Source organism: Lotus japonicus, chromosome 1, assembly GCF_012489685.1.
Source record: "Lotus japonicus ecotype B-129 chromosome 1, LjGifu_v1.2".
Lineage (NCBI taxonomy): Eukaryota > Viridiplantae > Streptophyta > Magnoliopsida > Fabales > Fabaceae > Lotus > Lotus japonicus.
In genome coordinates, this window is record NC_080041.1 from 129,277,432 (window position 1) to 129,349,520 (window position 72,089).

The 72,089-nt window shown below is 37.4% G+C and overlaps 2 protein-coding genes across 2 annotated transcripts in view; one reads left to right on the forward strand and one right to left on the reverse strand.

Annotated features, from left to right (window-relative positions):
* Nucleotides 1–22,265: 22,265 nt before the first annotated feature.
* Nucleotides 22,266–25,261, forward strand: LOC130730661 (zinc finger protein WIP2). The gene is made up of 2 exons (XM_057582723.1): nt 22,266–23,030; nt 24,430–25,261. The coding sequence occupies exons 1-2, from the start codon at nt 22,443–22,445 to the stop codon at nt 24,865–24,867; spliced, it is 1,026 nt and encodes a 341-aa protein (XP_057438706.1). The 5' UTR covers nt 22,266–22,442; the 3' UTR covers nt 24,868–25,261.
* Nucleotides 25,262–67,835: 42,574 nt separating this feature from the next.
* LOC130732673 (uncharacterized) overlaps nt 67,836–72,089 on the reverse strand; it is a 4,351-nt gene continuing 97 nt past the window's right edge. Inside the window, exons 1-3 of the mRNA XM_057584675.1 lie at nt 71,479–72,089; nt 71,316–71,366; nt 67,836–69,808 (exon numbers count right to left, since the gene is read on the reverse strand). The exon at nt 71,479–72,089 is cut by the window's right edge and continues 97 nt beyond it. Coding sequence (XP_057440658.1) covers nt 69,645–69,808; nt 71,316–71,366; nt 71,479–71,701 — 438 coding nt within the window. The 5' untranslated portion in view covers nt 71,702–72,089 and the 3' untranslated portion in view covers nt 67,836–69,644. The remainder of the gene's footprint in view (nt 69,809–71,315; nt 71,367–71,478) is intronic.

Below are 72,089 nucleotides of genomic sequence, written 5' to 3' on the forward strand. Positions count from 1 at the left end.
ATGTGATAGATGATAAGAGAGAGAGATAGAAACAAAAATAGGTGAAAATGAAGTGTTTAAAAAATGAGGTGTGTATATATCATTGTTGGTTCTTGACCGCTTATGAGATCTAACAATCTTTTCTTCAAAAGGATCGGTCTCTTGACCAGTTCTCGCTTCAACCGGTCAAACTAATCGGTCGACCGATCCGCCGAGAAAGAAGAATGAGTCAAAGAAGCAAAGGAAGGATAAAAGTTCTTCCCCACCAGATAGCGAGGAAGGTGACTCTGTAGAAGGAACAATTTGAGAAACAATAATATAACACAAGAAATGGGGAGTTTGAATTGTGTTATTTTAAAACTTGAGTTTTTAAACAATTATTAATTTTCAAAACGTTTTCACATTCGTTTGGTGCAGCGGATAAGTGCGTAAAGAAATAAATAAAATAACACAAGCAATATATCATGGTTCACCCGTAAACGATGAGGCTACGTCAAGTCTTTAGTTTAACCAAGACTTCACTAAACAAGTATCAAGGACTTCTCCTACACCAAGTATTAGACAAGACTTCTCCCAACCAAGTATTCTGCAGGACTTCTCCTAAACAAGTGTTCGATAGGACTACTCTCAACCAAGTATTCTAAGAACTTCTCCTTTACAAAATATTGTTCAGGACTTCTCCTAAGATCTTTTTCAAGATCGTTTGGCTCTACAAGGTTCTATTCTCACAAGAGGGACGATTGAAAATGCTAAGCACAAGAACTACAAAGTGTTTGAGAGGATTTGACTCTTGTGTATACTTTGAGTTCAGAAATCTAGAGAGATTTGAGGATTTGACTCTTGGGTATTTCTCTGAGACTAAGTAATTAAGGACATCTCTTTCTTGATTGCTTGATGAAGAATAGAAGTTAATTGACGTTCAAACTTGATTTCATACTTCTGAAAATCTTCAAGTCCTCCTTTTATAGCTAAAGAGCTTCTAGGGTTTGTTGATAGCCGTTGGGGCGTGTAAAGCATCTTGAGTTCTAGTCGTTGAATCAAACAATCTTTTCTTCAGGTGCATTAAATGCACTATGTCCTTTTGCTGAGACAAAATACTACAAAGTGTATTTTTCAGTTGGTTGGGAGCATATGCAACATATCGTTCCAGTCCTTTAGTGAGAGAAATAGGAAACTTGATTTTGACAATGTTGTGCTTGTTTCATTGATTAATGTGCTTTGTAGAATATCACGTGATTCTTTGCACCTGACTTTCTCCTCAAGAATCTCAGAGATATCTTCAATTTGAACATGACGCTCTTTCTCTAGACATTATCTTCATTAAGTATAGCCTTCTCTTCTGTAAGACGATTTGGTAGATTTGACAATTCTTTGCTTGTACAATATGCTTTGTAGCTTTGACCTTTCTTCTCTGAAATTGAACGTCTTCTATGCACAGTCTTGTACCTTGGACATCAGACGATGAGAGATGTGTGTCATAAGTGTTGTTTCCTGAAATATAATTCATATGAAATTTTATCCATTACACTTAGGCTTAAAGGGTCCAAAGATCCCTGAGATTACAAAGGGAATCAAATCCAGGACCTAGAAAATTATTTCATCAAATTGGGTCCCTAATTTTTTTTTTAATTCAATTAAGGCCAAATGTTGCCACAGCTCAATTTTGTCCTAGTCACCTTTACCACGTGGCTTTTTTATTTTATTTTTAATAGAAAAATTATAAAACTTTATTTTTTTATTTCCAACTCATATATTAAAGCATAAATAAAAAAATAAAAACTTAATAAAATCTCTAATCAAAATAAAAACCTAATCTAATCAATTTAGCTCCAAATCTAACCTAATCTAAAAAAAATTCAACCCATATTTTTTTTAAACACCTAAACCCAGATTAACATTAACAAAAGGTAAAAAAAAAAACATTCACCATGAACATTCATCTTCTTCCAACCCAGAGAAACTAGAGATCTAGCATCTACTCACATATAACAACAACCCCTACTCACATACAACAACATCACCATGAACATTCATCTTCCATCTCTCTCTCTCTTTCTGAAACTCTGGAGAAGGTTCTCTTTATCCTTCAACAAAGCCACCAGATCTTGCCTCCTCGCGGTAGCTCTCTTCACGGCGACGAGAGCATACCTTCACCGCAGCGCGCCACCATCTCCATCACCACTTTCTTCATCATCTGAAACCCGAGCCTCGCTCCTGATCCAAATCACGGCTGCCGCCACCTCTTCGAAGTCGTGCGCCGCCGTCATCATCTCCTCTTCCTCTGAAACCCACTGCAACCACCGTTCTTTACCCGATCTGAGACATCCAACCACAAAATCGAAGCCTCCTTTCCTTCTCCCCTTCCTCTGGAACCCACAATCACCCCCTTTTCTTTACAAGATCTGTGCTTCCTTGTTATTGATAAAGTGGAATAAATAATTGGGTGATGGTGGTGTGTGGGTTGGAGATGGCGTGAAAAGGTTGGTGATGGTTGTGGGTGGGTTGAAGGTGGGTTCTGGGTGATGGGTTCTGAGTTGGGGGTGTCGTGGAGAGGTTGGTGATGGTTGTGGGTGGGTTGGAGTGGGTTCTGTGTTCTAGTTGGTGGTGGTGGGTTCTGAATTGGTGGTGGCTTAGAGAGTGGTTGGTGATGGTGGTGGGTTCTGTGTTGGTGATAAATTTAGGGTTTTTCAATTTCATTCATATGGATTTGATTTTGTTTAGTTTAGGTTATTGTTTAGATTAGGGATTTATATTTAGATTAGGATTTTATTAAGTTTTTTTTCTGCTTATGTAACTGACTTGGAATTTTAATTTTAATTTTAATTAATTTTTCTAATTAAAAAAATAAAAATAAAAAGCCACGTAGTAACGGTGACTAGGACAAAATTGAGCTGTGGCAACATTTGGCCTTAATTGAATTAAAAAAAAAATTTAGGGACCCAATTTGATGAAATAATTTTCTAGGTCCTGGAACTGATTCCCTTTGTAATCTCAGGGGCATTTGTACCATTTAAGCCTTACACTTATATTCTTAAAAATTGTTATAATTCAAAATATGGTAAACGATGTATTCAGCGTTTGAATTTAACACAATTCATACTCACATCAATTCAATTAATTGCTGATAGGTTTGTTAGAGAACGAAAATTCGTCTAACATCCTTAAGAAACATTGAAAACACTGCAAGAAAACACGCAATTACTGACGACCTTAAACCATTCGTAAAATTTCATTGTAACGTGCTTCCTAAAATAAATCAAAAAAAAATTGTTTCCAATGGCCCAAGGCGTTTCGAGAAATTCAAAACACCGCGAGAAGATAAGTTGGTAGACTTTAAAAAAGTTTGGAAATTAGTTACCGATGACCTAAGCCGTCTGTAATTTAAAAAATTGAAAATTTCGACTGTTGATAATTTAGTGGACTTTTGAAAATGTTATCGTGGGCGCTCAGAAGCTGAAACTGTTGGAACCCTATAAATATGCTTATAAAAGCTGTCGGTAACCTATGAGGATTTGTTTTCCCTCATACTCACACTTCTTATTTTGCTATGGATAGTGACATTTTTCCGCACCAAAATGAGTTAAATTGAAAGTGAGAAATGAGACAACCTTGCAAATGTTGAGTTCTCGTACTTCTACACAGTTCAATCACTACAAATACAAGTTTGATCACTATATATGTAAGTAAAAGCATTAATCATTATCGCACAAATTTAGTACTTCAATTCCATCATTAGGGAATTCTCTAAGTGCTTTCATGCATGAGAGTTAGATCCATTTGGAGGTACCTCTACCACCATTGATACTTGCCGAGCTTTTCTCCGGCTCTTTCACCACCATGCCTTGTCATACATTGGCTTGAGGTATATCCCTTGTACTTTCTGGACGAATAATTAACTCGATCGAACATAATTGTCTCATGTGGATGATACTTGCAAATGTTTGATAATAATAATAATAATAATCATTCTCTTTCACACGTTTCAGCCAGAGCTGTGGGTAGGGTGGGAAGTGGGAGCCAATGCTAGTAATATTTGCAGTACAGTTATTCAAACCTTGATGTAATTTGTCTTTGTAAAATGGTACAGATAACTGAGCAGTGTACCCTACTTTCTTTGGATCTTCTTCTTCCCTCCCTCTTGGATGCTACTCTTAGACCACTGTATTTATACGGGCCAACACATTATTCTTTGGCACCTTCTATCTGTCATAGTAGGGGGGTCAACGAGTGAACAGCATGCATGCCATTAAATGCCTTTCAACATTCAGACCTAAACTTGAAGTTAACACTGCAGGACGGTCTGCTTTTTACTCTTCTGCACAGGACAAACAACAAACATCTGTTACACTATTAAACTGTGATGACAACGTCAACATGCAATAACAGGTCCAAGTGTGCATAGACATTTCAGAGAGATCAGGCAGAGAGAGAACATATCTGTGGGTATTTGTGTGTGAAATTAAGTAAGTATCCCCTCTCTATTTAATTAAACTCATTTCAATTTGGTTATCTTTCCCTCAGCCATTAATTTTAATCGAATCAGTTTTGAAACCCGAATCGATGATTTCCTAGACTCGAAAAAACCAGATGAAACGTGACTTAAACAAAAGTCGGACCATAAAAGGATGAGTCTTATACTAAATTTTCCATGGAAAAAGAATTTCGTGTGATATTAACGTAGGATATTTTAATTCTACATGGTTCCTACCATAATTATGACATCAAAGCAAATGCTTAAAACTATCACCATCTTTATATTGAACTAAAAGAGCAAATTAAAAATGAATGGACACCACATCTTTGACCCTACCTCTTACTTATAAGTGCTTTACTCAACAATTTATTTTTCTTCCAAAGATTTACTCATATTTGGTATACGAACAACCTCCTCCAAAGTGTGAGTCCATCTTAAGCGGAAGCTTATTCAAATACTTGCACCACCGTTGAATTGACTCTTCTCCAACGGGACACTACATTTAGTTATATACTCCCTCCGTTCCTAATTATAAGATCTAGTTTCAAAATTTTCATATTCCTAAATATAAGACCTCTTACAAAAATCTAGAAAAAGGTTTTGTACTCTTCCATATTCACCCCTCACATTAATTATATGTTTTCAATTCCAAAGTTACCACCTACCATTAATTACTACTATTCAAACTAACTATAAATGCAATGATTATTAGTGAGAGAAAATGATAAAGGGTAAATAGGGAAGAATGTATGCATTTTTAAAAAACCAATACACTAATTAGTCACATTAAGTGCTTTCTTAATAAGCGCAATTTTTTGGAATATGTCTTATATTTAGGAACAGATGGAGTATAACATTGTTAGGAAGACACAAGAAGCCGTCATCATGGTCAAACTAACCATCAATTTTGATATCATTGTTGAACGAAATGATATACTTAAAATTACATAATGAGGTATAGGGGAGATTTGACAGGACAATAGATATCTATATGAGTTCATAGGTTGCTTAGCCGACCAGGGTGCGTACACGGACACCAATGGAAGTGTTGGGCGATTATGTATTGGGACTCTTTGTTTCTTGTCCCTGCAATTCTAATAAGTTCACAAGATTTGTATCATCTAAGATACATGTTCTATCCTATAATGCTCTTGTCTTGGCTGGGATTGGGATGCGCACAGTCACTCTGATTAAATTAATACTCACTTTCAATTCTGAGGTTATTGGAGTTTATTTATTAGAAAATACACTAAATAATCTCTGTTTCTGGCTTTAAACCTATGATGGGCCTTGTTTCTTTGACTTTATGTAAATTAATTTCGTTTGTAATGGATTAATGGGGTACCTTGTGCCCACTATCAATTCATTTGGCTTACCAAATAAACTAACAATAGTAAGATACACAATAATAAATTACATGGTGTACATGGCTACATTTAATTTGGTTGCTCCAAAGCCTTTTAATTCAAATGTTTGTGGTGGTGCAAGAGGATGTAAAGAAGGGTATAAGGTTGATTTGGACAAGCAGCTAGCTCAGTGAGTACTGTTCTACGTACAGAATATTTTAATCACCAAACTAAATTTACTTGGCAATTTTATATTCTGCTCTGAAGGACAAAAGACATTATTGAGAAGCATGTGAAAAGAAGACTCTTTGGGCATTTGCCAGTTTATAAATATTTTCTGTTCAAATTACCACTAAGTGGTACTTTTAGAGTATATATGCTTTTGGATCTCCAGCCACTGCATTTAGGAGTGGGCCAACAGGTGCAGTTAACATTCTTAAACCAGTTGTAGGAGGAGAAGCAAAATGCAACAGATGGAAAGGAAGAGCTGGGGTCGTGGATTAATTACGACATTACAGTTCACAATTCATATATAAATGTGCAGAATACACAGTGAAAGAAAGATGTGTGCAGGAAATTAGAGCAGAGAAAAGTCATAACTAATGAGTGATATCCCTGGTTTATGCTGCAGGTGGGATCACTGATACTGTTCAAGATTTGTTTTTTCATGTGAAATCCAATATCCCTTTAAAATAAAGTTTGCCAGCTTATATATACTTGTTATATATTTACTTTTTCATTTTTTTTATAAGCTCTTTTAATTTTACATTAATGGGAGATTCTAGCATACATTAATATATGGGGTGTAATCATAGCTAAGAATTTTTTTAGGATTAGCTAGAAATTAGAGATGACATTCTTTTGTCCTTTAACTATTAGAATTTGAGAAGTTTAACTCTTCCTCAAAAACTAGCGTAGATGTGAATATTGTCTTCTCATATATAAGGTCTATCATGATCAAATCTCAAGGTAATATGAGACTTCTAACACCTCTTGCGCTCAGGACTTGACATCTGAGACGTGAAATTTACAGGATTGGACATCTGCATGTAAGGTGGCTCAAATATGAGAGGTCTCCTTAATAAATGAATCTAGGATAAACTCTGATACTACATCAAAATTTGAGAGACTTATCTCTAATTATCTCAAAACCTAGCTTAGACGTGAGGATTGTATTCTTAATTATATGTCTAGCCAATGTCTACTTCTAAGTTGTAACACAAATATCCTAACATTTTCAAAATTTTTTCTTAATCAAGCAATATAATCGTGCACCTTACATATCAGATTTACAGTACACATTGAATTGAATCAGCTGTAAATAGCTGCCAATGAGCTGTGAAATGAGCCAGGGAAATATACTAGTTATAGTACTTAGGGTGATGATAAAAGAAGTATAAGAATATGGTTAGAGAATTTCAAAAGATGGGAGGAGAGTGAAGATGTAAACTTGCGCCAGAATACAGCGTTTTATTCTCAGAAGGATGGGCTATTTTTGGGTAAATATTCTTGACATTTTTTCTTTGGTTATAAACAATCTTGTCATTGTTATCAATGTTATCATGTACCACTAGTGTTTTATCTGTTTAAATCAAATTACTTGAATGGATTGGTGGCGAGCTGCTTCTCTAAGAAAGAAGACGCGTATGTTTGATTTATGGGATCAATTCTGTCGGGAAAAGGTTAATACTATTCTAGGACTCTTCATGACATAAAAGAAGTTGAGATTCTACAGAACAAGTTATCTTCATTTCTTCACCCATGATATGAATTCTTGATGGTTCTTTGGTTCTAATCCCTTTTCACGTGCTGTATATATCTCACAGAAATAAAGCTTGTATTTATTTTTTAAGTCAAGAAATTTTATTGATAATTGTAGAATAAGTACAAGGTGTACCTAAAAAGAAGAAGATAAAAGTCTCAGGTTTGACATAAAAGTTTGACACAAAAATGTGATATGTAATATATATGTCGGAGTGTTGTATTCACAATTGGCTTAAAACATTTTGGGTAGAGTACCATTCCAACTCATACAAACCCATTATTTTTATCCATAGCCAAGTTTTGGGCCTTGTGGACTTCCCAGTCCAACAAATACAAAAAAAACCAAGCCAATGATAACTTGCCCATTATATCACTTATATTGTTGGGAGGAGTGGGGGTTGATGATAAAATTTGGGTAAGTTGAGACAAGGTGTGTTGGCCGAAGAAGGAGGGTTGTTTAGGAATGAAGAATTGGGGAAGATCAATAAGGCCCTTCGATCTTAACAAGTAGAGGATGTTAAATAACAAGGAAAGCCTATGATGAAGGGTCTTGATTGCAAAACATTGGAATTTGGTCCTTGCAAGTGCCTCAGTATTGTGGAAAGGTCGAAGAAATGTATGCTTCGGGGAGGCGACGCCTTTGCAAGTAGGCGACACCTTGGAAATATCTATGCAACCAACAAGGCACTATAAGAAAAGAAACAGTTAGGGGCGGACATTTTGTGGCAGTTTATGTGTAACCGCCGCAAAATGTAATATTGAGGCGTTTTGTGAGGCTGTTTATCCAGCCGCTGCGGTTTTCTTACAATTAGCGGCGGTTTTATTCAACTGGTGGGGTTTTAAGACATTTGCGACGGTTAAAACAGCCTCCGCAGAATGGGTTAATAATTTTTAAAAAGTAAAAGGGATATGCGAACCCTAACTCATTTACCACTCTCCTCTTCGCGTTTCACGATTCACGTTCAACACTGAAACCGCCTCACAAAGCTCCTAAATATTACACTTTGCGGCAATTTATGCGTAACCGCCGCAAAATGTCCGCCCCTAACTGTTTCTTTTCTTGTATTGGATTAACACCATTTTCTAGTGGGACTTTTCTAATGTAATAGGCAACCAGTTGCCTCTGAGCCTCATACAGTCGAGATTTTCTCTACCATGGAAGTATTGATTTTCGATAACATACGATCAAAACCAAAATGCCATCGACACCCTGACCTCATACGCTAATGAATGAAAACACTACAAACCTCCCCACATTAAGAGAAGATTATTGTTATAAGACATAGTTTTGGGTTAAATATATTTAATTTGTGGTTCCTACAAAATATTAAATTAATGATTTTGGTCCTTCAAATTTTTTTCTTTTGAAATTCACCCCCAAATTTAAAGGATATGTTTCAAAGAAATTATTTTAATTGACAAAAAATAATAATTCGCTATTTTGTAAAATAAAAAACTTATTTCAATTTAGTAATTTTTAACCTAGTAAGGAGCACTTCATTGAATAAGTGATCCAAATCGTGGATTTGAATCTCGTACGTGACAGTCTGGGGAGAGAGACATATCAGACATGTTGGAAATGAAATTAATGAAAATGAATGGGATGATAGTCTACAACCACAAACGCCCAATAACGTTGTTGTACAGAAATTCTGATAGAATTAAGAAGGGACAAATGTTAAGCAGTGTTCGGACATTGATTAATTAAAGTTTCAAAACAGCAAATATAATTTTTTTTTTCAATCGCATTTTTTTTATTACTATGTTTTTGGATTATTAAAACTAACTTTTGGATTTATTAGTGCGATGCTTTTGACCTTTAAATAATGGTAAGAAAATTCTACTTGTTCCGGTCTAAATCCCCGGTTAGGGCTAAGCAATTAGGCAATAAAAGTAGAACAGGGCAAAGTAACAAAATGAGTAAAAAGTATTGGATCCCCCACCGCATGGGCGGTGTCCTCCTTATATATTATGGTGTTTTGACCCGTTCGGGTCATGGGTCGCCTGGCCCAATAGTACAAATTCGGTAAGCCCACATAATACAAAAGTTGTAAGCCCGATAACAGTACACAAGCCCACAAGACACCTAATCTTAAAAGCCATTTTAAGGTGCAGTGTGTCTTTTAAGTAAGCCCACAATACAATACTCAAAGCCCCTTAACATATAAAGTCAATAACGCTAAACTTAGATAACTGTTACATGCAAAAGATAACACATAAAAAAAAGAAACGACATAAGCTTCGCCCTTGTAACAAGTAAAAGACGCTTTGCCTTTTTCAATAAGCACAAAGAAGCTTCGCCCTTGTCGATTATTGAAGTTACTTCACTTGCTCTCTTTTTTAAGACTCTGATTGAGATCTTTTCCCGTCACTTCACCACCATACTCCTGTCATAATCACAAACAAGATATGCAAATATTTTGAAACTTGAAACTATCCATTATACCTCATGATGAAACGGCGCCTGACAGTTTCCCAAAACCCATATCCACTCAGCATTTAATTCCCACTGACATTTCTGTATCAAACGGTACAAAAGTAATAATTATCTAACTCGAACCCTTCACACCCATTCATTTTCAGGAAACGTTTCACAGGTAAAAATTGATGGACCATCAAGAGACACGTCTTGGAACTTACATCCTCCATTACAGGGCGAATCGACGCGCCTGCTCTTCACCCCACTATAAAGCTTGACCCTAAAAGCCTTTTTTTTCTACCATTCTCCATTCTTCTTATTTCTCAGTAACTTTCTCTAAAAAACATTCGCTGCTCTGCCTCAAGTGCTTGAAGAATTTCTGGGAATTTCGCCAGAAACACTTCCCAACTCCTTCCAGGTCTTGTCATCCCTCTCCCTGGTAATCTCTTCCTCCCTTCAACTTTTATTCATCTTTTCTATTTCTCTATCCTGTCCACCCCCATTTCTTTTAAGCCTTTTCCCTGTTTAAACTTAAAATCACTCTATCACTTCTATAAAGATAAATAATTTTCCTTAAACTTAGAGCCTGTTTACCCAACCTACTTCACCACTTACTCACAGAAAACTCCTACCTGACAAACCCCATTTCCTCTTAATTTTCAGGAAGCTTCGCTCTCAAAAATGGTTGCAAAAAATCCTCGTAAATCACCTAAGAAACGTAAAGAACTTCCTGTTGCCGACTCCCTATGGATCTCACGATCAATTGCTACTAGATACAGCGACTTCTGCACTATTCCCAAAGTGATGGATTTGATAACCCAATATAATTTTAGGGCTGATGGTAATGACGCACATTTAGACATAGTCGCCTGCGCCCCTGATGAACCCTGTTGCTTCGGTAAACCTGACCCTAATGGTAAAAATCACACTTACCTCTTTAAAACCCTGTTCCAAGACCTTGAATACAAACTCCCCTTTCCTGACTTTACCTGTTCCAGCTTAACCTTAATGAACATTGCCCCTACCCAACTTTCTGCTAATGGTTGGGCTTACCTTCGAGCCTTTGAATTATTATGCGTCTGCCTAGGCATAATACCAACCTGCAAGAAGTTTTTCTTCTTTTTCGAAACTTCCGGCATGAAGGTAAAGGGCGAATATATTTCACTATCCTCTGCCAGGGGGCGTGGGGTATTCACTCTCTTTAGGAGTAATTTTAAACACTGGAAATCTAAATTTTTCAAATTAAAGGAATCCGAAGAAAGTAAAGATGTTTTCTACTTTGATGATGGAACCCCACGATTCCCTTTCTATTGGACTGATAAGCCCCAACTTATCCACAATGTTCCCGAATCCTCTCTTAGCCCTGATGAAAAATATGAAGTTGATTTCTTGTCCACGATTCACTTGAACCTTTATGATTTCTATGAAGCATTCAAGAAAAGAAACTTAGCCCGTTTTGTTGGTAAGAACATTTTTTCTTCTTAACTTGACTTACCCAAAAGTTTATGCAAAATCCTAACTGATTTTTTTCCTTCTGTATTCTTCAGCCAAGATGTCTCGCCTTTCCGAAGATGACATTCTCCGCTTCCGCCGCGAGCAACAGGCGTTGAAGAAGAAGCAATCCCCTGCTAAGTCCCTGACCGAACCTGAAGGAAGTCACTCTGAAACTGAGAAGAATCCAGCCCAAAAAAGAAGAAAAAGAAATCAGAATTCTGAGAAGTCTGCCGAGAAAATCGCCATACAAACTTCACTGGAAAAATTCGCCACCAAAGGGGCGAATCAGTATGGTTCTTCCAGCACTCCGCCGCCCTCGTGGAAGTACGAACTGAAAGAATTTGAAGACATGACTTCTGAGGAAGTTACTTCCTTATGGGATTCCCGAATCAACTTCAACTCCCTTGTGGAAACAAACCTTGTGTTTGAAGCTGATAAGGAAAAGATAAGAAAAATTGGGCTTCAGGAGGCATGTCAAGCTGTCATGACCAAGAGCTTGGAAATTGCTGCAATTTCCAAAATGATAGAAATTGAGTCCAACGGCTTTGATGGACTTTCTAGCGCTAAAAAACTTGAAGACAAAGAAAAAGAGAATGAGAAATTGAAGTCCACCATGAAGCTGTTAGAAAAATCCAACAAGGCCAACGAGAAGAAAGCCGCAGATCTGGCTTTAGAACTTGAAAAATTGAAAAAGACTCTGGAAGAAGGTGAAGCCTTACTGAAGGCGAAAGAAGAAGAAACACAAAAAATGAAGGAAGAGGCGAACTCCTTGGCCTCAGAAAAACAAATTTTGAACAAGACTGTTGATGATCTCTCTGCCGAAGCGGCATCTTTGAAAACCTCCATTCTTTCCCAACTTGAAGCTGGCTTTAACAAAGCTAAAGAGCAAATCTTGTTCCTAAATCCCGACGTGCCTATCAAGACTGAAGGCGCTGATCCTTATGCTAGGATCATTGAAGGAAAGTTAATCACGCCCAACTTTGATGAGGAAGAAGAAGAACAAGAACAAGAAGAAGAAGAAGAAGAAGAAGACCAAGACAACAACAACAACAACAACAAAGAGGGCGAAGGGGAAAGCAATTGACCCTTCCTGAGAAAAGTTGAAATGATGTTTTGTTCCCGTTGGTCTTATACCAAACGGTTGACTTAGTTTCCTGCTTTTTATTTCCTGCATCTCCCGTTTTTAATTAAATGTATCGCCCCCCTCTAATATTAATGCAACAAAGTTTAAGTTCAAAATCTAAGAATCACCCCTATACTATGCTTTAAAATCACTTATCTTCCTCTAAAATCTCCTATTCCTTCTTAAAAGGTAATAACTCAGTAATCTAACTCGAAAGTTATTGTGTTCTCTAAACTTAAAGTACTGCTCTAACAGTATAAGAATATGAAAATAATGTACTGCGAAAATACCTTTCTTCTGGATTCGTTTATCCACAAAGGCGTTGATCTTAACAAGTTGTCTACCTTATGAAGAAGGCTTTGACAAATTCCTACAAAACTCGAAGCCCTGGGCTTATTCAAAATTTTCTGTTTCAAGAAAAAATTGATTTTTCTTTAACAACTATTCTTTGAATTCATAAGGCCTTTGCATTTTGAAGTGAATCAAAAATAAAAAGATCAGAAGCGCAATTTGTTCTGATATAGAAATTTGCTCGCTTGGAGACTTTGTGCTTAAGTTGGACAAGCTTAATCCAAGTTAAGGCTATGCTTATGAATTCGTGGCCAAACGCTCTAGTTTTAAGAGACTTACTCTTTCTCAATTGTCTGGAATCGCCCAATTGATAGACCTGAGTTGAAAAGTAACTTAAATGCTAACAAAGCACTCAAGAAATTTTTAAAGGTTATGCCTCGTTAAAAACTCTCCCGCCTGGGGTAGAGAAAAGAGTGCATACCTGTTTTTTCATTAACAATTAACGTCATGCCTCGTTAAAAACTCTCCCTAATGGGTAGAGAAAAGAGTGCATGCTACCAAGTCTTAATAGACAAACCACATGTAGTCTTGACACTTAAACAAATACAGAAACCACAAACAACAAACACGACGTAGTCTTTGAACAGAATAAAACACACTGAAACGAAACAAACAGAACACAACTTCAACTGTAGTAATAACGCAAGTGTTGTGCATTCCATGCCCTTGGAACCCTGCGCCCAGATAACTCCTCCAAGTGGTAAGCCCCCTGCCCCAAATCTCTCAGAATTCTATAGGGACCTTCCCAGTTAGGTGTCAGCTTTGAATCGGTTGGACTTTTTGCCTTTCTTCGCAATACCAAATCGCCCACTTTCATACTCCTAGGCACCACTCGTGTATTATAACGCCTTTCTGACCTTTGTTTGACTGCAGCCTCCCTTAAACGGACTTCTGCTTTTACCTCATCTGCCAAGTTCAAGTCCACTAGAACATTTTCCCGATTCTGGTTTTCTTCATATGTAGTCACTCGAAAAGTCATGTCTTGTATCTCCACTGGAATCATTGCATCAACTCCGTAAGCAAGCTTGAAAGGTGTTTCTCCAGTAGTGGATTGGGGTGTTGTGTTGTAAGCCCAAACCACTGTGATCAATTCATCCGCCCATAATCCTTTTGCTTCGCCCAATCTCTTCTTCACGCCATTCAAAATCACCTTGTTTGCTGCTTCAACCTGCCCATTAGATTGCGGGTGTTCAACTGAAGCGAACCTGTTTTCAATTCCCATCTCTGCACAAAAATCTCTGACCTTCCTGCTTGTAAACTGCGTTCCATTATCAGAAACAATGGTTGCTGGCACTCCAAACCTGCAGATTATCTTCTTCCAATAAAATTTTTTAACCTTCTCAGCTGTAATCTTCGCCATTGACTCTGCTTCAATCCACTTTGTGAAATAATCCACCGCCACCAAAACAAACTTGACTTGCGCCCCTGCTGGAGTGAATGGACCCAGAATATCTACGCCCCACATTGCAAATGGCCATGAAGAACTCATTGAACTTAAAACTTCAGGAGGTGCCTTGTGAAGATCAGCAAAAACTTGGCACTTTTCACATTTCTTAACATACTCCATACAATCGCCCTTTAAAGTTGGCCAATAAAATCCTGCCCTCAACACCTTCGAAGCCAAAGATCTTCCTCCTACATGACTGGCACAGACCCCCTCGTGCACCTCAAACATAATCCTTTCTGCATCCTCTTTGCTAACACACCTTAACAACGGTATTCCTACGCCCCTCCTGTAAAGCTGTCCGCCCATCATAGTATAACGACTCGCCTCTCGCATTTGGTCCTTTGAAAACAGAGCTAAATCTGACCCATCCGCTTCCAGGCACATTCGAATTCTATCCATCCAATCTAATGTTGCTCCGCCCGTAACCACCATAACATCATCCTCCTTCACACTTGGACCCTTCAAAGTCTCTTGAATTACAGACTTGTTGTTACCTGGTTTCTTCGTGCTTGCAAGTTTGGATAATATGTCAGCCCTTGTATTTTCTTCCCTCGGAACATGATTTACCTGAAATTTGTCCATCTGCTTCAACAATTCTTGAACCTTTACTAAATACTTAGCCAACTGAACATCCTTCGCCTGATAATCTCCCTTTATCTGATTCGCCACAAGCTGAGAATCAGTTTTTATTACAATACAACGTACATTCATCTCCAAAGAAAGCCTCACCCCAGCTATTATTGCTTCATATTCTGCCTGATTGTTGCTCGCCTTGAAGTCAAACTTAAGAGATTGCTCTATAATTACTCCACCTGGTCCCTCCAAAACTATACCAGCTCCACTTCCTTTCAGATTTGATGACCCATCAACAGATAAGAACCAATCCATTTCTTCTGGTACTTTTTCTTCCGGAGACATCTCATTCACAAAATCTATCAAGCCCTGCGCTTTTATTTGTCCCTTCTTTTCAAATACTATACCAAATTCTGACAATTCGACAGCCCAAGAAACCATACGCCCTGCTAAATCAGGCTTTTGAAGTACTTGGCGTAAGGGAAAGTCAGTTTTGACTTTGATTTGAAAACCTTGAAAATAAGGCCTCAACTTTCGGGCGGTGATAATCAAAGCTAGTGCAGCTTTTTCTATTTTTTGATACCTTATCTCAGCCCCTTGTAAAGCATGGCTCACAAAATATATAATTCTTAACTCCTCTTTACATTCTTGCAATAAGACAGAACTCACAGCATTATCTGATATGGAAATGAAAATTGACAGCGGAATACCTGGAATTGGTTTTGACAATATGGGAGGCTTAGCTAGATGCTCATTTAGAGTTTGGAAAGCCCGCTCGCACTCATCTGTCAATTGAAAAGCTTTGTTCTTCCTCAAACACTGAAAGAATGGAGCCGCCTTACTCCCTGAGCATGGTAAAAATCGTGATAAGGCCGCAATCCTTCCTGTTAACTTCTGTACTTCTTTCACCGATGTTGGGCTCTGCATTTCTAGAATTGCTTTGCACTTATCCGGATTAACTTCAATTCCCCTCCGAGTAATCATAAAGCCTAAAAATTTTCCACTCTGAATTCCAAAAGAGCATTTTTCCGGATTCAAACGCATGTTATGCTTCCTGACTTCTCCAAAAGCCTCAGCCAAATCCGTACAATGACCGCCCATTTCCTCTGACTTGACCACCATATCATCCACATAAATTTCCATGTTACGCCCCACTTGCTTTTCAAAGACTCTGTCCATCAATCGCTGATAAGTTGCTCCTGCATTCTTAAGCCCAAACGGCATGGTTTGATAACAATAATTCGCTTGGTTCGTCATAAATGCTGTTTTCTCTTCATCTGGCGCATACATTCGAATTTGATGATAGCCCGAGTACGCGTCCATCAAACTCAACATTCCAAATCCCGAAGCCCGATCCACCAACTTATCTATGTTCGGCAATGGATATGAATCATTTGGACAATGCTTGTTTAAATCCGTATAATCTGTGCACATTCGCCATTTTCCATTACTCTTCTTGACCATGACAACGTTAGCCAACCAAGTAGGATACTTCACTTCCCTTATAAAACCTGCATCAATTAACTTATTAGTCTCTGTTTTCACCGCCAATGCTTTCTCTTCGCCCATTTTACGCTTCAACTGGGCGATCGGCTTCACTCCAGGGTTCAATGCCAATTTGTGGCAAATGAACTCTGGATCAATTCCTGGAAGATCTTGGGCGCTCCAAGCAAACAAGTCCATGTTCTCAGCTAACAATTGCACCAGTCTGCTTTCCTGAATTGGAGTTAAGTTTACCCCAACCTTCAAATTCCTTTCGCCCACCTTCACTGTCTTTGTTTCCTCTTCTGGAGTCACCTTAAAATCTGAAAAGCCCTCTCTTGGGTTCAAACTAACCTCATCTTGATCAACATCAACTCCAAAAACTCTATGTCCCTCCTTCACTGCTCTTTTTCCCATGTGACCATACTGTTTGAAACTGTCAGAATAACACTTCCTAGCAACCACCTGATCAGCCTTCAAAGTTCCAACTCCGCCCTTATCCAATGGATACTTAACTGTTAAATGTCTTGTTGAAATAATCGCCCCAAGCTTGTTGAGCGATGGTCTTCCAATAAGCACATTATACGGCGATGTACACTGTACCACGAGAAACTTAATGGCAAAGGCTTTCTCATTTTTACCTTCACCAAACACAGTATTTAGCTCCACATATCCTCTAACAAATACCTTCTCACCTGAAAAACCGACTAACGCCCCATCATACGGTAACAGATCAGTTTCCGTAAGCCCTAACTTTTCAAATGCATCGCCATATATCAAATCTGCAGAACTCCCTTGATCTAACAGTACCCTCTCAATTTCGTAATCAGCAACTTTTAACATCACCACAATGGGATCATCTTCATGAGGCTGTACTCCCTCAAAATCTCTAACAGTAAATGTAATATCGGGCTGATTGATTCCCCAGCTTCCCCAATCGTTTGTATAGACAGCATTAATGGAATGAACATACCTTTTCCTTGAAGAATTAGTCATACCTCCTCCTCGAAATCCTCCAAATATAGAATGAATGCGCCCTTTAGTTTCTCCTCCAGCTTGCTTCTTTGGTTCAGACTCTTCAATCTCCTTCCCTGTATCATCACGCTTCGTTGAGGTTCCAGCTCCCTCTGACTCCTTTCGCCCATCCAGTTGACGCATGTAGCCTGCTTTTATTAATGCCTCAATCTCTTTCTTTAGGGTAAAACAATCATCTGTATTGTGTCCCGCGATTCGGTGGTACTCATACCACTTACTCCTGTCCACGTTGCCTGGTGGGCGTTTTGGTTGTTTAGGAAAACGAATTGTGTTCGCCTCCAAACACATGTGCAATGCTTCAGTTAAATTAACCGCGAGTGGGGTCGACTTATCTTGTTGGTTTCTGGTCCACGTCATCGATCCATAACCACGATTTCCATAAGGTTGAGCACGATTTCGAAAATTAGAGCGGTTATCAAAACGACTTGAATTATTGTAACCTCTCTCTCCTTTTGTAACCGATCCGCCCGAACGCTGATCGTTAACCACCGCCTTTTTCGAATCTGACTGCTGTTGTTGGCCAGTTACCGCCGCACTCTTACGGTTTCTCTTTATGCGATCACTTTGCTCCTCCCGAATGAAACCATGTACCCTGCTTCGCAACTCCGCCATTGTCTCCACGGGCTTACGACTCAAACTGCTGTTCAAACTTCCTGATTGAAGACCTAACTCAAAAGCCGCAATGCAAATTTCAGGCATTTTATCCTCCAAATGCACTGACAATTGATTGAAACGCCCCATAAAGGATTGAAGGCTTTCATTATGCCTCTGTTGCAAATTAAACAAGGCTGCTGGAGTCACTTTCTGGGCGCGACTAGTTGAAAATTGGGACAAGAATTTCGCCGATAAATCCATGAACCCTGCAATTGAACGCGGTGGGAGCGTTGTAAACCAAGTCATTGCTGACTTCTTAAGAGTTGAAGGAAGCATTTTACACTTCAGAGCATCTGAAGCGCCCACGATAACCATTTTGGTGTTGAAATACACCAAATGATCCTTAGGGTCAGAATCTCCGTAATAAGAATCAAGAACCAAAGTCTTCAAGTTATCTGGAACGGTTGTGTTTGCAATGTCCTCTGTGAACGGTTGGAAATCTACCACCATCTCTGCCATTCTACGATCGCCCTCATGCAAGCCCCGATCTTGGTTGATCTCAGCAAGTTGAGTTTGCAGTTGTTGATTGTGTTGACGGAGATCAGTTAGATCCGCCATGATCTGTTGCAAAATGTCGGGCGGAACATTTTCATGGTTAACATGATTGTCCCTTCTGTTTGCTCCAGATCGATTCACCATTTTTTAGTGAGTTTGAAGCCTAGGATTGAATTCCTCGGCCCCACGGTGGGCGCCAAGGTTCCGGTCTAAATCCCCGGTTAGGGCTAAGCAATTAGGCAATAAAAGTAGAACAGGGCAAAGTAACAAAATGAGTAAAAAGTATTGGATCCCCCACCGCATGGGCGGTGTCCTCCTTATATATTATGGTGTTTTGACCCGTTCGGGTCATGGGTCGCCTGGCCCAATAGTACAAATTCGGTAAGCCCACATAATACAAAAGTTGTAAGCCCGATAACAGTACACTACTCACAATGATCTTTTATGTCTTTGATCAACCTACAGTACTATAAAACCAATTAACATGTTGTTATTACAAGAAAATGACTTTCTTTTCTGGTCTTCTTTTATAAATGTATAGAAACCGAATACACAGTTTTTTTTTTATTTCAAAAAAAAAAAAGAATACACAGTTTTTATATGCGATGATATGTATTTTCCACAAAAATTTAATTTGAGTATCCAAATGAAATTAACTCTTTGAGCAAAAGATTTTTAAATATCTACTAGATTAGAGACAATAATGTCCAAGTCAATATTTATATCGTGGGCAATTTTGGTGGATCATATAAAAATTAATTAACTTTCGACGAATAATATTTTCACAATTCTAATATTTAGTATACGTTTCACAATATGTTTTTATGTGATAAAATTAATCTACAGACGCTTTAAGTGAACATATTTTTCTTGGTCCACGATTGATAAAGCCCTACATTGTATATAGCGGACGAGTGAATCTCCAAGCGAAGATTTTCAAAAATTCTCTCTACGGTAGATAATCATATTTGAATTGGAAAGTTTTTTTTCGATATTTTCGTTCATATCGTCTAACAAACTCTTTTGTTGCGAATAAAAATGAGTTGTCACGCGCGTAACAATCTCAATTGTTGCTGATATTTTCTTCTCTATCCCTTCTTCCATAACGTGAGCTTAAAGAAGGAATAAATAAGAGGGTCATGTGGATAATGTGGTCATAAATCCATAATAGAGTTCGACCACAATGACCAAATTAATTATCACTTTCATGATAGTTTCATTCATAAAGTTGACATTCTTAACCACACAATGGTGAGTATATCTTGCACACATGAAAACTATCACTATTTATAAGTGTTGACAATTTTTTCGAGATAATGTAAAGATACTTATAGATTACTGACAGTTCATAAAATACTACAAATGTTTACAAGTGGTGAAAAGTTTTTTCAAGAAACTTATAGATTACTAACCGTCAATTCATTGTAAATTTAATTATTTTAATTTAAAATTACTGACGACTTTGAAGTAATAGGTGCCCGACCATCTTTTTTTTTTTCGATCCATCAAGTTACTCACGACCAAGGCCATCAATAATATTGCAGTCATTTTTTCATATCGATTGTTTGGTCTGTCAATAAGTTGGCGATAATTAATTTCACTAAAGGATTGCTTACCGCTAAATTACCAACATGCCTTCGGTAACATATCTTGTTTTTATTCTATTGTATAGAAGATATGTTACCGATGAGTTAATAATTGTCTGTAATAACAAGATTTTACGGTAATTTTCAAGCCGTCAGAATAAAGCTGACAATAATAACATATTTTCTTGTAACATATAAATTAAATTATATACATCAACCAAAAGCCTTTGGAAAATGATTATTTTTTTGGGTTACACTTGCTAATAATCTTGAAAACGAAAATACAAACTGAATGTAATGAATTTTCTCTTACAAGATGTTCGGATGTAATAAATAGGTGAGTGTTGAGCATTTTAAAAGTGAGAGGACGCGTACACATAACCCTTAATGTTTTGGGTAAAAGATGTGGTGTGCTCTTGTTAGCCCAATGTGATAATCCCCCGATTTTATCCTCTTGCGGCCCAAGATGAAGTTTCTTTCCCATGTTCTTCCAGACCTATCCATAACGAGGGGTCCCTGAGTGGTATCAGAGCTAATGGTTAGTGCTATCATCATGAAGGCTCCTTGTGTCGCAAGTCTTCCTAGCAATGGTGGCTAGGCGGTGTGACCCGTTGATGTTGATCCAACGACGGTGCAAGTAGTTGAAGGCTTCCGCTTGAGATGGACTCACACCTGAGGCGGAGATTGTTGGGATGTCAGGTGTGAGTAAGAAGTCTCACATTGGATGATTAGGTGAGTGTTGAACACTTTATAAGTGAGAGGACCCATACACCCAATGTCTTAAGTTTTGAGTAAAAGATGTGGTGTCCAATCCACTTGTGGTGTGCTCTTATTAACCCAATGTGATGATTCATCAGTTTTATCCTCTTGCTACCCAACAAAAGATATAAGACGGGTGGATTTTAACTCATCCACACCTCAGTATATCTTTGGAATAATGTTAACACTATAAGCACACTTACATTAATTTACCTACATGAAGAGAATAGAGAAAATAATCATATAGTAGATGATAATAAGAATAGAATAGAGATAAGAAGAAAATGAGTGAAATGAAATGAAAGAGAAAGCGATGTGATAATATGAATCAAAATCCTTATCTTTTATTTGCTTTACACCTTTTTACTTTTTTTTTCTATCTCTTACTTCTACTTCTATATAGGCCTTATCACATTATTTAGGACTGTACAAAAAATCATTACCGACCGAAATCCGATTTATCCGATAAAACAGTCACCAAAGAAACTGAATAATCTGTAGCCACTAATCGGTCGGTGGCAGGTCTTGGTGTTTGATGTTTTTCACCCGACAAAACCGACTATTTTGACTCGAGTCCGACCGAAACCGACCGATTGACATCTCTTCCTCAAACTCATCTATATGGTTCACAACTTTACATTACCCCCACTACTAACTTTGTTGCCTGACTTGTCTCCTCCCTTAAACTTTTCTCTTCTCTTTAGCAATTATAAATCTGAATGAGTCATTCAATGCTAGTGAGATTTTGTCTAGGAGTTCCTTCATTCAGCTGAGTGAGATCTATCTAAGTAGAGTTTCATTCTATGTCACCGTCATGCATCGTTAAGGCAGAGCCAACTTGATAGTGCATCATCGTTCTTTGTGATTTTTTTTTGGATTCACATCTCGTATGAACCCACCTGACAAAATCGTGATCGTGTAAACCGAACTCGAAAAACTCATAACTACTAATTGAACGGTGGCGGGTTTGGTGTTTGGACACGTTTCAAGGATAAAACCGACTATTTATGTCCGAGTCCGACCAAAACTGACCGATGGACTACCTAACATTACTCATCGTATTTCTTAATTAATTTCTTTATTTTTTCCCATATACCTCTAGCTAGGCGTGAGTGTATTTTGAGTGGGAATGAAAAATAATGTGATTGGATTCCTCCATACTTTGAATTGATTACATCCTAGCTAATTATCAAAGGTTAATTAAAGTGGTCTTGTTTTATATTAAAATTATTAGTTAGTAGTATTGTTAATTTGTTATCTCCGACTTTCCTTTCCTTTACTACTTTCCCCATGTCTGTCTGATACCGCAATCTCTTTCACTCTCTCTTTCTCTCTCTCCACCGTCCACTCCCTTCAGCCATCTTGTACTCTCTCCATCTCTCTATAAAAGCAAACTCAACTAGCCATAAACTGTTCCCACTCTCTCATCATCTTACCTTTTTCATTCTCACCCAGCTAGCCATGGCTGATCCCTACTCCAATTTCTTCTCATCACCTGGTTTCTTCCACTTCAACCCCATCCACCACCACCACCACCATTTCCCATCTCCAAACCCATCTCCACACCACCCTCATGTCCACAACTTTTTCCACCACCACCACCAGATAACCACTGCTAATGCTTCTTCTTCTTCCTCTTCACCTCCTTCTCCTCCTCTAAGAGTGGAGCTCCCCCTCTTGGGCCTAAGTCCAGCAAAGCAAGAAGAATATAATGAAGAGCAAGAACAACAAGAAGATCACCTTTCCAAAGAGGAGGAGCTGGAAGAAGAAGATCAAGAAGATGGAACTGTCACTGTTGCACTCCACATAGGTTTACCAAGCCCTAGTGCTGCTGAAATTGCCTCTGTGATGTCCTCAAATTCTTCAGAGATCTCTGATAATCATAAAGATCATGTTATGGATGGTGAGGATGATTCTGGGCTCATGAGTACCAACAGGCTCAACAAGGGCCAGTACTGGATCCCTACACCTTCTCAGATTCTCATTGGTCCTACCCAGTTTTCTTGCCCTGTTTGCTGCAAAACATTCAACAGATACAACAACATGCAGGTATGGAAGAGGTTACTCCCAGTTTGTTGCCTTTGATTCATTCTGATGTACTGGCTTCTGCGCCTTCTCGAAAACAAACAAGGCCTTAGCTTATGCCTCCTTCTCTTCTCTTCTCTTTTGTTCTTCTTCTTCCACTTTCCTTTCCAATTCAAGGGTCAAAAGAAAAAAAAATTAAAAAATTCCTTTGCTTCTGCTAGCTTCCACTTTCTGTCCACAACTTTCTTCGCTGATTTGAACCATTAACGGTTCTCTGATGCTTGAGTGAAAAGAAAGAGGAAAAGAAAAGTTTTGTTGTTAATTTATGCTACTTGTTCTCTTTCTCTTCTTCTTCTTCTTCTCCTTTTTTTTTTCTTCATCTCCTTATATTTTTATTTGAAGTTCTTTTCCCAAGGTGATCTATCTTCAAGTTATAATTTTGTTTAAATTGTTTTCTGCATGCTATAAGCATGGTTTATATTTGGTTAAATAATCAACCAACACTTTTTCTGATTCAGCCTGTGAGAGAGTACTGGGATTTCAGTACCTTGCTACTACCTTTCCTTTTCGTTGATTAAACTACTCAACCAATGTTCCTTATGCCTTTACTACATTGAAGTCTGTGCTTCTTACACGCTTTGGCAGCTCTATGGAACTGAAAATCTTGCAGTGTTTCTTCCAGATTGCACAGATAATGATAGAAAGCCTACACCATAATTTTTAGTTTCTCTGTGTGTTCCTTTGGGTCTTAATCCAAACATGTTCACAACCTGAAAGTCCCTATAGGCATAGCTACCTCTTCCAAATTAGCCTTTTTTCCATTGAAAACATTGCAAACAAAGTAGGAAAAAGAACAAGCACTCATCTAAACTCCATTTCCTTTTTGTTCCTTAAAAGCAGCTTCTCAGTTTCACCAGCTATAGTACCAGCTACACTCCTACTCCTACACTCACAAATTAAATCATTGCACCTTAGTGATTACACATTAACATCATGTTACAAATTCACTATAGCATATTCTGCTTAACTTCTCTTTCATTATAATTGATTTTGGAACTCAGTAACTAGGGACAAAATCATTTACTTAGAATTAATTTTAGCTTTAGAATCAATTTTAAAAGGGTTTCCAAACATGCACTATGATTCCTTAAGACTTATTGAGTGCATGATTAGAAATCCTTCTACAACTGATTTCAAAACAAAAATTAATTTTGGCTAGTAACTTATGTGAGTAGACCTTGTGTTTCAGAATTGATTATAAGAAAAGAGAAGCTGATCCAAACACGCTGTTATTGTGCTAGGTTTTTATTTTTTACTTTTAAGCTTAAACTGTCATTTTTTTTTTCATTGTCATCTTTTGATTATTTTGCTTCTACTAGTGACTTCATTTTGGGATTTTTGTTTAATTTTTTGCGGTTTTCAGATGCATATGTGGGGGCATGGATCACAGTATAGAAAAGGGCCTGAATCATTGAGGGGAAGCCAACCAACAGGAATGCTGAGACTTCCATGCTACTGTTGTGCTCCAGGGTGCAGGAACAACATTGATCACCCAAGAGCAAAGCCTCTTAAAGATTTCAGAACCCTCCAAACACATTACAAGAGGAAGCATGGGATCAAACCCTTCATGTGCAGAAAGTGTGGCAAGGCTTTTGCTGTGAGGGGAGATTGGAGAACCCATGAGAAGAATTGTGGGAAGCTTTGGTATTGCATCTGTGGGTCTGATTTCAAGCACAAGAGGTCTCTTAAGGATCACATCAAAGCTTTTGGAAGTGGTCATGCAGCTTATGGGATTGATGGCTTTGAAGAAGAGGATGAGCCAGCTTCTGAAGTAGAGCAAGATAATGATTCCACCCAGTAATGACAACGGTTTTTTCAGTGTTGGTGGATGAAATTCTCTAAACCAACAAACCATTGCGGAAACCAGAAGACATGGGGTTAAATTATACTATATGTGAATTATCTTAATTATTTTGTGAAATTATTAGTGGGGTTTTAGTATATGGCAATGGCTTCCTATTTCAAAACTATATATATGCACTAAGTTTAAATGGAAAGCCAAGCTTTTGATCCTTTTTTCTTCCTTCTGTTGGAATATTAGCTAGGAGACTGACCTGGATACAAAACACTTAGCTGGAAAAGCTAGATATATATCCAACTTCGTTGACTTGAATTTGTTGTTTGTTCTCATGTATCAGACCTCTTTTTCCCCCTTCTCTTATTAATTGCTTAATTAAGACAATATTGTATATGAATTAGTATTGTTCTTTTTCGAAATTAGTAATGTTCTTAATTTATTTCTATCTTTGGCCAAAGCAAAGTTCTAGTTGATTGATTAATGCCTAATGATGAAGTAGCTTTATTTCTATTTAAATTAATTACTTATTTCATGTTTTTTCATACAATATGTTGGGTGGGTTCATTTTAACAAGCTATCGACAGCTAGATTCACTAAATATATATATATTTACACATATTGTGTTATTTAATTTAATTTGTAGTACACAATGGGTAGTCTCGTATATTTCTTTTATCAATTTATTATTATGCATGTATATTGAACTTTTTATTATTATTTATTTATGTATATATGTATGTATATATGCTGGAAGAAAGTCTACACAAAAAACGAATACTTGAAGAAAGTGAGCTTTATGATCCTGTTTTCCAACAGGAAAAGCGGTCAAGGGATGAAGAAATCAAAGACCTTTATTTCCTTTCTGTAGCTCTCAAATCCAGATCTTTAGGCCTCTTCAAACTTTGAGGGATCGATGATAATGATGCATGAGCATGAACAAATACCTGTGGGGGGGCATTTCATGGACCTTTCTTCTCTCAAGCCAATTAATCCACAATTTTTATCATCATCACGTAATGAAGGTAAATAAGGTGAACCGGTGAAGCTTATTGCATTTTTAAAAACTCATCAGCGTTAAATATTTGATAGAAAGAATTTTATCGTTTATAGAAGTTTTATACGATTTGAACTAAGTTTCTTAATCCAAGGAGGATACTTCAAATCAAAAGAAATTTTTTTATAATTGATTCTAGAGTTTGTTCGATTCATATTTAGAAACTCCTTTAATTTTGTAAGAGTTTGAGTCTCTGTAAATACAGTTATGTATAATTTGGCGTTCATAAAATTCTTACCCGTCTCAAACCGAGGCATAAACAAAAGGATCTCTTCTATATACACTATAATTGACTCCAAAAATAGAATTAATTATGGAATTTATATGAGTAGGTTGAGTATTGCTATAAATTGTGAGAAAAAAGGAAAGTGATCCAAATATGTCGACACTAATTAACTATGAACATAATGATGACAAAAGAGTGAGGGCTTAATTAAGATGTGTATGTAAGCGCCATAACTCTCTTACACACACACGAGGAAGCGGTGGAGAGTACATTATGGCTAATTTGTAGGTCATTATCGGAGTATAGCTAGCCTTTTCATCTCCTGAGAAACACACGTCAGCTTTTTGTTGGGTGCATATGGTATGATACCCTTTTGCTTTGGATAGTGGAGAAGAGTGTGTTTAATTTGTTGATAGACGGAACATATACCATTTGATCAGATTCAGCCTTAGTTGGTTGGAAAATTCAAAGCAAATGATTAGCTTTTTTATTTTTAAGAGAAAAAAATGCATAATATTATAAGAGATCGAGGATATCAAAAGATATGGAGGTAGGAACGGTGATATCATAATGGTCCCAACCTCAAGTTTGCAAGGTCTGAGAGGGTATGCAGCTGCTTCTTCTGCAGTGAATGAGTGAATTGGATCTCATTTGCAGCTTTGTTAATTTGAAAAGAGAGAGAGAGAGAGAGAGAGGATGGGCAAAAGTATAGGAAGAGATGAAGACTGTGGAGCCCAAGTTGTGTTGCTGGTATCATATACTACTATACTGATGCCTCCTGCAGTGTATGCATTACACACACACCCCTCTTCCTTCTGATGGATAAACTGTAGATACTGAAACGTCCTTTCAACAATTCTTCACCATCTCTCACTTTTTCTCTGCTCTATATATTATAATTAATTGAGAGTTGTAGCCTTCAATCCATATGGTATGGTCGGAGTACATGTGAATAATTTGTTTCATATTTAATCTTTTCTTATGTATATTTATATTAATTAAATTTGTGGAATTTGTGAATATTTCATTTAGAAATAAATAAAAATATAAAATTTCATGTAATATTATCAATTTGAATCCACAGAGAATAAGTAAGCAGCAATTTCATGCATAATTTGGTACTACCCCGTGCGTTTTCCTCTGTTCGGATACAGCTTGGACCTATTTGTTCCAATATCTGTTTCGGTTTTTTTTCCCTTATTGTATCACTTTGATTTTTTTTTTTCTAGGGTTGCAACTTTAACACACACACACACATATATATATATATATACATTTTTTGCCTTCCAAAAAAATAATTAAATATATATTGTAAATATTATATAATATGTTAAATAATTTTTTTTGGTTACATATGTTAAATAATTTATTAACATAAAATATAAAAATATTGAAAGATTAATTCAAAATAAATTTTAAGTTGACCTAAAATCATCGATCATTATTTATAGTTTATAAGATAAAAAACAATAATAATAAGATAATAATAATAATTCATGTAGGATGGTATTGTAACTCTATATTAGTCTTATTAAATTTAAAATAAAAAAGCATTTTTTTTTATTTTTAAAATTTTAAAAGTATCATCGGTTCATTAGCACATATTTTACCGGTTTTGACCTGATTCGACTGGTTCTCATCAATTCTAAAAAAAAAAATTCTTGAAAATGAACTGGTTTCTGGTTCAATCAGTCGAATCAGCGGATCCGGTTTCTAGAAGTATGATTTTTTAAAGTAAATTTTATAAAAATAACATGTTTGTTGAATTTTTTTTTACAATTTTCCGTTAATTCAATTTTTTTTTCTGTTAAGTCAAAAATAAATAAATAAAGTATACAAAAGGTGTTCTGGCCCTTAATACAGAAAGAGTGCAACTCCAAGAAATAACTGATAGCTTACGCCCAAGAAGTTAAATATAGCACACGGACAAGCTGAAAGTGTTAAGAATTCACATGTGGTTTTGCGGAAAATAAGGAGGGTACGTAGTGACGGAAGAAAATGTATAAAGTCAAGATAAAATTAATAGTGTAAATTTGTCCGGTGTTTTGGGGTTAGGTCACAATATCTATGGTGAAAGGATTATTTCTCAATATTTCTTATTTATATATTATATTAGTGTTATAACCCGTGTGTTACACGTAATTTTAGGTTAAAATTTTTTAATAAATAAATTAGTTTGCATGTATATGTAATTTTGAATTATAAATAAGTCAATCGTGTATAAGTTGACCGTGTAATAATATATGAAAATAAAAATAAAATAAATAAATGAAATATACATCAAACATTTCCAAAATCTTCCTTAAACACTACATTTATAGTACTGATTTGTTGTTTGTCCGACTCATCCAGTATACAAAGTTTAAGACAATTTTTTGAGCGTACTCTAAAGAGAGCTATATATAACTGACCATAAGTGAAGACGACCCTCAGAGCGATAGCGTTTGTCCTTGGCTTTTGTTTATGGTCATCGCAAAACATACTGCAATTGAAAACTGTCTTCTTCTGAATTTAATTGAAAATTTGAAATTAAAATGAACTAAGTCCATTATTGAAATGTGCACTTTGTCATTAGCATTAATTTGCTCCCGTGATAACAGTTGCACCAATAACACGTTCACCGAGAAAATGTGCACTTTATCATTAGCATTTGTTCTTGTGATAAATTAATAGTGTAGATTTTGATTAAAAACGTGTCATGTAATAACATGAATTTAATGAAAATCACATACTCCCTTCCTTAGAAAAATTGTTGTTTTATAAGGTCGTGGTAGAAAGAGTAAAATTATCATTATTAATAGTATATTGTTAATGAAATATTTTTATTTAATTTTACTAGTAACATGTAAATGTAACTATTACATTAATTCTACCTTTAAATTAAATAAAAGAGAATGTGGTAAGTCAATAAGAAAGATGAGAGTTGTAGTAACTAGTAAGTCATTAACAAAAATTAAGAGTGACTAAAACAATAATCTTTCTTAAATGGAGTGATATTTCTCTAAATTACTGCCCGTATATGTTAGATGAGGGGCATGTGTGGGATTACCAATTCCTTTTATGACTGAGGAATGCTAGCAATGACAATGAGGTGAACACAACAGCTAACCAAAGCATTTATTGACAATCAATATCCCACCCCTTTGTTGTGGAGACCAGCCCTACCACTATATTGACCTCTCTTGGGACTCTCCTACTCCTACACACTCTCTCTCCCCTCCCTAGAGTGTGTTTTGTGCGTGTCTCTCACTATCATCTTTTTCTATTGTGTGGCATTTCTGCTTTTATGGGAAGTCTCTATCCTAAAACCACTCAGGCACTCACCATGCCCCCCAATATTCCTTGCTAGTGTGATTGTACACGGATTAAAATTTTCTCATGTAATTTTTTTTATTTTTTTTTTATATTGATTTTTTTATTACTTTATATTGAATTTAGTGTTTATTTTGTTTGTCACATATATACATTAGATAAATATAAATACGATATTTCAATATGAGAAAATTTTCATATGAAAAGAATCTAATTTGATTGTACACACAAAGTTTAAATACGCGCAATTGACAATAATTACGATGTCTTAAAATTTATTTTTGAAAAGAAGGATATATATATATATAAGGTTAACACTAGCTAAAAAAAGACTAAAAAGACAATAAGTACGTAACGTATGTATAAATCCATGCATGTTCATGCGTCATTTTGGATCCATGAAAGCAATCACAACTTGGAGAATTCATGATCTTGACCTTAGTTGAATGGACTGCGACTAGATATAGGTTGTAATCCCAAGATTCTTCTATTTGTTATATATCCATCTCTTCTACCAATGAAATTAATATTAAAATCAATAATAATTAATTAGTTCAATATGAACATGGTTTGCAGCTAGTTTAATTTGTAACCTCGATGATATACCGTGCCACTATGACCATGTAAAGGAGACCAAACAACCCAACACTCAAGAATATGTTGTATTCTCCTTTTGCATTCATATTCCAATACAGTAGGGACAGCCTTGTCTCCCTTGGCTCGAATAACAAACTAGCTCTTTTTATTTATATGGGTGTATTGTTAGGAATAAAGAAGGATTAATGGTATTATGGTAATTGTGTTGGAGGATAAACCATTGCCTTAAAAGAATTTTTTTTGACCAATGTAAGATGCAATCTGACAACCGAACTTGTTTTCCAAGGTTAAAAGTTAAAACATCACAACTCTAGAATATGAAGTGAGAACACAATACAAATTCTCTCCTAGTCGCTAGGTTGAAAAAGTTGCATAAAATAATGTGGACAATTAATAGAAATAAACTCCTAAGTTTGACTATCACAGAAAAAACTCCTAAGTTTTACTTATCTCTAAGAAAAGGTAAATCGTTGGTGATTCACACGGTTTTTTAGCAACACTTGCAATAACCGTCATAAATTGCAAGTGTTGTAAGTGTCATAAAAAACTGGTGTATATGAATCATTTTTTACCAGTGTTATCAGACTCGGATCGGTGATCGACTCGGTCGAGACATTGGGTCAATGAGTCAATGGTTCAACCACTGGGTCATTGGTTCGATTGCTTGACTCGGTTTATATTAAAAAATTATAATAATTTAAAATATAACCTTAGTATATCATATATATAAAATAATATGCATTATTCTTAACAAGAAGCAAAGTGGCGTAGTGGCAATTTGGATTAGCTTTCCTCCCTCTAGGTCCTGTGTTTTGAACATTAAAAACAGTTTTGAAAAAAAAAAGGCAAAAACAGAACAAAAAAAAAGGACCGGTCCATTAAAACCAGCCGAGTCGCCGGTTTATTCCCTGAACCGACCGGTCCAAACTGGTTGAATTGCATGGCTGATCCATTTAATGGCTCGGACCGGTCAAGGGTCCGGTTCTTGGTTCAACCGGTCGAATCGGCCGGTCCGGTCCGAATTTTATAACACTGTTTTTTACAGTAATTATACTTGGTTCAATTGAAGACATGATGATATATGAACCATAATCGATCACTAGTTACTATGTGAAGATTTTTTTCGTTGGTATGAATGGTTGTTCAACCAGCTATGGGTTGAGGCGTGTCGGACCACTGACCGGTCTCTCTGACATTTAATTCAACTGATTTCTGCCCTACGCCTTTCAAGTTTCTTAATTACTGGCTTTTAGAGGAAGATTTCCATCAACTTGTAACGAAATGGCGGAATTCAAACTCTGGTGTAGGTTGCTCGGGATATGTGCTTCAACAGAAACTAATGGGATTAAAAGCGAAGATTAAGGATTGGAGTAGAAGGAAGGGTGTTTGGGGCAAGGAAAAAATAAATCAGTTGGAATAGGTAATTGAACATTACCAAGGTTGATTAGATTTGCATTCAGGAAACAAAGTTAGAAGAAGTGGATGTGAGAGTGTGTAAACAGGTCTGGGGTGATGAGGAAATCCAATGAGGCTAGAAGAATAGGAAAATTGCAATCTGAATTCTGGAAGGTGGAAAGGATGCATGAATCACTCTTTTACCAAATATCGAGGTCAAGGTGGCTAAAAGATGGGATTCTAATACCAAATATTTTCTTGTAGTTGTTAATGTAAGACCAAGATTTGGTTCGGTTGTACATCTTTAGGTTTTGATGATAATATGTATATATTTTGTGGATGAATAACTTTGGTACTCTAACGTGTCTTTTATTTGTTTGACAAACAGATTCTGATTCTGATTGAAAGTCGAATTCATCAGAAGTCAAATACCAAAGATTGACCAATAATCCGCTTATGCACTCACTACTTTCTGATGAACGGTAGAATATTCCTTCAAGTTCTCAAGATCAAGTGCTGAAGACTCTGAAGACCAGAAGTTCTGAGTGAAATGTCAAAGACTCTGAAGACTTGAAGATTCTGAAGACCCAAAGAAAGCTGGTTCTGAAGACCAAGTGCTTCTACTTTGAAGACCATAAGTTCTGAAGTGAACGATCCAGATGCTGAAGACTTGAAGATCTGAAGATCCAAGCAACCTCGTGACTCATATTAGAAGCTTCACAAGTTCCAATATGAATAACCTCTGAAGATCAGAATTCAAATGCAAAAGGAAATGGTCACTATCAAATAGTACAAGCGTAGTGTACTATCCTGATCGCCACCTAACGAGGATCAACCATTGTACGATATGGAATTTCCAGAATTACCCTCCAACGGAAAGAATTTCACAATGGAAATATCACTCAAGGCTTGGAGTATATAAAGGCTGAAGAAAGGAAGAAATGACTAAGAAACTTATTGCAATCAAAATACTTTCAGCGAATACCTTAGCAATCATTTTCTTCATTGTTCTAAATCTGTTTACACCTTGCTTGTTTTAGAAGCACTATTTGTAAACTCAAACTTTGATTATATTGTTTGTATTTCATTAAGGGACCGGTTAGGTCAGGATCCTTGAGAAGACTAAGACTTGTGTGTCTTTGTGTTTGCTAGTTCTTAGGTGTGTTAGTCACGCAGCAAGTTGTGCTAGTGCAGTTGTAACAACTTTTGATTAGTGGATTACATTCATTCAACGAAGGAAGAAATCGCCTTAACGGATGGACTGGAGGTAGCTTGAGTATTTGTTAAAGTGAACCAGGATAAAATCACTGTGTCCTTCTCTCTTTATCCTTTGCACCTTTATTCTTTGATATCGAGAGATTTGCGTGAAATCTTAAAGGAAACGTTTTTATTGCAAAACCCTATTCAAACCCCCTCCCCCTTTCTAGTGTTTTTCATACCTTCAGTTAATTAGCGATGAAGTGTGAACTCTCTACCAGAGTTTTCTATTAATAGAGAGAGGGTTGATGATCCATTAGCTGTAAAGTGAGGCACAAAGAAGTTTATTGAGAGAAAATTTCATAATGATGGTGAGCCTATTCCAAAACTGGATGGAGTTCCTATTAAGCAATTGTCTTTTGGGTATAACAAACTCTTAACTGCAAACTTTAGCTTGGAGGAGATCGGACACAGTTTGGGAATGTGGTGGAGATATACGTCCGGGGCTAGACGAGTTTAATTTTAAATTCATTAAATCATTCTGGCACTTGATGAAGGATGACATCAAAAAAGTGTTAAATGAATTTCATTTAAATGGAACTTGACCGAAGGGGAGCAATTCTTCCTTCATTGCTTTGATCCCGAAGGTTGACTCTCCTCAAAGCCTCAATGAATTTATACTCATTTCACTCATTAATAAGATTGTATCCAAACTTCTTGCAAAGAGGATCAAGGTGATTTTTTGAAAGTTATAGATGAAAACCAGTTTGTATTTTTTGGAGGTAGGAATATGTTGGATAGTGTTGTCATTTTCAATGATGTTCTTCATGAAGAAAAATGTAAGAAAATCTCAACTTTAATCTTCAATATTGACTATGATATAGTATGATTCAGTGCGATGAGACTTTCTCCTATACATGCTGAGGCAAATGAATTTCTGTCAAAAAATAGATTTGTTGGATCAAAAGCCATTTAGAATCTTGCTCACTAGCAGTGTTGGTGAAGGGGAGCCCAACTGAGGATTCATAATGAGAAGGGAGCTTCGTCAAGGGGATCCGGTGGCCCTTTTTTTATTCCTTGTGGTGGCTAAAGGTCTCAACGGGCTGCTGAAACAAGCAATAACTCTAAATAAATTTTAGGGCTCACATTGGGAGTTGAATGCGGTGGAAATAATCCTGACGCCATGCTCCAGTATGCGGATGATATAATTTCATTGGCAATACATCCCTGCAAAATGTGGTGGCAATCAAATGTGTTCTTAAATGCTTTGAGCTAGAGTTGGGGTTGAAAGCACATTTCTTCAAAAGCAAACTTGCAGGCATAGCACGTTCAAAAAAAAAAAAACTTGCAGGCATAGCCTTAAAAGATAGATCCCTTCAGAAATTCAGATCATTGCTAAATTGCAAAACCATGGCTATTCCTTTCTACTTATATAAGATATGCATTTGATGGATTAGCTTCACCTACACATATCAAATGTGACACTAGAGATGGAAAAACTTCGGGATAACATTTAGCAAAATGTATAGTACTATATGATCTTTTATTTTCTTAAATAAAAATATGACTTATGTGTAACTTCGCATTCTTGATTCCTTTAGATATGCAGCCAATTAGAATAAGATCAAAAGGTAATGCATGAACGTCATAATCCACAAAAACTACATCTGCATGTTTTGTTTTTAAATGAAATGATTACCATGTCTTGGAGTAGGAACAAAATATATGATCGTTTAAATAAATGGACCACTCTAACAAGGCTAATTTGAGGTACTTTTGATCCTCCTCAAAGTAGATGAGACAACTTTGTTAGTGAGGCCCCAATCAATAAAAGGAAAAGGGAAAAGGGGAAAAATAATTTTGACCCATAATCGTGATAACTTTGGAAAGAAAAATAAAATTGTTTACTATATATAATATACATGTATATATAAAAATGCATTTATTCAAATACATATAAATCAAATGGAAACTCCAAAAAATAAATAAATCTTTCTTTTGAAATATTGTACCCAAGAGAAAAATGACTTTCCTTTAATTCTACTATTTTTTCCCTCTCAATCATCTCTATCCATATGACATATGCTTGGTTGCTTTGGTCATTTTCTTTTCACAATTTGATGCTTAGAGATTCTCCAAGTTGTGGGTGTTGGGTATGTTATGTTTGGGGAATATGGAGAAAAACACTTCAAGTTGAAGTAAGAGACCATGCTTCGACAAAGGACACACAAGCAGTGATCACCTGATATGTATGTGCATGTGAGGAAGAACAATTTTAATTCATTCACATCTCAGATTCTCTCGCATCACAATTTTATTTATTTTCTCTTTTCATTTATATTTTAATTATATTTTTTTTATAAGTTAAAGAATTATATTAAGCGAGCACAAGGGTGCTCGCACCCTTAATACAAAAGGATAGAAGAAAAGGAAAAAACAAAGCATTACATATAAAAGGAACATTATAAATTATATAGTGATTTTTTAAAATTATATTATGAATTTTTTTATAAGCTACATTATGCATTATATCTCTTATTTCTCTTAATTCAAATTTTATCTCTATTTGGGCGTGAGTAAATTTGACGTGCGAATGAATTTTCATCATGAGGAAGAATTTTGAAGAGGTTCTTTTCCTTTTGGCTCAAGGTGAGGAGTGTTAAAGGTTGGGTTTGAAGTTCATGCCCATCGAATCAGATAGCTATTATAATACTTTTGATTTAGAACGTGGATGTAATCAAGTAGGTTTCTTTGGTGAATTCCTATTTGTGATATAAAATAAACAAAAGCTAAAGAAAGCCGCAGGTAAGGGCACTCATGATCATGAGCAAGCTTACCCACACGAACCACCTTTGAAAACTACTTTTCAAACTTGAAAAGCATCATGCATGGATCATAGACATCCTTATACTTTTGTTTGCCACACACTGTTTTCATCTTGGCTGCCTCTTGTCAACAAAAAATATCATTAACCCAAATAGGAATTAACATTAATCGGCAGAGCATATATATGTTGACATGGGGATATAGAACTATTTTAATTTTTTTAAAAGCAAAATTAATTTATGTGGAGTACAAAGTTTCCTAACCCATTACAATTTAGAAACAGAGCTGTGCAAGCAAATCAGCAAGACATAGGCAATGAAAACCAAGCTAAAACAAAGAGCAACTTAATTAAGGACAGAGCCAAGAAGTAAAAAGGAATAAAAAGATTTGAAGACCATAGGCACTCCAAATAGCAAATACCAATCAGCAACCCTTCATTGCTTATAAAAAAAAAAAAAAACCAATCAGCAACCCGTATCAGACCTCATCAATAATCCACTTTCCTAACCAAACCCAACAGCCAAAATAATAAGTTCATCCTTAGGCGCTCCAAATAGCAAATATCAATCAGCAACTCGTCATAGTGTATGTTTGGATGAGACAATTTTGAAATTCATGGGATTTTAAAAGTGAGAGAATTCAATTGAATTGCCTAGAATTTAAATTTTATTGTTTGTTAAATATTTCTTTGGTCCCTCTAAAATTAGAGTCTTTAAGTTTAGGCCCCTTTAAATATATTTTTTGTACACACACCTAAATGCAAAATAATACTGATATTTTAGCCCTTGTCATAACTTTACATCGTTTAGAGAGATCTAAACCAAAGAACCATGATTTTAGAGGGACCTAAGACATGATAAATATGGATTTTTAGGTCCCTCTAAAATCATGGCTCCTTGGTTAGGTCCCTCTAAAATATGTCACATCAGCGTCCGTTAGGTAAAGGTAACGGCAGGGGCATATCCCTCCATATTATTTTCAAAATAAGGGTGTATTAGAGGGACCAAAAACCCCTAATTTTGTCATATGATCTAATTGAAAAGCCTTCATCTAATTATTTTTTTATTTTAATAAAATAATGATAACTTTTATAACATAAAAGAACATTCCTTTTAAAACTTAATTGATATCATTTCAACATGGCGCGTCGAGCATATAGGCGCCAAGTTGGGTAGGAAAAATGGGCAAGTTAGATATAGGGTTCATGTCGGGTTTTGCACCAATTGTAGGGTTCATGTCGGGTTTTGCACCGATTTTAGGGTTTAGGGTCGATTTTAATGTTCAAGGTGTGTCGAGTCGGGAAATTAAAGTCGATGTCGATCTGGTCGACGTCAGGCCGAGCTGGTCGGCACGAATTCAAGCGGGTTAGACAATTTATTTTAAGGTTTAGGTCGGATTTAGGGGTTTTGGTATAATTTAGGGTTTATGGTCGATTTTAGGGTTTAAGGTGTGTCAGCCACGGCGGACGCCACGTCGAAAAGTTTAGAGTCGGTCTATACGACCAATGTAATTGTAGAATGACAACGTCAGTCATCGGCCTAAACAACTAGCTTTGGCTTAGAGTCGGTTTGACTGAGAATAAAATTTTGCCTCAGCCAATCTGCAGTCTCAACAAGTTAGCTTCGGCTCTTTTAATGTCCACTTGGCGCTGACGTTAAGTCAATGCTAATTCGTCGGTAGCGTCGGTCTTTTGCTAACACTCATAAGCGCTTTTCTTGTGGTGAGAGTGTTGACTCAGTCTCAAGATAATAATATTGGTAAGTTAATGGGTAATGACATGTGTATTTATCACATATATCAATGGTTTCAACATAATAATATGGTGATTAATGCCCAAACGAGAAGCATCAATATTAACTAACACATAGTGGTAGATAATTACCACTTCATTTTAAGTGATGTCTATGAAAAATGATTTGTTGGAAGAGTCTTAATCATTTAATGTAATTTTTGAACTTCAACGATATTAATCTCAGCACTGCTGATTGTGGAAGTACTTTATACGGAGTTATTTAATTTAAAGTTTTTCTTTTTCTTTAATTAATTTGAGCCACTAGTTTAGTTTGTAATTATTGTTTGGTATGCACGGAGCCTCAAAGTTTTTTTTTTTTTTGAAAGTACGGAGCCTCAAAGTTAAGGGGAGAAAAACAACATTTTTGTTGCAGAAGATGCGTCATGATGTATCTAAAAGCTTATATTCAGCATCTTTTTAAAATATAATTCACTATTATAATTTTTTTTTACAAGAGATATTATATGTTTAAATCTTGACTACATATAACTTTCAGCTAATAATTTATCTAACATTCATGTCAAATAAAATATCTTGAGGCTCCACTTTCTTTTTGTGTAATTAAATAAAAATGATTTTTTTGGGATGAGCTAGGATTGTCCACTACCAATGACAATGGATAATTCTTCATGAGAGATGCTCATAAAGTAGTAGATAATTAATCACAAAATGGGTTACACTTCAGAGATATATGATATTCGAATCTTTAACCTTACAATTAAAGAACGAGGTGAGTGAGCACTACGCCACATCATGTGATTATAAAATTGAACTCATCACATGATATATTTATATTTTCAGTCATCATAGGCATATAACTTTTCAACCTACAATCGACATATATAATTTGTGGTGGTTTTTTACCGCGAACTACACTTGAAGTAAAAAAAAAGGTTATATATAATTTAAAACTGCCACAAAATTCGTGAAGATTTTTGTCAGGGGAGCCCTTGGGCTGAGGAGACACCAAGAAATATCGACACTACTAAAAACCTTAACGCATTAAGTTTATGCGTTACATCTCTTAATCTTCTCTTCACTCATACTTAATTAATATGTGACTCGAACTCCGCAGTTGAATTCTCAAAATATATATATTTATCCGGTCATTCAATGAAACTGGCCTATGAGATGACAACAAGTATGATTGAGGATTTGGATATGATCAAGTTTTGACTGGCTAATTGATGAACACATTGATTTGTCGGATGAACGCTCTGGTTTTGGTGGGGTAAGTCTCATTCTTTAATGTTACACCCACGGCGGGGCCATATGTATGCATAGTGTTCATGATCATCATATATCTTTCTCAGAAACACAACAAGAAAATCAAAAGAATGAAACTTTCCTTTCAAAAAGACAACTTTCACCAGCTTCCGAGAAGGATCGTATCCTTAGATTGATGTTTACCTGAAACGAAGAATAAAGAACTAAAGTTGAGGGAAATATACCGTGAACTTCGATACCTGTTGTATTGTATGACAAAAGTGTCTTTTCTTTTGTGGTTTACGTAGGTAATATCACAAGTTAACTCCAACCTTTCCTCGTGATCGTAGGCTAAAGTTGAGGACTAATAATAGTAGATATGTATGTTGCTGTATTATTTTTAAAAGCCAAAGAAATAATTGCATATAAGATAGCAAACAAGGACAAGCAGTGCTATAACTCATATACAAATAATCCATTAGCTAGTTTATATATTGATCCAATCAATTCATGACAAACTTTATCCATAAGTGGATGATAACAATCTATAATTTAATTTATTGGATATACATAATTTATCCGGTGAACCATCTTAAAAAATTTGGGTGTATTTGTTATGCTTATAATCCTTAAAAAAAATGACAAAACCATGAAAAAAACGAGGATGATGTTGTTGGGGTTGATTGCAATGTAAGTCCCGCATCGCTAAAGAATGAGGAAAAAGATCAAATTATGCATCTTGGAGAAGTCCCACATCGCTTAGATTAGTGAGGGTGGGAGGATCCAAGACTATATATAGGGATTTCAGGCTCCTTGTTTCAACACACCAAAAACACTAAGTAGTAGCACCTGAAAATACTTTAAGTTTATATTTGTGTTTTTTTTTTTTTTCTCTTATGCTCTTGTTTTAGAGTATTGTGAGATGTAGTTCAAATATGTACTTTGGAGAGTGTGGGTGTACTGGGGTCATGGGGTGGTTGAGAGTGAGGTCTATGTGCTGTAACAATTTTCACATGGTGTTTATTCTCTGGTTGTCGGTTTTGACAACAGTCGTGGTTTTTTCTCCGATTTTGGAGTTTCCATGTTATATTCTTGTGTAGTTGATTGCGCTCCTGGTTTATTTTACTTCTTCAGCTATGTTATTTCCTAACAGTGGAATCAAAGCTTCCGGTTCGATGAATCTCACATTGTGTGGTATTGCGAAGGTGCTGAAGAAGTGTGACATTGTGAAGTGCTGTTTTGGGAGGTTCTAGCTGAGAACCAACCTGGTGCACGGTTTACTATGGTCTGCAACTGCGATGTTGCTGTGATGGAGGAGTTGATGCAATCATGATTACACAAGGTGTTATGGGCATAAAATTGCCCAGGTGGCACACGGGCATTGGTGGATATAGATGCAAGGTGTGTGGTGATAGCGTGCGGGCATTGGTTGGCGTTGATGCAAGGTACGTGGTTAAGTCGATGACTGATGAACTTCCGGAGAAAGTCAACATGGAAGTTGCAACATAAATTTTCAGCAAGGTTTCGGCATGTGAAAATTCTTGGGATGATTTAGCTCCAAGTGAAGAAAATTCTTGGAATAGTTTAGCTCCAAGTGAAGAAAATTATTTGGATGGTTTAGTTCCAAGTGTAGTGTACTCTTTATGGTGGAGTATGATAATTTAATTTGTCGGTATATAGACAATGCAAATTATGTTTGTCGGTAAAGACAATGATTGTCGGTGTAGACAATGAAGACTGAAGACCATTACAATCAAGGTGGAGATTGTTGGGGTTGATTGCAATGTAAGTTCTGCATTGCTAAAGAAGGAGGAAAAAGATCAAATTATGCATCTTGGAGAAGTCACACATCGCTTAGATTAGTGAGGGGTGAGAGGGTCCAAGACTATATATAAGGATTTCATGCTCCTTGTTTCAACACACCAAAAACACCAAGTAGTAGCACCTGGAAACACTTTAAGTTTATATTTGTGTTTTCTTTTCTCTTATGTTCTTGTTTTAGAGTATTGTGAGATGTAGTTCAAATATTTATTTTGGAGAGTGTGGGTGTACTGGGGTCATGGGGTGGTTGAGAGTGAAGTCTATGTGTTGTAACAATTTTCACATAGTGTTTATTCTCTATTTGTGGGTTTTGACAATAGCCGTGGTTTTTTCTCCGATTTTGGAGTTTCCATGTTATATTTTTGTGTTGTTGATTGCGCTCCTGATTTATTTTACTTCTTCAGCTGTGTAATTTCATAATCTTCATTGTCTAGAGTTCAATGTCTAAATGGAATTAACAACTTGAAGCCAAACAAGGTGATCATTAGCAGGGATGTTGTGTTTGACGAGAGGGCTTCTTGGAACTCATAGGAAGAAAAAAAATTAAGAAAACAATCATTGCAACTATTTTACACCAGAATTCAATAGTTTGATATGAGCAACCAGCCCCATGTACTGATGTACATCAAGCTCTTCATTCTCTTCAAGATCTCCAAGTTCACCAAGTTCGAGTTCATCATCTCTAAGCTCAACTCCAATAAAATTAAGATATTTGAGTGATATTTATACAAGGTGGAATTATTGTGTTGTGGAACCAAAATTAATAGTCAAAGGTTGTGCACAGTAGGCCAAAATTTACTACAGTCAGATTTGCTCCAGTAACACATTTGGACACCGTGAGAGTAATCCTTGCATTAGCAGCTCAAAAAGGTTGAAATTTGTACCAACTCAATGGAAAGTTTGCTTTCTTGAATAGAGAATTAAGAAAAGAGGTTTATATGCAATACTTAAAGACTGGTTTCGTCTACCGTGTGTCAGTTTGAAACTGACACACGGTGCTGCAGTTTCATTTTTCACCAATGGATATAATATTTTTTAATTCAATGGCCAAGATTAATTAACATTAAAAGAATTTATTTGTTAAATATATATTAATTTACTAAAACACCCCTACTTCTTTCTATTCACCCACACTATTATTTCCGGTGACATGTTAACTCCGGCCACCACCATTCATGCGACCCACCACTTCTTCTTCCTCCACGGCTACCCTTTATTCTCCTTCCCACTGCTCTTCATGTTGAATATATTTTGATGCAAGATCTGAAAATTTTGAATTTGGGATTCATCATGTTGCAGCTAAAAATTAAAATCAACAATTCCAAATCTACTTTGCTCATACCAAAAGGGAATAGAAATCTCTGTAATCGTAAATGGGTATTTCCAAGTTCCAAAATTGCAACCAAAATGACATCAATTCCAGCATGATAGAGCAATTTAGCTAAATAGGGGTGCAACTGATCCATCAGTAACAATCTGAACAATCCTCTTGAACGCAAATATATTGAACTTCCAACACCCCCAAATCTGTTGAAATTCCAACCACCGCCTCTCCCACCGAAACCGCCACCGCTGCTGAAAGGACCATCTCCACCACCGCCACCGAATAAAAACCCAACATAAGCAAGAATGATGAAACAATCAGATAGATCTTATATGCATGTTGCTCCAAAGAGAGAAAACCAGAGAAGGGTTTTGAAGAAAGAAGAGAGCAAGGGTCGGATCTGATTTTGGACCCTTTCATTTCGACCTCAAACAGATCAGAGATGTTGGCGGTGGCTCAGGTTTTGCAGATCAGAGATGAAGAAACTGTCTCGACGCCACCATCCTCTCCGGTTTCGCCGCTACTGGTTCTGGATCTGGGTATCATAGGTGTGCGATCTTGAGTGGTGAAGGCGGAGGAGGGTGGCAGCACTGGCGGGTGGAGGTTGCGGCGGCGGAGGAGCTGGGGTGGAAAGGGAGGAACAACAATAACAGTGTGTTGGTGATGGTGGAAGGAGAAAGATGGAAAAATTTGAGCAAGGAAGGTTATTTTTGTCTTATCCCTCAAATAGTAAAACTGAAGCACCGTGTGTCAGTTTCAAACTGACACACGGTAGGCGCAGCCTTAAAGACTTTATGAAAAAGAGTAAGAAGGAAAAAGACTTTATGAAAAAGAGTAAGAAGGAAAAAGTTTACAAGTTTAAGAAAGCTCTTTAGGTTGAAAGTTGAAACAGTACCCTAGAGCAAGGTGTAGTGAAATGGATAGTTACATCATTCATCAAGGATTTCAAAGAAGTTACAATAAGCTTACCTTGTAGAGTTGTAGGTAATGCATTAAGGTAAGAATGATATTTTTCTTGTCGCCCTCTTTGTGGATGATATGGTATTATGGTATATAGGGGAACAACGAGAAAATGATTGAACATTTTAAAATAGAGATGATGATAAAATATAAGATGACTGAGCTTGGCTTGCTACATCATTTTCTTGGTATTAATCTTTGATGCTTATTAACTTTGGTCGTGTATGTGCTGCAATGTCATCTTTATGCAGTTGGTTCCCTTTTTTGCATTAGGCTTTTGTGGTCTTTTTTGCTTTTGCTGGCCTAGTGTATTTGTCTTTTGTAGGCTTGCTTTTTTTATCCATAAAAGGATTGTTTTCATGTTTCTAATGATTTCTAATAAATCTCTTTTGCTTAAAAAAAGTTTATCAAAATGAAAATGAAGTTTTTATTTGTCAAAAGAGGGCTGCGCCTAGCATAGGTCAGTTTGAAACTGACCCACGGTGGTGCAGTTACTATTACCCATCTAAATTACAAAATTGTCCATACTTATTTTTCACTTTTCATCCTTCTCTTTTTCTTCCACCACCTCTCCCCATTTGTCTCCGGCAGCGGTGTTTTAAGCCACCGCTCCCCCACCACCGTGGTGCCGCAAGCATCTCTACTGATTGTTATGTTTGATGTTGCTGCTATTTTTTTGGAATTGAGGATAAAACAATTGGGGATCTGCAACCCTAAACCCCAAATCTGGAACCGCCAAACACAGCAACAGCGCCGTCGCCGACGAGTCCCACCACTTCTACTGTGTCTCCTCCGACGTTGTCAACCACCTCGCGAATCACCGCAAAACGCTGCCTCCGCCGTCAAATGATAAGGAAATTGGGGATCTGGAGATAAAAAACCCTAAAAACCCAAATCCAGTACCACCACCATCACCAACATCCCTAAAACCCCAAATCTACCACCACCATCATCACATTAAACTCTCCTTGAACAAAATCTGTCATCTCCGCTACCGGCGAAGGAAAGCTGCAACCTTTGTTTGTGGGGTTTGATGAGGGAGAGAGGATGACGGGAAGAGGATCTGCAACATGAAGAGAGTGGATCATGATGGTGATCCGTGGGGATGTGGGATCATAGTATCATGGTTGATTCATCAAGATCTGCACATCGTGTTTTATCAGATTTGAGAAAATTGATGTTGGTGGGTCAAATCTGTTGAAAAATTGCTGAAGAAGGAAGAAGGAGAGTTTGGGAGTGGTGGTTGAGGTTAAAGAGTGGTGGCTTCTGTCATGGTGGTGGCGGCGGCACTGGCGGGTGGAGGTTGTGGCGGCAGCGGCGGAACTGAGGTGGAGAGGGAGGAAGAGCACAACAGAGCCAAACCAGTAAGGAAGGATGCAGAGAATAATTCAGGGGTGTTTTGGCCATTGCACCATTTTTATGTTTTGAATCTAGATCAGTGAATAGTTTAAGATTATATCCAACGGTCCTGATTAAAATGATCCACCATGGGTCAGTTCAAAACTGACCCACGGTAGGCAAAACCTCAAAAGAGGTATGCTGAAAATATTTTTAAAAAGTTTGGCATGTATCCTGTTGATATCCGCTTGGTAGTGAATGAAAATATAAAAAGCGAATATTGTTAAAGATTGATAGATATAAGCATGTACAAAAGTTTAGTTGGAAGCTTATTTTATCTTACAGCTTCAAGACTCGATTTGATGTTTACTGATACTATACTCTCAGAATTCATGAGTAAACCAAGTCATTAAAATCTTGGGGCAGTAAAAAAAGTAATAAGGTTTGTGTTGGGTAGGAAGTGTTGATCAACCTTTGCTCGAGTGTGATTTCTTGGTTCTCAAAGAAGTACAGATACGATGGCAACACAGCAAACACTTAGCTTGATAAGAATATTAGAAGATATTGGAGAGAAGAAAAGAGAGAAGTCTTCAGTTTCATGATGAAAACAAATCAATCATCGAATCGTCATGGCAAAGAATATGTTTTCATAATCAGGCCAGATACATTAACATAAAGCATGAGTACTTAATTCATTCGAAGTATAATTGAAGATGTGCAATTAGGTTTTTGCAGGTCACCAGAGCAACTAACAGAAATGTGCCGAGCTAATATTTAGTGGAATATAATTGTTATTAGAGCATCTCCAATGCTAGTTTTTATTTCTTAGTTCTTAGCACTATTTATGTGGGCCCGTATTGTCACATGTGCTTAAGCAACTCTCAAGCAATTTTGCTCCAACCATGAGTTCTTAGTTCTTACCACTATTCATTTGGTCCTACCAACCACATTATTTATTTTTTATTTTCATAAAGTAAAAAATAAAACTCATAAAGTAATAAAGTTATAAAGTAATTTGGATGAGAGAAATAATTAATATTTTAAGTTAAGAACTCAAAAAGTAAAACTTCTTATATAAGAACTGAGTTCTTATTTTTAAGAACTAAGAGCTCCATGTCAGCACCTCCAATGGTAAAGTTCTTAGTTCTTAGTTCTTAACTCAAAAATAAAAACTAAAAACCTTGCATTAGAGATGTTCTTAGTGACGAGCTATAGTGGTTAATGTTAGTGGAAACATTTAGTTCTTAGTGAATGATTAAGTAGGTATTAAGCAACTAGTGGTAACTCTTTAATAATTGTAACACTCAATTATCATTTTATAAGATCATGTGTATGAGATGCAAAAAATAACAAGATAAATTGAAAGGCTAAATTAAGCTTTTCGTCCCTAACATTTTCGTCCCTAACATTTTCCATAAGACTACCACCTGTGTTAATTAAATGATGTAGCAATCACGTGGCAAGGCCACATGGGCTGGCGGAGCTCAGACGTTGACTCAAACGGCCGGAGGGACTAAAACCAATTATTTTGGCAAAAGATAGGGATCAATACCACGTCTTGCTCCGGCGAGGGACGAAAAGCTTAATTTAGCCAAATTTAAAAGGATTTAACCCCTAAATACTTCCTCTTACTCGATCAAATTTTCTCTAAGTTAATTAGTAAATATGAGCTTATCATGTACTACCTTTATTCTTTGTATGTTTTTAGTCTCTATTTTGAGTATTTTCATCTCTAGAATATGACCGACACTAAATTGCAAGCCAACAAGAAAAAACGCTCTTCTCCTATAGTTAGTTAGTTTATGCGTTTGCTTCTCCTTGTTTTGTTGCTCAAGGTTTCTAATTAAAGTTTTGCATATCATTCTCTTGCAAGATACTGCAGGTGGTTCTGGCCTCTGATAGATCTTGAACGTCTAAACACAGAAATCTGCAGAGATCATGTGATCTTCTTGTCTCCCTCCTTAAAGAATATTGTCGGAAAATCAATTATGGTAGTTCAGTCGGTGGGCCTAATGGTCTTGACCTCCACAAAATATTGATGGTGTTAAGGCTATGGTTTGAAATTAAAAGTGATTTACAATGCTGGATTGCGCCCAATAAATTGGGTATTTGAAATTGGACTGGGCGGGACATAAAGAAGATTATGTCCCGCCCAAAATGAACAAATAACCATTGAAGATAGCCATGGCGGGAAAGGCGACACGACGAGCTTCATTGCCCCCCCCTTAGATGATGGACCCACAAGCCAGCTGGAAGATTCCTTTGGATTTGTCTTATATGTACGGGGATTTGGGCCCTGATTGTCAGGCCCAAATATAGGAAAGATCCATATCATGACCACCCCCTCTATAAAAGGGGAGGTCATCCACTTGTACGAAACCAACTTTTTCAGCATTAATGAGAATATTCCTTTTATGGTAGTTTTGCTATTTTAGTGCTCTGCTAGGGTTTACTTTTTGTCTTTCTCTTACATAAGCTTGCCCTAGTACAGAACATTGGCGCCGTCTGTGGGGAAGACTCAGCTCTTCCGGTGACAGAAGGAGGAATCGCGAGCCATGGAGACTCGTTCATACGGCGTAGGTCGGCGCGATCATCGCCGGCGCGGTGGTGGTCGACACGGTGGTCGCGCCGGCGGACGAAGCAACAACCGTCCCGTACTGGACGACCAAGAGCAGGAAGCTTCCTCGGAGGGGGTCCACTCAGTGGCGCCGTCGCCGGCGTCATTGGTGAATGCAGCTCCGGGAAGACCTTCAGATCTGATCGCTAAATCAGATCCAGGTGTTCGGCGGCGTTCAACGCCGCCTGACTACGTGAACTTGGAAGATCTTAAAACAACTGCTCCACGGAGAGCGCAAGAGGCAGTGACAGGTATCACGCCTGCGGCTTTGCAACAAATGTTAGATACCTTGCAGAAGGTGCAGTCCCAAAACGAGCAGTTGCAAGCCCAAGTTGAGTATCTTACTCAGCGGCAGAATTTTAAGCAAGAACAACGCCTGGAGGCGGAGGATGTAGTTGAATTCCAACCTTTTGTTCCGGCCATCACTAGGGTGGACATTCCAAAGCACCTGCAAACCATGGCATTAGACGCCTTTTCGGGCGAATCTGATCCTATGGAGCATCTTAGATACTTCAATACTAAAATGGTGATCGGCGGGGCGTCGGATGCGGTAAAATGTCGATTATTGCCTTCCACGTTCAAGGGCATGGCGATGCAGTGGTTCATTCGACAACCGCCCTTCTCCATTGATAATTTCACTGATCTGTCCACTAAGTTTCTGACTCAATTTTCCGCCAATAAAACCACAAAAGCAACAATGTTTGATCTTATCAGCATACATCAGCAACCAGGCGAGAAATTAAAAACCTACATGGCACGCTTCAGCAAGATGGCGGTGCAGTTGGAGGATGAAAATCCAGATGTCTGTTTGGCGTCATTCAAAAATGGTCTTCGGGCGGGAGATTTGAATAGAGACTTAACAAGGCGACCGGCGAAGGATATGATGGATCTTCGCGCTCGTGTTCAAGAGTTCATATTGATTGAGCAAGATGACCAGAAGAAACAAGAAAGAGAGGAAGGACGTAAGCAGTCTCAATCTAGCGGTGTTTCACAAGACAAATCTAAGGCGGGGAAGGAAACCAGGATAGCGCAAACCCCCCGCGTACCAAGACCGGGACCATACCACAACTCTAAACCTGGCTTTCAAAATACATGGCACAGAAATTCACAAGGTCCCGCTGCTGCCACAGCTGGTCAGCCTGGTGCTTCGCCAACGCCAATCCCACTTACTAAGTTGAATGCACCCTTAAGTACCATTTTAAGGGCGGTTGGACAGACCAACGTTGTGCAGTACCCACCACCCCCACGGCGGCCGCCAGCTAACGTGGACACCAATAGGTGGTGCGAGTACCACAGAGCGTTGGGGCATACGACAGATAATTGCTGGAATTTAAGGCGGGAAATTGATCGCTTGATTAAAGCTGGCCATTTGGCAAACTTTGTCAAAGACACAGCAGCGCCGGAGGTAGCTAAAATCACTCAAGGGGACAAAGGTAAAGGTAAAGAGATAGTTGAAGAGTTGGGCGATCCTGCTGGGGAATGCTCATCTATTGCAGGAGGATTTGGCGGGGGTGCAATTTCATGTAAGGCTAGAAAACGCTACGTAGCGGCAGTACACTCAGTACAGGAGTCGAACGAAGGCGAGTGTTGGGTGAATCATTCCCCTATTATATTCACCCCTCAGGATTTTGCGCATGTAATTCCCCATGACAACGATCCAATTGTGGTAACAATTAGGGTTAACAATTATGTGACAAAGAAAGTATTCTTAGACCAGGGATCTTCGGCAGACATCATCTATGGAGACGCCTTTGATCGCCTGGGACTAAAGGAATCAGATTTGAAACCATACAGGGGAACTTTGGTGGGATTCACAGGAGACCGTGTCAGTGTGCGGGGATACGTCGAAATTCCGACTGCCTTTGGAGAAGGAGAGTTTGTCAAGAAGTTTCAAGTAAAGTACTTAGTATTGGCGTGTAGAGCCAATTACAACGTACTCTTGGGGCGAGACACCCTCAATAAGGTCTGCGCGGTCATCTCAACTGCTCATTTAACTGTTAAATATCCCGCCTGCAACGGGAAGGTCGGGATATTGCGTGTAGACCAGAATGCAGCAAGGGAATGCTATTTGAGGAGCGTGGCGCTCTATGGGCGGAAGGCCGCCAAGGAGAGCCACCGAATCACAGAAATCTTCCCACAAGAAGGATTTAGCTTGGACCCAAGAGATGATGCTGATGATTTTCGCCCACAACCGCTGGAAGAAACCAAGCAGGTGCAAGTCAAGGACAAGTTTCTAAAGATTGGCAGTGGGTTGACAACAGAACAAGAGGACAGACTAATCACCCTTCTGGGCGATAATCTAGATCTCTTCGCATGGACCATCAATGATGTACCAGGGATTGATCCCAAGGTGATCACCCACAAGCTAGCCATACGACCAGGGGCGACCCCGGTCATCCAACCAAGGCGAAGAATGAGTGAAGAAAAGAACAAGGCTGTACAAGTAGAGACTGAAAAATTGATCAAGGCCCGCTTCATCCGTGAGGTACAGTACCCAACGTGGCTCGCCAATGTTGTAATGGTCAAGAAGGCCAATGGGAAATGGCGAATGTGCACGGACTACACGAGCCTGAACAAAGTGTGTCCCAAAGATTCGTACCCACTTCCCAATGTTGACAAGCTTGTGGATGGAGCTTCAGGGAATGAACTTTTAAGTCTCATGGACGCTTATTCGGGCTATAATCAGATTATGATGCATCCCTCGGATGAGGAAAGTACAGCATTCATGACCAATCAGGCGAACTATTGTTACAAGACAATGCCTTTTGGTTTGAAGAATGCAGGAGCTACGTACCAACGGCTCATGGACAAAATTTTTTCAAAGCAAGTAGGCAGGAATATGGAGGTGTATGTGGATGACATGATTGTAAAATCCGCCAGGGCTAGTGATCATGGCGGCGACCTTAAAGAAGCGTTTGATCAGTTAAGAACATATCAAATGAAGTTAAACCCTGAGAAGTGTTCTTTTGGGATCCAGGGAGGAAAATTCTTGGGATTTATGTTAACATCAAGAGGAATAGAAGTAAACCCAGATAAGGGAAGGGCGATCTTGGAAATGAAAAGCCCAACAAGTGTAAAGGAGGTTCAGCGTTTGACAGGGCGAATGGCCGCCTTGTCACGTTTCTTGCCAATGGCGGGTGACAAAGCGGCCCCGTTCTTCACATGTTTAAAAAAGAATTCAAAGTTTCAGTGGACAGAGGAATGCGAACAAGCTTTTACCAAATTGAAAGAAACATTGGCCACATTACCGGTACTCTCCAAGCCAACACCAGGCGTTCCATTAGTGCTCTATTTGGCGGTTACTGACAAGGCGGTAAGTACGGTTTTGCTCCAGGAAGAAGGAAAAAAGCAGAAAGTTATATATTTCGTGAGCCATACTTTACAGGGGGCAGAATTGCGGTACCAAAAAATTGAAAAGGCGGCTTTGGCGATTCTGAAAACTGCAAGGCGTCTCAGACCTTACTTCCAAAGTTTCCAAGTCAAAATTAAAACTGATGTTCCCTTAAGGCAAGTACTTCAGAAGCCTGATTTATCAGGGCGATTGGTTAGCTGGTCAGTTGAGCTGTCAGAGTATGACTTACAATATGAGCCAAGGGGCCAAGTCACAGTCCAGAGTTTAATTGACTTCGTGGCGGAATTAACACCCACTGAAGGAGAGAAGACTCAAGGAGAATGGGTCCTGTCTGTGGATGGATCCTCTAATAACACTGGAAGTGGGGCGGGAATAACAATCGAAAGTCCAGATAAAATGATCATTGAACAGTCTCTCAAGTTCGAGTTCAAGGCGAGCAATAATCAATCTGAGTACGAGGCTCTGATTGCCGGCTTAAGGTTGGCCATTGAATTGGGAGTCCAGAAGTTATTTATCAAAGGAGATTCGCAGTTAGTGGTTAAACAAGTGAAAGGTGAGTACCAGGTGAAGGATCCGCAACTGTCCAAATATTTGGAAGTGGTGCGCAGATTGATGATGGAGGTCAAAGAAATCAAAATAGAACATGTCCCGAGGGGACAAAATGAGAGGGCTGATGTATTGGCGAAGTTGGCAAGCACAGGGAAATTGGGCAACTACCAGACAGTCATTCAAGAAACCCTGCCTCGCCCGAGCATTGATTTGGTAGAAATAAAGTTGAAAGCTGTAAAGTCAGTCAGTGAAGGCGAGATATCTTGGATGGAATCGATTAAAACCTTCTTAGAGAACCCACCAAAGGAGGATGATTTGAACACGAGAGCAAAACGAAGGGAAGCCAGTTTTTACACACTGGTGGGTGGAGAGTTGTATCGGCGAGGAATCATGTCTCCTATGCTCAAATGTGTCGATATCAAGGACGCCCTCGGAATAATGGCGGAAGTCCACGAAGGCGTGTGTTCTAGTCATATTGGCGGGCGATCCTTGGCAGTTAAGGTGATAAGAGCAGGATTCTATTGGCCAACGATGAAGAAGGATTGTTTGGAGTATGTTAAGAAATGTGAAAAATGTCAAGTCTTTTCTGACCTACACAAGGCTCCACCAGAAGAATTAACAACCATGATGGCGCCTTGGCCGTTCGCCATGTGGGGGACCGATATCTTAGGACCATTCCCTGTGGCGAAGGCACAAATGAAGTACATCATCGTGGCGGTTGATTACTTCACTAAGTGGATAGAGGCTGAGGCAGTAGCAACTATCACGGCCGCTAAGGTCAGGAGCTTCTTGTGGCGAAGGATTATTTGTAGATTTGGGGTTCCCAGGGCATTAGTAATGGACAACGGAACACAATTCACAAGTAGTGTTACCCGAGAATTTTGTACAGAAATGGGAATCGAGATGCGATTTGCCTCTGTAGAACATCCACAGACCAATGGGCAGGCTGAATCGGCTAACAAAGTTATCCTGAAGGGTTTAAAGAAGAAACTGGATGAGGCAAAAGGGCTTTGGGCGGAGGAACTACCAGGCGTTCTTTGGGCATACAACACCACGGAGCAGTCAAGCACAAAGGAAACCCCGTATCGTCTAACTTATGGAACTGACGCCATGCTCCCAGTGGAAATTGAAAACCAAAATTGGCGAGTGGCTCGGTTTAATGAAAATGACAACGGAGAAAACTTAATAGCAAATCTAATTATGCTGCCCGAGGAACAACGAGAGGCCCACATAAGAAATGAGGCGGGAAAAGTGAAGGTGGCAAGAAAATTCTCAACAAAAGTGGTGCCAAGAAAAATGAGGGTAGGAGACTTAGTGCTCCGAAAAAATACAATGCCCGATAAACACAACAAACTCTCACCCAACTGGGGCGGGCCTTACAGGATTATTGGCGATGTTGGAGGAGGAGCTTATAAGTTGGAACAACTAAGCGGTCAAAAGGTTCCACGAACATGGAACGCCTCTCATCTAAAGCAGTATTTTAGTTAGTAGAAACAACAAATGTGAACGAAGTCGCACTCTTTTTCCCTTTCTTTGGAAAGGTTTTTAATGAGGCGACAATTGTAATGAAGGGACAATTGTTCCCATACGAAAGAAAATTAATGAAAAGATCATTTCAACAGAATCATATATGTTTTATTACGAGTTCATGCAATGCAAATCGTATCAAGGTATGCAATACCGCGAGTAAACCTTTCGGAATAAGAAAGTATCGCCTTCAAAAGTTAAAGCCTTGGCAATTCTAGTGGCCACTAGAAACCAAGCCTCGTCGAAAAATCGGCTAAGGTATATAACAACGAAAGTTGGGAACAACTAAAAACAACGAATGAACTTAAGATGATATCCATTTAAAGTAGAAAAAAGGGGGCGATGCCCATACATGATTTGGAATGAAAATAAAACAGGGCAATGCCCAAAGAAAAATTTCAACTTCATAAAATAAAAACAAATTCAAGCCAGGTTCTCGTTGTTGGAGTTGTTGCCCTGGCTTGTCCCAGCTTGAGGATCTTCCTTCCCTTGATCCTCATTCCTGTGCTGCTCATTCCCATCCTCGCCATCTTCTTCAGGCTCACTCTCATCATTGAATTGGGGAAGGAGATCGAGGCTAATGTCATCATCACCAACTACTTGACCATCCTTGATCTCCTTCAGCCACCCAATGCGGGAAAGATCAAAGCCCGGCTCAACTACACTGATCTGCTCTTTGGCCGCCAGAAAGCCTTGAGCATATTGGAGAGAAGCACGCCCTAGGATGGAAGCATTCAGGCGATCATGTTTCTTCTCCAACTTTTGATATTTGGCCTGAATGGCAGTGTGCTTGTCATTTATGGCTTCTTTAAGAGACTTTGTCTTTTGAAGAAGCAGGTCCGAAGCAGCCAAGTCTTCAGTTAACTTAGCACACTTCTCCTCAGCAGATTTCAGCTTGTTGTTGGCAGTCTCAGCATCAGTTTTAGCCTGCTCATAGGCTGTTTTGTAATCAGCTGCCTTCTTCTCAAAACGGTTCTTGGCTGAGATCAACTCTTTTACACACTGAGCCATTCCCGCCACAGTGCTGGCGGCAGAAAGCGCGTGATGGATCGCCATGGAAGCAATGTTGGGGGGACCCTGACCGGAAATGTCCTTGTGAATCCGGTTGTCAAAAGTACGGGTCATGAATTCCAGCCCATTGAAGTGAGGATCCGACAAGCTCAGCAAGGGGGGAGGAGCTTCGCCACCAATGGCTGAACTAGGGCCAGCCTGGCCAAATGGAGTTGATGGGCGGTTGATCAGCGTGCTTGAATCTTGTTGAGGGGGCGGGACATTGTCATGTCCCTTCTTTTTCTCAGATGGACGGCTTTTTGAATCAAGAGTCGATTGGTGGAGAGGCTTACCACCAGCAGCACCTGAAGTTTTTTGACGTTTAGGGTCCCTGACGTTGTCAGAACCCGAAGTACCCTCATTTTTCTTCTTCTGCTCAGTTTCGGCGGCCCTCTTTTTCGCCGCCGCAGCAGACTGGGCGAGGTACTCCTTCATCTTGAGTGGGTTCGCGTCAACCTTGCCTTTTCCCATCGTAGCTGTACGGAAAACATCAATTAGACGAGATACATGAACAAAAAGAAAAAGAAGTTACGTACAAAGATTATAAACTTACTAAAAAATTGATTTAAAGTGCCGGACTTCGACGCCTCAATCAAGTCGTGACCGGAAATTACTGGTAGTGTGCGGAGGTAATCGGCGACGCCTTGTTCAGATTCATCCAAGGCGTCGTATGAAACAGATATTTTTCGGCGAGGGTTCTTTGTCCAGTAAAAAGGGAAGAGGGGGTTATTGTCAGAATCTCGGAACAAGTTCTTTATTTCGGGCGACTCCACAACTTTAAAGTATTTCTTCTGCCATACTTTGTAATGGCTTTTAAGGGCGGTAAACCGACTCATGTTCTTACGGGCTAATAGTGGAACCCATTTCACAGAAGTAGGTTTAGTGGTGACTGATTTATAGAAAAGGAAGAACAAGGGATAGGTTGGAGTGAAACTCAAGTGTTCACAAAGAATTTCAAAGCAGCGGAGGAAACCCCAGGCGTTGGGCTGGAGTTGGCAAGGCGCCACATTCAGAAAAGAAAGAACGTGACATATAAACGGCGAGAAAGGAAGTTTAATGTTTAAATCTAAGAAGAAATAGCCATAAACAAAGAAAAAATCGGGCGATCCATCGTCTGGTTCTTTACGCAACAGAACACAGTCATCTTCGCCACATGGGAGGACATTCAACAGATGATCTTCATTATTCGAGGTAGCGGGATCTATCTTCGTGAACCCTTGAGCAGAAATTCGAAGCGAACTAATGCTCCCAACGCTGCTCCAGATAGAATGCAACAGACATTTATCTTCAACTAAATGCACGTCAGAGCGCCATTCAGGTGAAGACAAATCTCCATTAGAGGAGAGAATTGAGTCTACAGAGCCGGCGGGACCGGAATCATCATGGGTAGAAGGCGAGGAATGAATTTCAATTATAGAGGGGGCGACAACTTCCTCCTCCGTGGAGGGTGAAGAAAGTTCTAGGGAAGAAAGGCTAGCGTTTGGTAAAGACATGTGAGGCAGTTTCATAAAAAGAAGATGAACAGAGTTAAAAGTAAAAAGAAGATGAACAGAGTTAAAAGAAGAAAGAAGATGAACAGAGTCAGAGAAAAAAGAAGTAAACGAAGAGTCTCAAGAAAGAGAAAAACTAACCAGAGGGAGAACCGTGAATTTGAGAAAGGAGAACGTCGGCGATAGGGGAGCACCGCGCAATGACGACGGCCGGAAGAAGAAAAGGTTCACCGGAGTTCAAAGAAGAGGATGAAAGCTGCGGTGAAAAGGGTTTTCAGAGCAAAAGTTTTAAGAAAGTGAAAAATGAAAAGTGAAAAGGGGATTTTATAGAGAGAAAGGAAGAGAGAGAATGAGTGGGGGAAGATCGTGGGATCGTGGGATTTGAAATTCGAAAAGTTAGGAAGCGAAAAGACATTACTCCTCGAGACGCGCAACTGAAGATTGCATTTATAACAAATGATGACGAAATCCCGGAAAATAAGGATACGTGCGTCAGTTGAAAAGACGTGGTTGACGGTTATGATTAATGGCGACATATCTTTGAAACGGCAACAAAGGTGGCGAAGCGTGAAAATGGCGATGTAACAACGAAGGTAAAATGGCGATGAACGAATAAACAATAGAGGCGAACTACTAGGTAACATGATGAAGACATTTCAACTCTACTCGAGTCTCATGTCTTGGGGGCATGTGGACTGGGCGGGACATAAAGAAGATTATGTCCCGCCCAAAATGAACAAATAACCATTGAAGATAGCCATGGCGGGAAAGGCGACACGACGAGCTTCATTGCCCCCCCCTTAGATGATGGACCCACAAGCCAGCTGGAAGATTCCTTTGGATTTGTCTTATATGTACGGGGATTTGGGCCCTGATTGTCAGGCCCAAATATAGGAAAGATCCATATCATGACCACCCCCTCTATAAAAGGGGAGGTCATCCACTTGTACGAAACCAACTTTTTCAGCATTAATGAGAATATTCCTTTTATGGTAGTTTTGCTATTTTAGTGCTCTGCTAGGGTTTACTTTTTGTCTTTCTCTTACATAAGCTTGCCCTAGTACAGAACAGAAATCATCATCCAACTAACCTAATTGTAGCTAAGTAAAAATTTCTGAATGTAGTGAAATAATCTACGATTGTAGGATCAAAGATGTAATATAGTGAGGGGATTGGATAAGTTTGATTGCTTAGACGTTTGGTTTTCCTCTAGAGGAAGGTTACTTATAATAACTGTCTTCCTTTGCTCCATTACAAGTTTATTTGTATCTTCACGTTTTCTGTGGCTTTTTGAGTTGGAAAAAAATGGCAAGAAACAATCCACAGCGACCTGATAAGAATATTCAAAGAATCATACCACAAAAGTTAATTGTTCCCTCTAAATTTCGGAGATAGACTAAAGGGCACTCAAGCTCTTACCTTAGAGCCCGTAATTCGTAATGAGTGAAGAAACTCCATACGTTGAGTCAAAGTTTCCTTATAAAAACTCACTACTTTGTCCCCTTGGCTTGCTGAGGATTTCTAACGCTTTTATAGTACATTGATGTGTTATTCAAGCATCATCTTCATTATTGCTGAGGGAGGGGATGCAGTTCAAGTTCAAATCGGGTTTGGGGTCAATAAACTCTAAGGATGCACAATCTCCAAGTCAACACTTGGTGGATTTCAAGTGTGAGTGTGTGACTCATCCAAGCTGGGTTTGGGGTAATTAAACTCAGAGGATACACTAACTAGTATAGTTAGAGAGCTCAAAGCCTTATATATAAATCTCAAATTAGGATTTCATACTTAATTTTAATATTGGATCAAATTTTATATCTTGCAATTAGATCCTAACATCCCACCATGCTCCATAACCTACGTGGGCTGGCTAGCTAACATTACAACGTGGCGTCACAACTAGCGCCGCTTGTTTGCATGTGAGAGACATGGTGGTTGACAGCTACTGTTTCAGACTAATTGACAGCTATTTTGCGGCTAAGTATACTGGATGTATGATTACAGCACTTAATTTGCTAGTGTATGCTACAATCCCCTTTAGATAAATATAGATTACATGAACTAATTAAATCTTGTGCGATTTGGCCCATATATGAACTATTTCCACCTGCCGGACAAATAGAATAAAGGCCGTAGTCTCAAGCTGACACTGTAAGTCCCACCCGACCTAAATTTGTCTGCATAATGAGAATTTAGACAGGATTACCCCCACACATGCAGAAGACACATAAACTAAGTACGTACTAACATACGTATGCATATGATTGAGATTTCTGATTAATAAATATAGGAGAATATACATGTGTGAGAGCATAGGGGAGAAATTAAAGTACACATGTCTACAACTACATAACCCTACACAAACATAGAATCATAAATAGAGGGGCAAAATATGGGTAAGCAACACCAAAGTGGTGTCACTTGATGCTACTCTCCTCTAGTTAAACCAAGGCCATAAGTTCTTCATTTCATTAAGTTTCTCTTAGTTGGCAAAAAGGACAATATCACAGAAGTCATCCATGAGTGAACCAATGTTGATTTCTTTAGCACATTAGTCAGCTATCTATTACCCAATTATTAATGAGCCAATTCTATATTTAGTAGTTTCCCCCAACTCAATCCCCCACTCGGTTGCCCCATTTGCAGCAAAAGCATTTCAATTGCCCTCAAATAATGGTGATCATGAATCATCATTCATCACTATGCATGTGAGTAGTTTATTCTTCACCATCCAGAGCTATATCGAAATATAAAATAAATAGTATGCTCTAGGCTTAAATAAGTTTAGTCCCTCTAATATACTTCATTTTTTAATTTCGTCCTTGTAATTTTTTTAGTATCTCCAAATAAGTAAATGGCAATCCTCTTTTACATACAAATGATACAATCCGAGTCTTAAAAAATATAGTAAATGAGAAACTAATCGCTTACTGATTTCATTATATATTAATTATTTACATATATATGCTTTAAGATTTTACCTAGCCATATACATTGTATGTCGTCCATTTCCATATAGTGCGGGTAGATTTTTCTTTAGGAACTTGTTGTGTTGTTGTCAAAGGATAAGGTTTGTCTTTCTTTCGACTTTAGCAAACTAATCCATAACATAAAGACACAACTTAGCAAAATAAAATTCATACAAATCAGCATTAAGAAAGTTCGAATATAATATTAAATAATTCATGTAGCTCTTATCCAAGCGCTTAAGCTTTTGAGGTAATAGGTTATTTGACATGGTATCGGAGCCTCTATGACCAAGCGGTTTAGAGTTCGATCCCTACCGCCCCAACTCTTATAATAAAAAGTTGAATTAAAAAGCACATGGTAAGTGGATTTGTGCATCGTCAACGTTTCAAGCCCAAATGACTATTGCGTGAGAGAACGTGTTAGAATATAATATAAAATCATTCATGTAGTCTTTACCAATAAATTAAGCTTTGGGGATAATTGGTTGACAGCAATGGGGCACGGGAGAGGCCGAGGAAGAGGGTGATGGTGTCATATATATGGTGCCCGAGGGTGAAGGTGAGGGTGGCAGAGGAGGAAAAGGGGGACACAATAGGCAGCTTCACTGGAGAAAGAGTGAGGAATGTTGGAGGATAAAGGGGCCAAGGGAGACGCTGAGGGTAATAAAGGAAGAGAAGGAGGGAGGGGGCGGCTCATAGCATAAGAGGAGGGTGAGTAGAAAGAAGGTGAGGGGGTGAGGGAGAGGAGCGGCCAAGTAGGGAAGCAGGGAGAAGGACATAGGAGCAAGAGAAGGGCGACAGAGCAGGGGCGGAGGAATGTGTTAGGTAAAATTAATTTTTAAATCATTAAATAGATAAATCCTATATGGAATAATTATATCTTCACACCTCATTTTTAAGGTGTGGAGAGGTGGAAGAAGAGACTTCCGCCTGCATAAAAGTTAAGTGTTATTTTACACCTTGTTCGACTTGCAGTGGGAAGTGGACTTACAACATATCTAGAGGCTTGACATGATAAGCAGTTACGTTCCTGCATCTGTACTGTGGATTATCCCTCCTATTTGTGTTTGGAATCTGTTAACTACTGATTAGGGGGTTTTGTGTAGTTTCTTTTTTCTTTCTTTTTTCTCTTTGTTATTTTGTCGCTAGTTTTCTTAAGCTTAAAAAAAATGAAGTTTTAGTCATTTATTTAACCAACGACCTGCTGAAATATCATTCTCTCTAATTGGAACAAATGTGTGAAGAACCGCATGATTCTCCCCCAAAGTAAAAAGGACGAGAGCTTGTACCTTGACCAAAAGTAGTTGGCTTATGTATGTGATGTTTTTCATGTCATCCTTTAGGGAAAGCCAGCATTTCTGCATTTGTACTGCATATTATGTGAGAAAGAAATTCTGGTGCACAAAGTATCTCTCTCCCAAGGCACACCTTAACTTTTTCTTTAAAGTTTGATAGCTCCATGCGGGTCCTCAATTTCCTAACATTTTTAGCACCAAACCCATGCCTAGCTTTTACTCCTCAACTCATCAGAACTCTTCATGTTATTCCTCACTTGGTCAGTGTTCTGTCTGAGTGATCTTCAGATAGCCCATAATGAGCATTCAAATCTTACAATTCGTTAGGTAAGTTAGGAGTATTTATCAGCAGGAGTACACTAGGGAGTTCTTTCTTCCTCTTCCCAATATTCTGAATAAAGTGACAATATTGTTCTTTTGGTTGATTTTTTGGATAACTTACATTGATAATTTGACATCTCTGAAGTTACAAATCTGCATATTTGAGAGAAAAGCATACAAGTATGGATTTGGCTCCAATTTAACTGTAAAATAAGTCATCACCGGACCCTAGAAGTATATACACATGTGAAAACATAAGTGGATTGAACAACACATCTTTAATCTAAACCTTAAGACAATGATTATGCAGAAACGAAATATGTGTACTGATGGATGTACCATGCCTTTTTTATTCCCAGCATATGTGCTTTATACAAGGACCTGTTCCTTTTAGTAAGAAAAAGAGATTGCCATGCTAGATACGATGACAGAGAAATAAGTAACAAAGGTACAAACTTTGCTTCATTTTTCTTTTACTTTATCACTTGCTCCGTAACTGAAGGTGTCTTTAACTCCCTCTTTCTCATACCCTATCAATAGATTTTTAAGCACCAATCAAGACCTCTCCTTTTTCTCCCCAAAAAAGTAGATTTAACAGCTTTAACATAGTCCCAAATAAATGAGTTCCACATTAAGCCTATGAAGATATTTAAGTTTTGTTGACATAGTAATCCCAAAGTCATTAAAACTGACATTGTATCCTGCTTGGAAATCATACATGATGGGCTGGTAAATTATTATGTTGTTTCAATCAGCATCTAGACAACCCATGTGGGTTGGCCTCGTGATTTAACATTTTGTTTCTTAAGTAAGTGATTGAGAGTTTGATCATCAACTTTTATAAATGGAAAAAAAAAATTCATTAATCAGTTTCCTACCGCTTAGTGCGTTGATAGTGGAGCGAAGAATTAATCTCACAATTATCAGTTGGGAAAGCTTGGCTAACATTGAAAAATCAGCATATCCTTGCTGACATGAAGTGATTATATATCAGTGGGGATGTCTGTTGTCTAGGGAATTTATGAGGCACCTTTAATGACAATCATAAATGCAAATTTAGGAAATTGGGTGATTTCTTGCCTGAATTGGCTTGGCAATGGGGAATTGGGGTGTGATACTCCATTGCACTTGGGCATACATAGATTTCTGGTGTACTAACAACAACAAGGGCATGCATGCACATGGACCATGGTCTAAATATACAATCTGTGCATGTGAGCCCCGTGTGTCACGTGCATGGTGGATATTGTGACTGGAAAGTCATTCATTCATTGGGAACAATTTCATTTTTTCTTAAAGATGTTAATCATCACTGGCTGTGGTTGTGGGGTTATTCCCTTTGTTGGTGATAGAAAACATGTGTCCCCACTCTGATGTGGTGTCAGAGGCTTGTGTGATGTGAGCCGTAATAATATCTTGAATGGAATGGGCTTGCATTTGCATTGCAACCCTTTGATTGCATCCATAGAAGCTCTAGCTATTGAGGTTTGTTGTGGTTCAGCTACAGCCAACAATTAGTTGCGTATTAATTTTAGGGAAATGATTTTTAGACCCCGGTACATTGTAGTCATATATACTCTGGACATCCATATTTTGTGGAGGTCAAATTTCGGAATCGAACGCAAATAGCGAATTCATGCAGATTATCCAACGTGATTGGTATTCTAACGACTATTTTGTGGCAATTTGAACAATCATAATGTGAAATAGAAAGAATGCGTGTGAGTTATCCTTTACCATTTTCTTGCACACTTTAAAACAAAATTCTCCGGTGCAAATTTTTCTTTAACATTTTGTAGCTTAGGAAAATTTGTAAGAAAATTGGAGGTAAATTTGAAAGTAATCATTTAACCTATATGGAATCAGGACCATTTGCAGAGTATATTTTTATCATGTATTTGGCTAGACCCAAACGTAGGTGGGCTTAAGTAATACAATGTCAACAGTCTGTACTATTGTATAAATAATTGGGCCTGGGGTCCTTGTTTGAATTGGGCCTTTAATTAATATTTTGTGTGAAGTCTATCCATAAAAACAACTGCATATCGACCAAAAATATAACTGTATGTGTGACATTTTTTGTACATCGGGAAAATAAATTGCACCCACCTGAGATTGATCTATGGACCTCCCTCACCTTACCCATATTTCTTCTAACTCTTACCACTTGAGCTATCATTCATTTATCCACTGTGAGAGCAAATAATTATGGTGCATTTGCTTCTCATTAATAGTCAGTTTGTTCTGCAGAGGTGCACTAGAAATAGATTTTTCTCACATGGACCACAGTATCATTCGTTTGTCCACTGTGAGAGCGGCTCGTTGGATGTTATTAAACTTCTTACACTAGAAAGTTCTTCACGGATAGATGTTAATATGAGGGAGATGAAAAAGAACATCACAATTTCCGTGCAGACTTAGCGTGTGACTTTCAAGCATGTTGGAATGGAAGCTAATTCTTGTGCTGATCGTCTAATTTCTTTAGGTCAAGCTTCATCCAAAAGACAACCTCAAGCTTTGGTCCCTGCCTCCTGAGGATGAATTGTTCCACTCCTAGCTTCATTTAGGTGCTGTTGTTTTTAGTTTTGTTTTGCTTTGTTTTGTTTTTCTTCTCTTGTCTTTATTTCATCATCGCCAAAAAAAATTTACTCTCTGATCAAGAATAGCTCATAAACACACAGGCCCAATAATGTTGAGGTTGACCGGAACATAAACTAAGGCCGAAATAGGATGTATGCGCTTTTTTGACACACAATCCAACATTAAGGGCAAAAAAGTTCACCCCACATTGCCTAACCCAATACCATTTTCAACTTTCAATTATCTCATTTCCTGTTAGTCATCAAGAAAAAAATGACACTTTTTTTGTCTGCTAATATGAGAGGAAAATGGATAAAGTTTCATTCAAACTCTCTTTAGAGTGAAAATGAGATGTTGAAAAGATATAAATAGGAAGAAAATAGAGAAAAATAAAAAATGTGATTGGTGATATGATTAAAAGAGAAGAGAGGTAGATTGAAAGTGGACTCGAAAGTAAAATAAATGTATAAATGACCGTTCGAGGAAAATTTAGCAACAAAACGCATTCTAACTTGAGGATAACTAATTGCATCTTTTCATACAAGGGATATTGATTGTTATATAAGTATTTGAGGTGTTAAAGCATCCTTTCAAATATGGACCATTAACGGTCAACATATTATGTGATTTCGAATGAAATTGCAAATGGTTCATTCTATGATCAGCAATAGCCATGCATTAATCTTCCAAATCATTCAAAGTCAACAACCAATTTGATCCTTCATCAGTCAAAGGAGTCATGGGAAGCGCAGCAATGATGAAATGTCACATAAAAGAATTCAACAAATGAAAAAAGAAAGACATCAATTCTTCAGATGTAGAATGGGTAAAATAATAATATATAAGCTCAAAACCAATATTAAGGACTTGTACATATCACAAACTGATCATACCCTTCATAAAGCTAATTACTATTTTACAATATAGCAAGCACCATTTTAATCAAAAAGCATATATAGTATAGTAATAAAAACAACCCCTTAAATTCATTATAAACATATAGCCATGATCCATCATAAGACAAAACATGACTACTACCCTCAAGTGACAAATTCCAACACCATTTCTTCCAATTCACTGCATCATAAATACCACAAGAGAAGCCAACATGGAACAGCACAGAACCACCCCAGAAACAGGCAAAGCAAACCCAGCTCCAGCCTCCAACTGTGCTGTAGGAGCAATCTCTGAATCCAGAGCCAGAGTGTTGGTCATGCAAACCAAGACTACAACCATCACTGACATCAAAAACTTAGCTGCATAGCCTCCAAATGTTGCCATTTCCACTGGATTTCTTATGTTACTGGAATAAAATTAACAAGGAGGGTGAAAAGATTGTATTTTTTGAGGACCAAATTGTTCAATGACAGAGTCAAGAGTTGGGTTTATATAGAACTTGTTAGGGGTGTGTTCAAAGGTCATCCTTGTCAGGTTGGTAAAGGGTACATTAAACATTAACCATTCTTAATGTTACTATGGCTTTTGGATTAAGGCTTGAGATCCCCACAAGACCAATCAAACCTAGTCGGTGAAAGGTGAGATTATGATATCAAAGAGCTTCCTACGTTACAGTCAGAGGATCAATATTTTTTTTTGTTACAGTAGGAAAGCTGTTAGAGGATCAATTTGGTACGTCACTTTTGAATTTTGATTGTTGAAAATACAATATAAAACCATTCACTTGTTTTAATCAAATATTGAGTTTTTGGAATAGTTTGGTTTTATAACATGGAATGAGAGCTTATATGACTAAGTCATGTTTGAATGTACTATGAAAATTTGCAGTGAAGGTAAAATCACGATGAACAACTTCAAAAGCTAGGGAGAGTTGGTCTATTGTGACTTTAGCTCATGATAAATTTCTATTACGTATCTAAACATACATTAAGTGACCTAGAACTTGATTCATGTTGCCCATATTTAGAATGCTTTAGGGTAAACAACTTAATTAAGTGTTTATCGTATAAACGTTCATTTATAAGTTAATCTGACAACTTATAGGTATGTCATACGTTATTTACATAAGCTTTTACGAGCACTTGCATAAGTGATTATACTATAGAATAAGGTCAAGTAATTAAGGTCTTCCAAACGGGACAATTTTAATAAAAAATTAAATTTTAGCACGAGGTAAGTAATGAGCTCTTGCGTGAGGGGTGTCTTAGAAATTCAATATAAAATCTGAAATAGTTTTTGGGATAGTTGATTCAATGCAAAATTTGAGTTTATTACATGGCTTAAATTGGGTTCTTAAACTTCTTTTCCTCATCATTGTCACTTGTCAGTTACTGAGCGTAATAGAAAAGTGAAAGGCATTACTTGGCAGGCTATCCTTTCTTAATTCATTGCAGCTGGTGGATAATCACTTTCAGGCCAGCTGAAGATCCATTGACATATCAACGGTGCCAAAACTTTCAGAGAGGCCAAGTCTATGGAGCAAACATCATGTCTCTGTTGCTTCTTAAGGTCAGGAATCTAAAATTCTAGCTTAATTTGGCACTTGAGCATGATAGAATAGAATGATTGATAAGTATCCTACCTAACAGAAAAAAAATAAAAAGTTACTGACTATTGAATACTAGATGTTTCTATTTTAAGGATTAATGTAACAAGTTTAAGTTTAGACCAATTTGAACTATGTAAGTCAAAAATCACAATTTGGTCTGGTGATAAGTGAATTCAATTGTTTATTGAAGGTAATTTGTTTTGAGAACTGCATAACCAAATAGAGTAACCAAAGAGAACATGGTTTTGATGTTTAAGTGTGTTTTCTTCTTTTTCACTCTTCAATTTTGTCACAGCGTTGAAGTTAAAAAGTCTGGTCTTTAAGTTTTTTTTATATACCTTATCAATAATTAGCATCACAATAAAGATTGAATTGATATCCGGCCACTCCAAGAGAAGCCAATTGTTGAGCTTTTTCAACTTTTACCAGGCTAATTTATTTAATGTAACCGTATTCAAAACAAGCCTCAGTGCATTTATGTCAATGTTGCTGTTACAAAAACAGTAACCAAAATCACAAAATGTTTTCTGATAGCACAAAAGGAAGTGCAGGGGAGAATCGATCATCTCTCTCATTTCTAATGGAGGATCCTTAACGTGTGCATAAAGAAAAATATCAAAATAAGCTCTATCACTCTTTTTACCTACACCTTTGTCTATACTATCACCTGTTCCATTAAACAAGGATTAATAGCCAAAACAGTCAAAAGAAATACAAATATGTAATATATCCAATCTTTAAGTATCTAGAAAAAAAACTCTTAAAATGCTAACCTTGAGAATTTTCATGTATATCCAGGCTTTGATCACAACAATTCAAACATGTCATCGGAAAGGGCTTTTGTCATTAATCATAGAATATGCAATTTGATTCTCCGAGCTCCGGTGCTCGCTCGAAGCCGATTTCCCTTAATTTTTATTTTTATCCTCACAGATAAGCAGCACATATTCTAATGTAGTTTGAATATGTTTTTAGCCGATTCATGTCTCTTATAAGTTATAACACTGAAATGGATTTAGTTTTGGTCAATTCATGTCTCTTATAATGAATTTTAATATTATATAAATGCATCTTGTTATGTCTGTTTAAATTTCTTCAATATTATATAAATCTTATATAATTCAGTTTTTGTTTGCCAGAAAATTGATACCGCATTGAAATTGCTTTTTGGCAATTTCCAGAATGATTATGCTATATATTGGAGCAAATTGTCATTTCTTTCAACCTACTTCTATGACTTACAAGATCTTATTTTAGGCAGTTGAAGATTTCATTGTTTACACTTTGTTACCCTCCTGTCTGTCACAACCTTTTTTTTTATACAAAGAGCATTTGTAATTTTTGTTGAAACCAGTTTTGACCTTTTACTACTTATATTGTAGCACACATTTTTGTTATTACACAATACAACAACAAATACCTAAATTGTTCAACTTAATTTGTGTACTGCTATATATTTTTCAAGATACAAATTGTCGTGTAACACACCGGTACAAAATCTAGTTAATTGTACCACTACAACAAACAGTGCATTTTGCGGCGGTTGCAGAAGCCCTTTTGCGGCGGTTTTAACCGCCGCTAAATGCATCTTGCGGCGGTTTCCAAACCGCCTGGTTTACAGCCGTCGCTACGCTTTCTGCGGCGGTTAGTTACAACCGCCGCAAAACACTCATTTGAATTTTGCGGCGGTTGGAACCGCCGCTGGTAACGAGTTCAAGGTAAAAAAATAGTGTCACTCTGCGGCGGTTTCAACCGCCGCAAATATTAAATTTAAATAAAAAAATAAAAAGTGAAAATTTTAAGTTGTTTGGATTTTGATCAAATAGTAAGTTAAAGACAAATGTACATCTCACAAAAATATGTTAATTACAAATCAACTATAGTTTCAGGATAATGCATACTTCAAAAGAAAGACAACCATATAAGTAAACTTGGTGGTAAGGCTGGATATCCAAGTCAGTCTAATACACAATCTCTTCAAATTTAGAGCACACAATCTAAAATGGTGAAGGGGTGAAGAAACCAGAATAGATGAAGATCGAAGACTGTGGCATGAATTCAAATGATATCATATCCCTTCATTCTACTATGTATGGAAAGTTCTAGAAAATAAAAGAACAAAGACAAAAATAAGGAAGCCTTACCCCAACTTTCACTTAACAAGGTGGTCTTACAACTTCATTTGATATAACTCTTGAAGCCACCTTTCAAATTATTGAAGATGATGCCCTCACCTACAGAATAAAGAAAACAAACAACAATAATTTCCAGTTTTTTCTCCATGCACTGAGAAAGAGTATGAAGAATAAGTGCTTGAATAGGTGCTTTTGCCAAATGCCATGCAATGACGCAAATTTCTCCCTACTGTAGTACCCATGGAAGTTTACTAACTTCAAGCTGAATTAAGTAGGTGAAGTTGATCACAATTAGGTAAATTCTTAAATGTGGAATACTCGAATGGTACCTGGTCTCATATCTCTGTTCCCATGTACTGTGCCATTTCCTAACATGTAACAACATAGCAAAGAAGATGAGAATTCGAGAACTAATGCATGCCATCATATCACACGACTTAAATATATAAAAAAGAAAATAAAAGCCAACAAGGATAGAACAAACCAGATTGTAATAAAAAACTGGTCATGAAAGACTAGAAGTATGCTTAGTGTTTCAAAGGAAAGATATTACTAGATAAGAGAGAAAGATATGGTGGTTGCGAGAATTTACCGGCTAGCTTGCAGTGCTTTGTCTTCACTGCCTACTATTAGAAGAGATATAATCATATAATGCAACTTGTAACAAGGATTTATGTAAGCAAATGGAAGTCACAACTTAGATTATTCCTGTAAGAAAATGAGAAACATGTTAAATTAAACTAGTTTGTGTTCAAAAAGTAAAAGGGAGGACGAAAAAACTAGTGGAAAATCCAACTCGTTAAACAAAACAGTGGCTGGGCAAAATGATGTTGAACCATATTATGATACTTTACATTAGTACTCTCTTTTAAAAGGTCTAATTTTTTTCTTGTTTTCTTGCATATGGACATATCACAACTTAGATGAAGACAAATTATAACACAATGAAGTTTAACATAGTTTGTACAGAGAATAAAGTACTAAGTACTAATCAAGAATCTTCATGTGGTCATACCCAAAAGTGTCATGCCACATACAGTAGGTGCCTTCACCTGATGCTGTGTTTTTTTGCCATTTTAGGTTATCACTGAAGAGTAAGTTGAGAAGAAGAAAATGCCATAACCATCATAATAAAAAGTAAAGTAATGATCCTTCTATATCATACACTAACCTGTCAGCCATTTGTTTTGCATATGTAATATCATCTTGCCAATCATAAGTATCCCCTGCACATGTAATAGATAGATAAATAAAGAATAAAAGAGAGATATAAACCATCAAAAATGTAGTTTTGATCATTTTAAATGATTGGATTCAACTATTTTCTTCCACTTTCTCTCTTTCATTGGATTGCTAAAACGTCTAAATGTATGATTAACATAAGAATTTTCAATTGGATATCATGATTGCTCTTTGTTTTTCCTATACAAATGGTACTTAATAAGAATACACATAACAATAGCAATTGAATCCAAATATGACACATACAACACACAAGCATAGCAAAAGCAATAAGAGCTCGTTTGGATGCAAATTAAAGAGAACTTATTAAAGTTTATGTAGCGCTTCTTTTAGTGAAAAAGCTCCAATAAGTGCTCTTTGGTGCATATCCAAGCGGGATCTAGGACAATAAGCAACCAAAATAGGTGAGGGTGATTAGAAGAGTGACTCACAACATTCCTCCTCTGCTCAACAATAACAATGAGACGAAGCCATAAGTAAATATCCATCAGTTAAATCTAAGTATCTATATCCACACAAAATGAAACCAAATGATAAATAAAACCACGGAGAGAATCATTAGATTAAGCGTTGAGATCAAATGCATGATAAATTAAACCACAGATAGACTTATATGTCCAAAATGAAGGTAATGTAAATATACTAAAGATGGAACTATTAGAAATGCTTTTATCACCAGAGCGAGGCAAAGGAGAAGGTTAAGAGTGGGTGCCAAAACCTTGCCATGAAAAAAGAAACCCTAAAAGGATGGATTCTTGGGAAAATGCAGAAAGAAACTATATCATCTACAAGCATGGGAAAAAGCAGAAAGAAACTATACTATATTTTCATATCAGCAGCAAGCATGAGAATGATTGCACAAAGGAGAAAAAAGGGAAAGCATAAATTAGGGAATCAAGACAAATGGAATTTACCAAGAACATAACTTGACAGCACAAGTGAAATATCATAATACCAGACCAATTAATTTACCAAGAATAGATCTTGACAGAAAAATTCACAAGCAATGCAGTCCAAACAGAAAAAAGCCATGAAATCAGAGAAGATAGGGATGTACCTGGCTTCCAAACAACGATTGTTGAGTGCAAGAGGGCAAAACCCAAATCAAAGAAGGAAAGGGAAGGGAAAAGAAGAGAAGAGAAGAGGAAGAGCAAGAGAAAGAGAGGGATGAACCTGAACCTGGCCGAGGAAGCGAAGATCTGTGCGAGAGGGATACAAACACCAACACCAAATCTGAAAGAGCAAAACCCAAATCAAAGAAGAGAAGAGAAAGATAAGGACCAACCTGAGCCTGGCCGAGGAAAAATGACTGTGCGAGAGGGATACCAACACTGAAGAGAAGGGAAGAGGAGAGAAAAAGATGGACGAACCTAAGCCAGGATGAGTGAATGGGGATGAAGAAACTGTGAGTGAGTTCAGAGGCGGCAGAAATAAGGGCTTTGAGGTTTTTGGGGATTCAATTAAGACTAAGAGGGAAACGAAAACGAGTTAGAGGGAAAGAAAAACGAGCGAGAGGGAAAGTGAATTGCGAGTGGGAAGCCAAAATTAGGGCAAGCTGCGGCGGTTGCTTCCTTAAACCGCCGCAAACTACACAAAATAAAATAAAACAAAATAAAACACTCCTAAACCGCCGCTGAACGTTTAAAAACCGCCGCAAAATCTATATAACAGCGACGGCTACCTAAACCGCCACATCAACCGCCGCAGATGGTAATATTGCAGCGGTTGCAGGAAAACCGCCGCAAAACGACCGCCGCAAAGTACCAGTTTTCTTGTAGTGTACAAAGCTGGAATATTTACCCTAAATGGAATTCTGAGTTATAGGGTAAATGTAGGCGATCCATGTCACTTCCCAGCATATTAACCACCCTAATCATGGAAGGTCTTTCATGAGCCTTCCACAATATACCCAAGAAGAGCAATAACATTCTTGTGGTTGGTGTTACTTATCCTCATTACTTCATTTCTGAAATCTTCATCATCTTCATTAGAAGCTCTTAAAATCTTTATAGCCACCTCACAATCACAGGGCAAGATTCCCTTGTACACATTGCTAAAAGTACCATCTCCTAGCTTATTGCTAATCAAATTATCGACGCCTACTGATGTACACTCTTTAGCTTGTTATGATTTGATCCAATATCTACAGCACATTGGTTACACTTTTCAAGCAACTCATAATCTCCTTCACGTGTTAACTTGGGTCTAAAACAGCTAATCACAAAACATGTCGCGAATGATATAAATGCTACATCTGCAACACCTGTAAGCATATATAATTATAGAATTAGTGAACATTTAATGTACATTAATTTTCATGAAATAATGTGTGTTATTACACTCTAAATATGAAAAACAATTCTGTTATTGCGATCTCTAGTTAAAGTTTTTTTTTAACGTCTAGTTGAGGTTGAAATTCAATGAATTCATCTTTTTTTCGTTGGAAAGATATATGAAGTAATGATTGGTTTCACATGGATGTCAGAAGGAGGAAAGTAAGTGAAAAAAAAAATCTATCACACTAAATAAAACAAAATTAGAAATGAAGATACTTACTTCGGAATGGATATATATATATATAAATATATACAAAGTAGTACTATACTAAAACGTAAATAATAAAATAGAGAGAAATAGAAAATTATTTCAAGTTAAATATCATATCATACAGAAATACATTAGAAAATCAACATTTTAAGATATATAAAGATTGAAAAATTAAAATGATAATATAATAAGAAAATCTGATTTGTTTAATTTTTCTAAAAATGTATATATGTTTTGCTTGCCATAATTAACAAGATTATTCACACGGTGATTGATGACTTTCTGCTATCCATTTGTTATGCTTTTATTTTTTCCTTCTATTGTGATTACTCTCGTTGTCGGTTGTCCTCTACTTTAAAATTTCAGAGCTATGTTCGTTACAAATTATTTTCTACTTAAGTTATGAATTAAAGTAAAAATTGAATAATTTTGAGGTTTAATCACATCCAACACCTAAATTTTCGAATAAGTGGCATTTTAAAATTATATATAGTAAGGGGAGGTGATTTATAATATGGTTATTTTGTTGAACTGGATCATTTTTACTACTGTTTTACCTCACATGCATAATTACATACTAACCACAAGCAATGAAGCAACATTCAATTATCTACAAGAAGTTTTTCATATCAATCTCCAATAACATCCCTTAATTGCATAACTTTATTCAATGATAGATTGCTTAGGAATCTTCTAAATTTTATAATTTTCTCTAATTTATCATTAATTACTTTATTGCTTAATTCTGGATTATGACAAAATTATTGCTATTTTCTCTTCATTGTAAAAAATACTTCATGAAAGATACAATTAAAACAAAAAGATATTCGCATTAAGCAAATATTGTTTTTATTGTTATCTTACTATTGTGTTATAAAATTGTTACGATTCATGATCAACAAATGACCTACAGAAAACCTAAGGGTTGAGATTAATACTAGAATCATGTGCAAACAATTATTTGAATAAGGAGGTAAAAGTGAAATGGTAGAGATAAATGAAAAACTGGAACCATAATCAAAATGAAAAATATGAAAAGTCAAATCTCTCAAATGAATGACAGGCCGAGAGATAGAGGACATGAGTAAGTAGGAAATAGATGAATAAGAATTTAACATGCATGTTTCATAAACTGTAAACAATTATCAGATTTTTATAATTGTACATTAAATAGACGAGTAAACGGTGAAAGAGGTAATATAAAAGGGAATTTGGTTTATTACCTATAATAAGAATAACAATAATCTTCCTGATCTTCCGACTCCATTCATTTCCTGGAACAACACATTTTGAAAGAAAAGTTAGAGATAGTATATTTTATAATTTATTTTAACAAATCGCAAACAATGATTGATGCAAGGCAAGTAAAAAAGAATATATACACACCTATATTAGGATCAGATTGCTCGGTCGGGTCTTTGTTGCACGTAAATGCATTAATTGTTGAATTGTGTCTGCATTTTTTGCTCAACATTATGCAATTGTGGCATATGTCTTTGTCCAGATTATGTTCAGCCTCATGCCCTTTCCGTAAAACAGAATCCACAACCATTTTGTTTTGGAAGCGTGATTCTCTGTTTGCATCCCATATTATTGAAGTTTGCCGCATTTATTGTTGACACTAAGCGTCCATGGTACTGAACACCATCTCGGACACATTTAAAAGGTATATGTGGGATTGTATTTAGGGGTGAGTAGTTCGGATCGGGGTGCAATTGTAAGAATTCCGGAGTCCTGATTAATATCAAGGACAAATGTAATAAAGAAATTTGAGTGAAACGAAAACGAACTATGACCGAAGCCAATTGTCTAATACTTCCTCCGTTTCTTATTAACTGTCCACTTTGAAGAGAAAAAATTGTTCCTATATATCTGTCCACTTAGAGTTTCAAGAGAGCATTAAATGATGTTTTTCCAAGAAATGCCCTTGTAGGAACAATAAATGAGGAAGATAATATGCATTTTAAAGGGTGAAATAGGAAATCAAATAATACTTT

Coding starts and splice junctions, on each gene's coding strand:
- LOC130730661 (XM_057582723.1), top strand. CDS start 22,443: ATGGCTGATCCCTACTCCAATTTCTTCTCATCACCTGGTTTCTTCCAC. Junction 23,031..24,429: donor ACAGATACAACAACATGCAG/GTATGGAAGAGG, acceptor TGCGGTTTTCAG/ATGCATATGTGGGGGCATGG.